This window comes from Hyla sarda, chromosome 3, assembly GCF_029499605.1.
Source record: "Hyla sarda isolate aHylSar1 chromosome 3, aHylSar1.hap1, whole genome shotgun sequence".
Taxonomy (NCBI): domain Eukaryota; kingdom Metazoa; phylum Chordata; class Amphibia; order Anura; family Hylidae; genus Hyla; species Hyla sarda.
Window position 1 is genome coordinate 311,111,664 of NC_079191.1, and position 72,089 is coordinate 311,183,752.

A 72,089-nucleotide genomic window follows, 5' to 3' on the forward strand; every position below is an offset into this window, starting at 1 on the left:
ATACCAGCACATGGTTCTTTCCCATCTTGTAAAGTAGTGACAAATGGCTTCGATATGCCATAACTTTCTTTTTTGGAAGAAATCCTGAGAACAAAGGGGCCACAGCACAGGTGCCATGAATTAAAATACAGTCTAACAAATTGAATAAAATAGGGTTTGGTTAAAACTAAATCTGGTGTTTTCTACAAAATATTATTTGCTGTAAAGTTGTTTACTTCAAATTAATAACGCTTACTAGACCTTTATTTATTTAGAATCAGATTAAGTAAATATGTGTCTTATGTATCATCACAAAATACATTATTAAATTGAAGTATGTTCTTTCTCCAGTTTAGATGGTGTTTGTTTCCTGGAAGACAAAAGGGAAATATTTAAATGAGAATCAGCATCAACATGGTGTGAGATATGACTAGATGATGTAAGTCTGGAACATCCTGTTTTTTTATTGATGTCATGAATTATAACAATAATGCAAATCATGTTTATATCTATATCATCTATATTACAGTGATTGCTCAGGTGGAAAGTTCTGTGCCGTTTTGTTATTCTGACACAGTAGGGGACATTCAAAACCCTGTATAATTTACAGTAATTTTCATACCTTTTTTTCTTTAACATTTTCATAACCCACTTGTATTGCTATGAAAATATGTGAGGTTTCAGTTTCATACATCTTTTTTCCAATTCATGCCACTTTTTTCATTTCATGATAAAATAAAAAATTTAGGTGCCAATTTAAAATCCAGAAAAATTCAAGCAGGAAAATGCAAATCCCACATAATGAAGTTGCAAGATGGTTCTAGAATCCACCAAAGAAGATTAATCTAAAACATAATCCAAATCCAAAAATGATGTGACAATGTACCTACTAATAAGAGCCAAAAAAGTAAAAAGATTTTTACACACCAAAGATTTTCACACACTAAAAAAGATATACTTAAAGAGGTATATGTGTTTTATTTGCAGTGATGTTGCGATACTTACACATACCACAATATTGCAAAATTGCTGTAACGGTTGTGCAAAACTATAGGGATTATGCAGATTTTGATCATATGCCATAAAAAAGAAAGTCAAAAACACGTGGCACTTTGCCCCGCAAAACAAAACAAGCCTCTAGTTCAAAGTAAGCCACACCAGATGGCTTCCATAGATCTAATTTTAAAATAAATAAATAGTTTCTAAATACTTGCTGTATAAAAGTATTTTGCAATGTAGAGTTTAAAATGCAATATATAACATTGTAAAAATTTAAATATATATAAAAAAAATAAAATAAAGTGTTTCATATTTTCACACCATTACAAAGGTAGTGTAAACTTCCTGTGCTGGAATTTTCATGTAAACATCAGTACAGGCCTTTGAAAAGTACATAGTATAAACTTAAAAAAAAATGTAAACTCCAGTTTAAAGTTTCACTTCAAATAGTTGGCACAAAATGTGGTAAAAAGTGCACAAAAATCACACTTAGTTTTGAATATGTCTCCCAGTATGCTTGATTAACTTGTAAACTAAAGGGGTACCCCAATGGAAAAAAATGTTTTCAAATCAACCTGTGCCAGAAAGTTTAACAGATTTGTAAATAACTTCTATTTAAAAATCTTAATCCTTTCAGTACTTATCAGCTGTTATATACTACCAGGGGCATTGCTAGGTCTCCAAAAGATCAGGGGCTAGAGCCCACAGCGCAACCCCGCCCCTAACCACACCCCAACCTCGCCCCTATCTCTACCCCAACACCGCCCCTAACTCTATCCCAACACCGTCCCTAACCACACGCCCCAAAACATACACCCCTAACCACACCCAGCCTCCTTCTTTAACCCCTACAGGACCCATGACGTAACGGTACGTCCCGACACCCTGGGTCTTAAGGACCAGGGACGTACATTTACGTCATGGGCAGATTTAGTCCCCGCCGTGCGCCGGGCGGGGATCGGAGCGGGATGCCTGCTGAAATCATTCAGCAGGCATCCCGTGCAAATGCCCAGGGGGGTCATCAGACCCCCCCATGTCAGCGATCGCGGCAAATCGCAAGTGAATTCCGGGTCATTACGGGTCTATAGTGACCCGGTGACCCGGAATGTAAGGGGGATCGCGGTTGTCTAAGACACCCGCGATCCCCCTGAAGCGATAGGAGTGAGGTGGCAGGGTTGCCACCCCTCCTATGCCTGCTATTGGTGGTCTAGATGCGACCACCAATAGCAGATCGGGGGCGGGGGGGTTTACTTTCGTTTTCCCCGTCCTGCCCTCCCACAATAGGCGGGGCAGGACGGGGGAAACGACGGGGACCGGCGCCGAAGATCCACTTACCGATCCGGGCGGGCGTCGGAGGCTGCGGGCGACGGAGATCGGCGGGCGGCGATGACGTGCGGCTGGATCCGACGGAAGCCGGTGAGTTGCCTAGCAACATCTGGAGGGTACAGTTTGAGACCATTATACAGTGGTCTCTAACTGTAGCCCTCCAGATGTTGCAAAACTACAACTCCCAGCATGCCCAGACAGCTGTTTGGGCATGCTGGAATATGTCGTTTTGCAACAGCTGGAGAGCTACAGTTTGAGACCACTATATAGTGGTCCCTAAACTGTAGCCCTCCAGATCTTGCAAAATTACAATTCCTAGCATGCTCAAACAACTGTTTGCTGTCAGGGCATGCTGGGAATTGTAGTTTTGCAACAGCTGGAGGACCACAGTTTGGAGATCACTTTGCAGTGTTCTCTAAAACTGTAGCCCTCCAGATGCAAAACTGCAAATCCCAGCATGTCCAAACAGCAATCAGCTGTCTCGGCATGCTGGGAGTTGTAGTTGCGTACCTCCAGCTATTGCATAACTACATCTCCATCGATCAGTACATGCTGGGAGTTGTAGTTTTGCAACAGCTGGAGGCACACTGGTTAGAAAATACTGAGTAAGGTAACAGAACCTAACTGAAGGTTTTCCAACCAGTGTGCCTCCAGCTGTTGCAAAAGTACAACTCCCAGCATGCACGGTCTGTCAGTACATGCTGGGAGTTGTAGTTTTGAAACAGCTGGAGGTTTGCCCCCCCCATGTGAACGTACAGGGTACATTCACACGGGCAGGCTTACAGTAAGTTTCCTGCTTCAAGTTTGGGCCGCAGCTCAAACTTCTAGCGAGAAACTCACCGTAACACGCCAGTGCGAATGTACCCTAAAAACACTACACTACAATAACACATAATAAAGGGTAAAACAATACATATACACCCCCTTACACTTTCCCCCCAATAAAAATTAAAAACGTATTGTATGGCAGTGTTTCCAAAACGGAGCCTCCAGCTGTTGCAAAACAACAACTCCCAGCATTTCCGGACAGCCACTGACTGTCCAGGCATGCTGGGAATTTAGCAACAGCTGGAGGCACCCTGTTTGGGAATCACTGGTGTACAATACCCCTATGTCCACCCCTATGCAATCCCTAATTTAGTCCTCAAATGCGCATGGCGCTCTCTCACTTCGGAGCCCTGTCGTATTTCAAGGAAACAGTTTAGGGACACATATGGGGTATCGCCGTACTCGGGAGAAATTGCACTACAAATTTTGGGGGGCTTTTTCTCCTTTTACCCCTTATGAAAAGGAAAAGTTGGGGCGACACCAGCTTGTTAGTGTAAAAAAATAAAAAAATTTACACTAGCATGCCGGTGTTGCCCTTTACTTTTTATTTTCACAAGTGTTAAAAGGAAAAAAAGACCCCCAAAATTTGTAACGCAATTTCTCCTGAGTACGGAAATACCCCATATGTGGGCGTAAAATGCTCTGCGGGCACACAACAAGGCTCAGGATTGAGAGCGCACCATGTACATTTGAGGTCTAAATTGGTGATTTGCACAGGGGTGGCTGATTTTACAGCGGTTCTGACATAAACCCCCCCCAAAAAAATACCCACATGTGACCCCATTTTGGAAACCACACCCCTCACGGAATGTAATAAGGGGTACAGTGAGCATTTACACCCCACAGGTGTCTGACAGATTTTTGGAACAGTGGTCCGTGAAAATGAAAAATTTTATTTTTCATTTGCACAGCCCACTGTTCCAAAGATCTGTCAAACGCCAGTGGGGTGTAAATACTCACTGCACCCCTTATTAAATTCTGTGAGGGGTGTAGTTTCCAAAATAGGGTCACATGTGGGGGGTTCCACTGTTCTGGCACCACGGGGGGCTTTGTAAACGCACATGGCCCCTGACTTCCATTCCAAACTATTTTTTTCTCAAAAGCTCAATGGCGCTCCTTCTCTTCTGAGCATTGTAGTGCGCCAGCAGAGCACTTGACGTCCACACATGGGGTATTTCCATACTCAGAAGAGATGGGGTTACAAATTTTGGGGGGTCTTTTCTGCTATTAACCATTGCAAAAATGTGAAATTTGGGGGGAAACACACATTTTAGTGAAATTTTTTTATTTATTTTTTACACATGCAAAAGTCGTGAAATCCCTGTGGGGTATTAAGGCTCACTTTATTCCTTGTTACATTCCTCAAGGGGTCTAGTTTCCAAAATGGTATGCCATGTGTTTTTTTTTTTTTGCTGTTCTGGCAACATAGGGGCTTCCTAAATGCGACATGCCCCCCGAGCATAATTTGCTCTCAAAAAGCCAAATATGACTCCTTCTCTTCTGAGCATTGTAGTTCACCCGTAGTGCACTTCAGGTCAACTTATGGGGTACCTCCATACTCAGAAGAGATGGGGTTACAAATTTAGGGGGGTCTTTTCTGCTATTAACCCTTGCAAAAATGTGAAATTTGGGGGGAAACACACATTTTAGTGAAAAAAAAACAATTTTTTTTTTACATGTGCAAAAGTCGTGAAACACCTGTGGGGTATTTAGGCTCACTTTATTCCTTGTTACGTTCCTCAAGGGGTCTAGTTTCCAAAATGGTATGGCATGTGTTTTTTTTTTTTGCTGTTCTGGCACCATAGGGGCTTCCTAAATGCAACATGCCCCCCAAAAACCATTTCAGAAAAACGTACACTCCAAAATCCCCTTGTCACTCCTTCCCTTCTGAGCCCTCTACTGCGCCCGCCGAACAATTTACATAGACATATGAGGTATGTGCTTACTCTAGAGAAATTGGGCTACAAATATCAGTATACATTTTCTCCTTTTACCCCTTGTAAAAATAAAAAAATTGGGTCTACAAGAACATGCGAGTGTAAAAAATGAAGATTGTGAATTTTCTCCTTCACTTTGCTGCTATTCCTGTGAAACACCTAAAGGGTTAAAACACTGACTGAATGTCATTTTGAATACTTTGGGGGGTGCAGTTTTTATAATGGGATCATTTGTGGGGTATTTCTAATATGAAGACCCTTCAAATCCACTTCAAACCTGAACTGGTCCCTGAAAAATAGTGAGTTTGAAAATTTTGTGAAAAATTGGAAAATTGCTGCTGAACTTTGAAGCCCTCTGGTGTCTTCCAAAAGTAAAAACTTGTCAATTTTATGATGCAAACATAAAGAACACATATTGTATATGTGAATCAAAAAATTTATGATTTGGAATATCCATTTTCCTTACAAGCAGAGAGCTTCAAAGTTAGAAAAATTCTAATTTTTCTAATTTTTCATCAAATTTTGGGATTTTTCACCAAGAAAGGATGCAAGTTACCATAAAATTTTACCACTATGTTAAAGTAGAATATGTCACGAAAAAACAATCTCGGAATCAGAATGATTACTAAAAGCATTCCAGAGTTATTAATGTTTAAAGTGACAGTGGTCAGATGTGCAAAAAACGCTCTGGTCCTGAGGTGTAAAATGGCCTGGTCCTTAAGGGGTTAATATTCTTCCACTACTGTACACAACACACAGCACATATGCAACAACAATTCCCCCCCCCCTCCCTGTATCACCAAGTTATCCCATATCCTGTGGATAGGGGATCATGTTAAATTTTAGGAAAACCTAAAGAGCAAAAGCAATAATGTTGTCAGTCTGTCACCTGAGTTTAGGACAACCTCCTATACTGCCAGACTGACAACAACCACCATAAGTACCACCAGCTGTTGTAAAGCTACAACTCTCATCATGTCTGGAGAGCCTTAGGCATTATGGGAGTTGTAGTTTTTTTAACAGCTGTAGAGCCACAGGTTGAAGTACAGTGTCAAATACATCGATGTGGTCTGAAATGGCAGGTGATCCTCAACCCCAAGCGCAGTTGTGCACTTACGCTGGGGTGGAGGTCCTGCATTTGTGGACCACAATTTAGGTTAACTTCTGTGGTAGATGTAAAAAATGACATAAACTAATTCTCAAAACTGATGTCAAATTGAGACATTAGCCAGTATATCTGTTAGGATTCGGCAGGCTGGATGTGGATCCTCTGTGTCAGCGAGGGATTGGCGTGGACCGTGTCGGTGGACCGGTTCTAGTTTGCTACTGGTATTCACCAGAGCCCGCCGCAAAGCGGGATGGTCTTGCTGCGGCGGTAGCAACCAGGTCGTATCCACCGGCAACGGCTCAACCTCGCTGACTGCTGAGAAGGCGTGGGACAGAAGGACTAGACAAGGTCAGACGTAGCAGAAGATCGGGGCAGGCGGCAAGGTTCGTAGTCAATGGCGATAGCAAGAGGTCAGGAACACTGGTAAGGCAAACACTATAAATGCTTTCTCTGGCACAAGGCAACAAGATCCGGCAAAGCAGTGAAGGGGAAGTGAGGTTATATGAGCATGCAGCAGGTGGAGGCTAATTAGACTGATTGGGCCAGGCACCAATCATTGGTGCACTGGCCCTTTAAATCTTAGAGAGCTGGCGCGCGCCCTAAGGAGTGTGACAGCTGGGGACCGGGACAGTTGAGTGACTTGGGATGCGATTCGCGAGTGGGCGCGTCCCGCTGTGCGAATCGCATCCCCGCCGGCAGTGTCAGTGCAGCGCTCCCGGTCAGCGGGTCTGACCGGGGCGCTGCAGAGAGAGGAATGCCGCGAGCGCTCCGGGGAGGAGCAGGGACCCGGAGCGCTCGACGTAACAGTACCCCCCCTTAGGTCTCCCCCTCTTTTTTTCCGGTTGTCGCTCCACAAGGGACGAGGACATTGGGAGTGATTGTAGAGTCTCCTTCTGGAGGCAGAGAAGTCCTGGGTATACACATCAACGGCAGGCAGTTCAGAAGGAGTGGGAATGGGGAGGGGGGCAGAGGGTGAAGCTTGGCACGGGGCAGAGTGTTACCAGGACGGGGGCTATGAGGAGGGGACACTGAGGTTTGACTGACGGGACTGGGAGCAGACGTGAGGCATTTTTTGTGGCAAGAAGCACCCCAGCTCTTGATCTCCCCGGTGGTCCAGTCAAGGGTAGGAGAGTGGCGTTGGAGCCATGGCAGACCGAGGAGGACTTCAGATGTGCAGTTGGGCAAAACAAAAAATTCTATTTTTTCGTGATGCCGTCCAATGCTCATGAGCAGGGGTTCTGATCGGTAACGCACAGTGCAGTCCAACTTTACTCCGTTGACCGAGGAAATGTAGAGCGGCTTGACAAGACGGGTCACAGGGATGTTGAACTTATTAACAAAAGAGGCCAAAATGAAATTTCCCGCAGAACCAGAGTCCAAGAAGGCCATAGCTGAGAAGGAAGAGTTGGCAGAAGGAGAAATCCGCACGGCACAGTGAGACATGGAGAAGCAGACTTCATACCAAGAGACGCCACACCCACGTGAGCTGGGTGCGTGCGTTTCCCAGACGTGGAGGACGAATAGGGCAATCCACCAAGAAATGTTCGGTACTAGCGCAGTACAGACATAAATTTTTATCTCTACGGCGAGTCCTCTCTTCATGGGTCAAGCGAGACCGATCCACTTGCATAGCCTCCTCGGCGGGAGGCACAGGGGTGGATTGCAAAGGATACTGTGAGAGAGGTGCCCAGAGATCAAGGTCTTTTTCCTGGCAGAGCTCCTGGTGTCTTTCAGAAAAACGCATGTCAATGCGGGTGGCCAAATGGATAAGTTCATGTAGGTTGGCAGGAATTTCTCGTGCGGCCAGCACATCCTTGATGTTACTGGATAGGCCTTTTTTAAAGGTCGCGCAGAGGGCCTCGTTGTTCCAAGATAATTCAGAGGCGAGGGTACGAAATTGGATGGCGTATTCTCCTACAGAAGAATTTCCCTGGACCAGGTTCAGCAAGGCAGTTTCGGCAGAAGAAGCTCGGGCTGGTTCCTCGAAGACACTACGAACCTCAGTGAAGAAGGACTGTACAGTGGCAGTGACAGGATCATTGCGGTCCCAGAGCGGTGTGGCCCATGACAGGGCCTTCCCAGACAGGAGACTAACCACGAAAGCCACCTTCGACCGTTCTGTAGGAAATTGGTCCAACAACATCTCCAAATGTAGGGAACATTGTGACAGGAAACCACGGCAAAGTCTAGAGTCCCCATCAAATTTGTCCGGCAGGGACAAGCGGAGGCCAGGAGCGGGCACTCGCTGCGGAGGAGGTGCAGGAGCTGGCGGAGGAGATGGTTGCTGCTGTAGCTGTGGAAGAAGTTGCTGTAGCATGGCGGTCAACTGCAACAGCTGCTGTCCTTGTTGGGCGAACTGTTGTCCAAGTTGCTCTATCTGTTGAGACTGCTGGGCGACCACCGTGGTAAGGTCAGCGACAACTGGCAGCGGGACCTCAGCGGGATCCATGGCCAGATCTACTGTTAGGATTCGGCAGGCTGGATGTGGATCCTCTGTGTCAGCGAGGGATTGGCGTGGACCGTGTCGGTGGACCGGTTCTAGGTTGCTACTGGTATTCACCAGAGCCCGCCGCAAAGCGGGATGGTCTTGCTGCGGCGGTAGCAACCAGGGCATATCCACCGGCAACGGCTCAACCTCGCTGACTGCTGAGAAGGCGTGGGACAGAAGGACTAGACAGAGGCAAGGTCAGATGTAGCAGAAGGTCGGGGCAGGCGGCAAGGTTCGTAGTCAATGGCGATAGCAAGAGGTCAGGAACACTGGTAAGGTAAACACTATAAACGCTTTCTCTGGCACAAGGCAACAAGATCCGGCAAAGCAGTGAAGGGGAAGTGAGGTTATATGAGCAGGGAGCAGGTGGAGGCTAATTAGACTGATTGGGCCAGGCACCAATCATTGGTGCACTGGCCCTTTAAATCTTAGAGAGCTGGCACGCGCGCGCCCTAAGGAGCGGAGCCGCGCGCGCCAGGATGTGACAGCCGGGGACCGGGACAGGTGAGTGACTTGGGATGCGATTCGCGAGCGGGCGCGTCCCGCTATGCGAATCGCATCCCCGCCGGCAGTGTCAGTGCAGCGCTCCCAGTCAGCGGGTCTGACCGGGGCGCTGCAGAGAGAGGAACGCCACGAGTGCTCCGGGGAGGAGCAGGGATCCGGAGCGCTCGGCATAACAATATCCTTATATGAAGGACACACCTGAGCCCGCACACCAACGCCAAGGTTTCTCAAGTGGTATGGGAGCTAACTTAACCTACCTGTGCAAAACCAGGAACAAAATTACAGCAGCATTAGGTCCGACTTGTAGACTGCTCCCCGGTTAACTCCAGTGTGACTAAGCACACATACAATGCGAGGGGGGAGAGACAGGCTACAAGCCCCACCCTGGTTGGCTAATATAGTGCCGGCCTCACAGGTGAAACCTTAATGCTACCCAGTATGATATAGTACAGTGAAGTACAGTGTCACCCATTAAAACTGCAGAATTTACAAGTGACTTTACAATTTACAGTAATGGGACAGTCAGGAGAATACACAATGATATGAGTGACCTGAGTGACATCTTCTCTGTGGTCTTTCCTTTTCTTCTTCATCTTGTCCAGGCACCAGGTCTTCTTCCACCTCCATCTTCTCTGCAGAGTCTGAGGCCCGCACATCATTGGTTCCTTCATTTGTTAGCAGATACTCATCCTCTGTATAAAGACAATAAGCATTATAACCCTGCCAGAAACTTTGTCGCCTGAATATAACCCTGTCAGAAATCATGCCCCCTAAATATAACCCTACCAGAAACTGTGCCCCCTACCATACACTGTACCTGTAATAATACTGCCACACAATGTTTATTCTCAGTTCAGCTGGATCCCACACTTTCACTGTCCTCCTTCACACCCCTCAGTCTCTCTCCTCCAGACTCCTCCACCCTCCTCCTTCAGACTCCTCTGTCCTTCTTCTCCAGACCCCTCAGTCTTTCTCCCAGCCACTCTGTCCTCCTCCAGGCTCCTCTGTGCTCCTCCAGACCCCTAAGTCTTGCTTTAGGCTCTTCATCCCAAACATCCCCCTACCACCACCCACCAAAAAGTCTCCCCTTTTCCTGTCACATTTCTCCTCCACCCTGTCACATTTCTCCCCCCTCCCTGCCACCCCCCCCCCCCTCTCTTTCACATTTCTCCACTTCCCTGTTACATCCCCCCCTCCCTTTCACATTACTCCCCCATCCTGTCACATCTCCCCCTCCCATTCACATTACTCCCCCTCCCTGTCACATTACTCCCCCTTCCTGTCACATTTTTTCCCCTCCCTGTCACATTACTCCCCCTTCCTGTCACATTTCTCCCTGTCACATTATCCCCCCCCCCTCCCTGTCACATTACTCCCCCCTCCATGTCACATCCCCCCCTCCCTGTCACATTTCTCCTCCCCATTCCCCATCTCCCCCCCCTCCCTGTCACATCTCTCCCATTATTGTCGTGCCAGCGCATGGGGGAAACATAAAAGGAGCTCTCGTTCTCCTCTGTGGTGTCTCAGTATCTTCTTTCTGCTCCCGACAAGTGCTGGTTTCAGGAACTTTCCTGCTTAGCCAATCACTGGCCTGACACATGACAACGCTGCGGCCACTGATTGACTGAACAGGAAAGGTCCGGAAACCAGCAAGTGTCAGGGGCAGAGAGAAAATACCGAGACCCCACAGAGGAGAACAGGAGCTGCAGTAGACCTACAAGGACCAGGGCTAGGTGAGCATAGGTTTCCCCCGCACCCCTATTATTACTTAGGACAGTGTTTCCCAACCAAGGTGCCCCCAGCATTTGCAAAGTCTTGCAACAGCTAGAGGCACCCTGGTTTGGAAACATTGATTTAGCATTTTAATTTTGGCAGCGGCTCAGGCCATGCGTGCATGATATGGTGCAGCCCTAAAACATACACACATCTTTCTATCATACATGCACACATCATATCAACATGTACGCACACCTCATACATGCACGCACACATCATTTATACATGCACACATCACTCATACATGCACGCATCACTAATACATACATACAGACATCATGGATACATGCACACCTCATACATTATGCATACATGCACACATCATGCATACATACATACATACATACATGTATGCATCACTCATTAATACATACATACATGCACCAACCTAATGTGAGGGAACTATACTGCCAACCTAATGTGGAGGGAACTATACTGCCAACCTAATGTGGGGGAACTATACTGCCAACCTAATGTGAGGAGCTATACTGCACCTAATGTGGGGGAGCTATACTGCACCTAATGTTGGGAGCTATACTGCACCTCATGTTGGGAACTATACTGCACCTAATATGGAGAACTATACTGCACCTAATGTGGGGAGCTATACTGCACCTAATGTGGGGAGCTATACTGCACCTGATGTGGGGAACTATACTGCCAACCTAATGTGGGGGAGCTATACTGCACCTAATGTGGGGAGCTATACTGCACCTAATGTGGGGAACTATACTGCACCTAATGTGGGGAAGTATATTGCACCTAATGTGGGGGGAACATTATACTGCACCTAATGTGGGGGAGCTATACTGCACCTAATGTGGGGGAACTATACTGCACCTAATGTGGGGAGCTATACTGCCAACCTAATGTGGGGGAGCTATACTGCACCTAATGTGGGGAGCTATACCACACCTAATGTGGGGAACTATACTGCACCTAACGTGGGGAGCTATACTGCACCTAATGTGGGGAGCTATACTGCACCTAATGTGGGGAACTATACTGCACCTACTGTGGGGAGCTATAATGCACCTAATGTGGGGGAACTATACTGCATCTGATTAAGGGGGACATGGGACTGATTAAGGGGGCAGGGGAATGATTAAATATAAAAAAAAAATATTTGTTACAAAGATTTTTCCCCCTCTTTGTGTATGTTTATGCGGTAATGGGGGGGGGGGGCGCCACAAGGTTAGCTCGCACAGGGCGCCTGAACACCTAAGGCCGGCCCTGCACGCATCACTCATACATACATACATACATGCATGCATCACTCAATCATACATACATACATGCATGCATCATGGATACATGCACACCCCATACATTATACATACATGCACACATCATGCATGCATACATACATACATACATACATACATGCACACACACACACACACATCATACATACATACATACACACATTATACATACATACATACATGCATGCACACCTCATACATGCATGCAGACATCAAACATATATGCATGCAAACATCTACATCACCCCGCCACCCTCGCCTACTACATCACAACACCTCCATGTCCTCATCATCCCCCGACGGCTGGCCGTGCCGGCCGTCAGTCCGCCTGCCTGGCCGACCATCAGTCCACCTGCCCGCCCGACCGTCAGTCTGCTCGCCTGTTCACTCACCATTAGGAGCCGTAGGGTCAATAGTGTGGCTCTGCGGCAAGACACTGCAGCCTGAGGTATGTCGGCCTTCTCCGCCAGTGAAGCCGACGAGCAAACGTCTGCTTCCAGCAGCATCTGGGGTGCCTGCAGGCAGCACGTAGCAACACGCCGCACCACACTGCGATATGCCACCTCCCATGAGCCACCACTGTTTTAAAGCAGTGGAGGCAAAAAATAAATAAATAAATAATAATAATAAAAAAATAGTGGCAGATCCGGGGCTATAGCCCACAAATAAAATTTTTTTGATGATGCGGTACATTTTATGGTAAAGTGAAAGATCTTACTACAAAGTACAATTGGTTGTATAAAAACAAGCCATCATATTGGTCTGTAGGTGGAAAAATAGAAAACGAAAATGAAAAATGTCCTCCGGTAGAAAATGTTTTTTTTTTTATATATATATTTTTTTATGAAGTGATGCCAGAAAGTTACGGTAAACATATTTATTTACTTCTATAAAAAAATCTTTACCCTTCCAGTACTTTTTAGCAGTTGTATGCTACAGAGGAAATTCTTTTCTTTTTGAATTTCTTTTTTGTCTTGTCCACAGTGCTGCAGACACCTCTGTCCATGTCAGGAACTGTCCAGAGTTTGCTATGGGGATTTTCTCCTGCTCTGGACAGTTCCTGATACAGGCATCAGAAGTCAGCAGAGAGCACTGTGGACATGACAAAAAGAAATTCATAAAGAAAAGAATTTCCTCTGTAGCATACAGATTTTTTAATATAAGTAATTTACAAATCTGTTTAACTTTCTGGCACCAGTTGATTTAAAAAAAATAATGTTTTTTTCCACCAGAGTACCCCTTTAACCTGTTGGGGACGAAGGGCGTATGCATACGCCCTTGCGTCCTGGTACTTAAGGATGAAGGGCGTATCCATACGCCCGTGGGAATTTCGGTCCCCGCCGCGCGCCAGGCGGGGACCGGGCCGGGGTGACTGCTGATATCTATCAGCAGGCACCCTGTGCAAATGCCCAGGGGGGGTCATTAGACCCCCCCCCCCTATGTCGGCGATCGGCGCAAATCGCAAGTGAATTCACACTTGCGATTTGCGCCGATTCCGGGTCTATGGGGACCCGGAATAGAAGGGGGATCGCGGGTGTCTAAGACACCCACGATCCCCCTAAAGCGATAGGAGTCTAGACGCGACCACCAATAGCATATCAGGGGCGGAGGGGTTTACTTTAGTTTTCCCCGTCCTGCCCTCCCACAATAGGCGGGGCAGAACGGGGAAAACAAAGAGGACCGGGCGCCTACGTCCACTTACCCCTCCGGAGGCAGTGGAGCGACGGGGATCGGCGGGCGGCGACGGAGATCTGCGGCGGCGTGCGGCAGAAGAGGACGGCTCCCGGATGCGACGGAAGCCGGTGAGTAGTTGCATAGCAACATCTAGAGGGCTACAGTCTGAGACCACTATAGTGGTCTCTAGACTGTAGCCCTCCAGATGTTGCAAAACTACAACTCCCAGCATGCCCAGACAGCTGTTTGCTGTGTGGGCATGCTGGAATTTGTAGTTTTGCAACAGCTGGAGGTCTGCAGTTTAGAGACCACTGCACAGTGATCTCTATACTGCCCTCTAGATCTTGCAAAACTACAACTCCTAGCATGCCCACACAGCTGTTTGCTGTCTGGGCATGCTGGGAGTTGTAGTTTTGCAACATCTGGAGGTCCACAGTTTGGAGATCACTGTTCAGTGGTCTCTAAATTGTAGCACTCCAGATGTTGCAAAACTACAAATTCCAGCATGCCCACACAGAAAACAGCTGTCTCGGCATGCTGGGAGTTGTAGTTGCGTACCTCTAGCTGTTTCATAACTACATCTCCCAGCATGCCCTTCTGTGATCAGTCATGCTGGGAATTGTAGTTTTGCAACAGCTGGAGGCACACTGGTTGGAAAATACTGTTAGGTAACAGAACCTAACTCAGTATTTTCCAACCAGTGTGCCTCCAGCTGTTTCAAAACTACAACTCCCAGCATGTACTGACAGACCGTGCATGCTGGGAGTTGTAGTTTTGAAACAGCTGGAGGTCCCCCCCCCCCCCCCATGAGAACGTACAGGGGACATTCACACGGGCGGGTTTACAGCAAGTTTCCTGCTTCAAGTATGAGCTGCGGCAAATTTTCGCCGCAGCTCAAACTCCTAGCGGGACCCTCACTGTAACCCGCCAGTGCGAATGTACCCTAAAAACACTACACTAACACCTAATAAAGAGTAAAACACTACATAAACACCCCCTTACACTGTCCCCCCCCCCCCCCCAATAAAAATGAAAAACGTATTGTACGGCAGTGTTTCCAAAACGGAGCCTCCAGCTGTTGCAAAACAACAACTCACAGAAGTTCCGGACAGCCACTGACTGTCCAGGCATGCTGGGAGTTTAGCAACAGCTGGAGGCACCCTGTTTGGGAATCACTGGCGTAGAATACCCCTATGTCCACCCCTATGCAATCCCTAATTTAGTCCTCAAATGCGCATGAATATCATTTTGAATACTTTGAGGGGTGCAGTTTTTATAATGGGGTCATTTATGGGGTATTTCTAACCAGAAGACCCTTCAAATCCACTTCAAACCTGAACTGGTCCCTGAAAAATTCCGATTTTGAAAATTTTGCGAAAAATTGGAAAATTGTTGCTGAACTTTGAAGCCCTCTGGTGTCTTCCAAAAGTAAAAACTCATCAATTTTATGATGCAAACATAAAGTAGACATATTGTATATGTGAATCAATATATAATTTTTTTGGAATATCCATATTCCTTATAAGTAGAGAGCTTCAAAGTTAGAAAAATGCAAAATTTTCACATTTTTCATGAAATTTTTGAATTTTTCACCAAGAAAGGATGCAAGTATCGCCGAGACTTTACCACTAACATAAAGTAGAATATGTCACGAAAAAACAATCTCGGAATCAAATTTATAAGTAAAAGCATCCCAGAGTTATTAATGCTTAAAGTGACAGTGGTCAGATTTGCAAAAAATGCTCCCGTCCTTAGGGTCATAATGGGCTCCGTCCCCAAGGGGTTAAGTAGATACCCCCAGTAAATAGGTAGGGAATCCAATGGCAGATATTAGATTATACCCCCTGGTGGCCGCTGATAGGTAGGTAGATAGTGCCGATAGATAGATAGATAGATGGATAGATAGGTGTTCAGGCATGTAGGTTGGTGTGCAGGCAGGTAGGCGTACAGGTAGGTAGACAGGTAGTGTAGGCAGGTAGGTAGGTGCATAATGCAGGTAGGTAGGTGTTCAGGCAGGTAGATAGGTAGGAGTGCAGTTCAGTAGGTAGGCAGGTGTGTGCAGGCAGGCAGATAGGAGTGCAGTGCGATAGGTAGGCTTTTCTGCTATGTGCATAGAGAGTGAAAAATGTCACCAGCTCGACCACTGCTTCTAGAGCACAGAGATGGTAGGGTAATCCTTCCATGGAAATCAGTGTGAACACTACAAAACCTATACAACATGCAGAAAAGAAGTGAATTTGACAAAAGCCAAAATCTTTGAATGGATGCAAGAAAATAAATTATAGCTAGTCGCAGAAATATGTATTTTGACATGTACTAAAAGGTTAAATAGCATCTTTGAAATAGGAATACCTCTTTACCTGAGTTGTCCATGGGGAAAAAAATTCTCAATGGCTGTTGTAGTGAAACTAATGAACTAGCCACTCCCTTGTTAGGCTGGGTCCACACTACGTTTTGTCCCATACGGGAGCGCATACGGCAGGAGGGAGCTAAAACCTCGCGCTCCCGTATGTGACCGGTATGGTTGACCACGGTTTTAGGTCCAGTTGTAAAAGCGCATACGGCGCAAAAATGAGCCGAGCGGACCGAACGTTTCACTCCGGTCGGCTCATTGAAGTGAATGACATACGGGAGCGCATACGGTCACATACGGTAGCGCGAGCTTTTAGCTCCCTCCTGCCGTATGCGCTCCCGTATGGGACAAAACGTAGTGTGGACCCAGCCTTAACTTGATTTTGTTTTCTTCTTTGTGATGTAGTGACCATCAGTGGTAGTGTTCTGCCTGAATCAATAAATGGCTCAGCTGGACTGTTCTTGCATTTTCACAATGTCACATGATCCAGGAATGAGCCAAGAGAACTGGGGACTAGGAGCTGCCATGACTGCAGCATCAGAGGAGCAGGATGGATGAGTATAGCCTATTTATTATTTTTAATACACCACCAGCCATGGAGAATTTTTTCCTCCTGGACATCCCCTTAAAGGAAATCTGTCACCAGTGTCACCTGCACTACCTGTCGGTACTGACCCTGATGACAACGGTACTTACCTTGTCCCGGCCCGTGGCGGGGATCTCCTGTAATCTTCACGGATCTTCACTCTGGGCACTGGCTTGGGGTAGGGGCAGAACTTAGTGACGTCACTGCTGCTGCTCTCTGCTGGCTCCCGGGTCCTGGGAACAGCAGCGGTTACATCATTAAGCTCCGTCCGTGCCCCAAGTCAGTGCCCGGAGTGAAGATACCGGAGAAGATTACAGGAGATACTTGCCACAGACCGGGACAAGGTGAGTACCGTTGTCATCAGTGTCACCTGCACTACCTGTCGGTACCGACAATTTAGTGCAGGTGACACTGGTGACAGATTTCCTTTAATGACTAGGCTTTATGATTCTTTTTAGCCCTCCCCACCCTAGCCATGTTGTGTACAAAGTAGTGGTACCTCAAAAACCCTAACTCTATAATCCATGGTTTCTGTATTATGTGCTAATGAAAGTCATCAAGCCCAAAAGAGCACTTTTCTTTGGGCAGCCCTGATTGACTACAGGGAATAAGTCACTTTTTCACTGGATCAAAGGTCTAGCTGCTGTGACTATGGAGGAAACAGTAGTATACTGAATTAGCGACTAGTGAAAAGAAATACAGGGCCTGCTGAAAAAAAGCATGGCTCTTATCACTGGAAATGGACAGCCTTATGTGACCACTGGCTATACTGGAAACTTCTGTCATTACTGGATATATAGGGGGAGATTTATCAAAACCTGTCCAGAGGAATAGTTGCTGAGTTGCCCATAGCAACTAATCAGATCGCTCCTTTAATTTTTCTGAGGCCTTTTCAAAAATGAAAGAATCTATTTGATTGGTTGCTGTGGGCAACTTAGCAATTTTTCCTCTGGACAGGTTTTGATAAATCTCCCCCATAGATTATAGACAGGAGGGACAATGCTGAGATAATTGTTCGGTGGTTTCCCAAGGTGAAAGCATAAGGTGCAAATTATATGCCAGGCCAGGATTGTAAATCTGGTTTCAGTGTATTTTTTGTGTTAAGAATTCAATGCTTAAAATTGAAAATATAATTTTTTTCTTTATATGAAATTATTACCAAGTCCATGGAAAAGTAGATGATTCATCACACAAATGTCCTTTATGAGAGCATATAAAAAGGTAACAACAACATGGACATACAACAACTTCTCATACAGATAGGATTTGACATGTTTCGATGCTGTAGCTCATAAATGTGATTGCAAACACTGAACAATTCTTTAGTCTATAGTAAAGTCCCAGCTGCTGTAGCATTCAGCCGTTTCATCAGGCCATTTTGAAATGGAGAGAGAGAGAGAGAGAGAGAGATGCAGAAGTGAAAATTTGTTCAGTCCTTTTTGGTTTACTGTATATATCACTACCAATGATGTCTTTCATGTCTAGTTTATTCTTTCATACACCTGAATTATTAAGTATTTTCCAATCACCGCTGCTGCGATCGGAATGGGATGCCTGCTGAAATCATTCCTGAGACCACCCCCATGTCGGCTATCTCTGCAAATCAGGGTCAACCAGTCTCGGGTGCCCCGGGAAAAAAGGGTGATTGGTGCTGTCTGAGATCACCTTTTACCAGCAGTAGTGAGGTGGCACTGGTGCCACCTCACGATCGTCCTGATTGGACTCCTGCTGGGCGGTGTCACTAATGGCAACCGCTCCACCCTTAGCAGCTGGGGCCCCAGGACCGGCGGGGTCGGTGGCGGATGGAGCTGGAGGAAGGCGGAGAGCAGCAGCAGGAGGTAAGGGCGGTGCCTCCTGCTGTTGCTTAGCTACAACTCCCAGCACGCACAGCCAAACGGTATGCTGGGAGTTGTAGTTATGCAACAGTAGGAGGCACAACACTACAACTCTCAGCATGCCCTTTGGCTGTCTGTGCATGCTGGGAGTTGCAATAGCTACTGTTGCATAACTACAACAACTCCCAGAATGCACAGACAACAAAAGGGCATGCTGGGAGTTGTAGTGGTGTGCCTCCAGCTGTTGCATAACTACAACTCCCAGCATGCCCTTCGGCAGTCAGTGCATGCTGGGAGTTGTAGTTATGCAATAGCTGGAGGCACACTGGTTAGGGAACACTGAGTTAGGTAACAGATTAACTTAGTGTTTCCGCATTAGTGTGCCTTCAGCTGTTGCATAATTACAACTCCCAGCATGCACTGACAGACAGTGCATGCTGGGAGTTGTCGTTTTGCAACAGCTGGAGGTATGTGCAATCCCCCCCTCCATGTGAATGTACAGGTAGGGATTTACAGTGAGTTTCCTGCAGCATGTTTGAGCTTCAGCAAAATTTTCGCCGCTGCTCAAACTCCCAGCGCAAATCTCGCTGTGAACCCCCACCCATGTGAATGTAGCCTAGAAACATTGCACTACGCTACACAAAACCAGGAGTAAAACACTACATATACACACACCTTTACACAGTTACACCACCTCCCCCCCCAAATAAAAATCATCTCATACTGCACTGTTTCCAATATGGAGCCTCCAGCTGTTGCAAAACAACAACTCCCAGCATTGCAGGACAGCTGGGTGTTTTGCAACAGCTGGAGGCACTCTGGGAAAAACTGCCATAGGGTATTTTTGGTTGAGGAGGCAAGCGCCATGCTTGCATCCAGTTCCACCCCTATGCAATCCCTAATTTAGGCCTCAAATGTGCATGGCGCCCTTTCTTTCTCTGGAGCCCAGTCGCATTTCAAGGCAACAGTTTAGAGCCACATTTGGGGTATTTCAGTATAAATAAATATGTTTTTTACACTAACATGCTGGTGTTGCCAAGAGGTGAAAGGACAAAAAGACCCCCAAAATTTGTAACCCAATTTCTCCTGAGTACGGAAATACCCCATATGTGAATGTAAGGTGCTCTGCAGGCACACAACAAGGATCAGGAATAAGAGCCCACCATGTACATTTGAGGCCTAAATTGGTTATTTGCACAGGGGTGGCATAAGCACAAAAAAAAAACGCCCACATGTGTCCCCATTTTGGAAACTACACCCCTCAAGGATGTAATAAGGGGTGCAGTAAGCCTTAATGCCCCCCAGGTGTTTGACGAATTTGGACGTGAACATGAAAAATTAGATTTTTTTCAGTAAACTGTTGACAGGGGTAACAGGAGAAAAAGTCCCAAAATTTGTAACCCCATTTCTTCTGAGTAAGAAAATACCCCATATGTGGATGTAAAGTGCCCTGTGGGCACACTACAATGCCCAGAAGGGAAGGAGCAAAATTTGTTTTTTGGAGAGAGAATTTGGCTGGAATTGAAGGCCATGTGCGTTTACAAACCCCCATGCTGCCAGAACAGTGGAGCACCCCACATGTGACCCCATTTTAAAAACTAAACCCCTCACGGAATGTTACAAGGGGAGTGCTGAGCATTTACACCCACAGGTGTCTGACAGATTTTTTGAACAGTGGTCCGTGGGGTGTAAATGCTCATTGCACCCCTTATAACATTCTGTGAGGGTTGTAGGTTCCGAAATCAGGTCACATGTGAGGAGTTTCCGAGGTTCTGGCACCACGGGGGGCTTTGTAAATGCACATGGCCCCCATCTTCCATTGCGACCAAATTTTCTCTCCAAAAGCCCAATGGCGCTCCTTCTCTTCTGAGCATTGTAGTTCGCCCGCAGAGCACTTTACAACCACATATGGGGGTATTTACTGTTACAGATTTTAGCCCTTGTAAAAATGAAAAATTTTAACTTATCGTCTTCCCTGTCCTCTCTCCTGCAAACTAACTTTTCATTTCATTGGTCTCCTTCCACTGTCACATATCTTGGTGTCACCCACACTCCTAGTCCTCTTCCATGTAAGCTGCTAACTTTCCTCGCCTAATTGGCGACTTGCAAACTATGATGGACCAGTGGAGGTCTCAATATATTTAGTTTTTTGGCCGTATCGCGGTGGTTAAGATGACCATCCTTCCTAAGCTGTTGTATTTTTTAGAGATGCTACCTGTTCGAGTCCCCTTATCTGTGTTGCGCTCCTTTCAATCTGCTATCTTTAACTTTATTTGGGACACTAAACGGCATCGTCGCCCAATGTCGGTGATGTTGTTGTTTTCCCGCTATGTTCGGACCTATTGTTTCCGGCGTTTGGGTCTTCTCTCCTGTTCCTCATCTCTACAGTCCTTCCTGTATAACCCTGCCTTCCCTCCTGGGATGACCTCGGCCATGGTTAGGGAATGGGGATCTCGGGGCTTATTCTGCTGGGCTGATGTGGTAGACCCCTGCACATACTCTTTTCTCCCTTTCCCTCAATTGACCTCTCTCTGTGATCTCCCCCCCTCCCAGGAAGCCCACTACGCACAGCTCAGACGATTTTTCTCCTCGGGACATGGCTCCCTGACGGTCTCCCTGCCCACAGGCTTTGAGTTGGGGTTTGGGGTCGGTCTTTCAAGCCCTCTAATTTGAAGCCCTCTAATGTCTTCATCATGCAAGTATCGCCGTCTTAAAGTAGAATATGTCACGAAAAAAAACTGTCTCGGAATCAAAGTCATAAGTAAAAGTATCCCAGAGTTATTAATGCATAAGGTAACAGAGGTCAGATTTGGTGAATATGGAATAATTGTTTGATCGCGGGGGGTCCGACCGCTGGGCGCTAATGCTGGGGCTCACACTGAGCGCTAATGCTGGGGCCCCGTTTAGGAAATCGCGGGGGTCCCAGGGGTCGGACCTGTGGATAGGGGATAAGTGTTAAAACGGCTGCAGTTGTCCTTTAAGGTCAAAATGGGCTCTGTCCCCAAGGGGTTAAAGAAACATAGTCATAATAAAGGGACAGTCAAATGTCTTGAGTCTTATCAGCAGTACCAGCTTTTGGCCTTTAGATGTCACTATTTCTAATGTTGTTTGAGGAAAGCATTGAGAATTGTACACTTTACTTCAAACACACATTTCACACTAAAAGTTCATTTCTTGTGGGTTGTGCTGTATACAAAGGAAACAGAGTGGTATATGGCTGAATTGAGCTCTGCTATAGTATCTGCCTTATATACCAATCACATTATATACCAGGATCACGTTATGATCAGTATTGCAATTTACCGGCGGAAAATCTGAAAGTCATCAACTCCTTTTTATTATTACTATTAATAATCCTAAAAGGCAATCTGTATGTTCTAGAGCAGGGGGAGCTGAGCAAACTGATCTATAGTTTGTGTGAAAAATTTCATTTATTATGTAAATCTCTGCTCTCATATGCTTTATATCAGGGGTCAAGTCCTGGGGAAAAAAAGTATGGGAACTCACCCAAGATTTCCAATCAAGGGAACGGTGTTCCTGTTGTGAAGAAAGTGCAGGAACTCAGTTCACACACGTTCCTGCAGGACTAGAGCCCTGCTTTATATGCACACTTATTCACAGATAATTGTCAATCACTAAGTCGGACCGCCCTTTTGACTACTTATCCCAGAATAAACAGAGATTTACATGAATAAACGATAAGTTATCTTGGAACTTTTCTCACAAAACTACGTATCAATCTGCTCAGCTTCTACAGTACTACCCTATAAAATGTTGCCTGCAGAAACTGCATTTTCAACATGATAGGTGCCCTTTAGCCCTTAGAGGATATGCAACGTAACTGTGTGTCACAAGCCCGCTAAGGGACTTTGAAGCGAGCTCAGGAGCTGAGCTCACTTCAAAGCAGATGAAAAATGACTGCTATCAAGTTAAAGAGATTTGTAATTTACTTCTATTTCAAAATCTTAATCCTTCCAGTACTGATCAGCTGCTGTATACTACAGAGGAAGTTAGTTTATTTTTAATTGTCTTTTCTGACTGATCACAGTGCTCTCTGCTGACACCTCATCCATTTCAGGAACTGTCCAGAGCAGGATAGGTTTGCTATGGGGATTTGCTCTTGCTCTGGACAGTTTCTGACATGGACAGAGGTGTCAGCAGAGAGCACTGTGGTCAGACAGAAAAGAAATTCAAAAAGAAAATAACTTCCTGATAAGTACAGGAAGGATTAAGATTTTTAAATAAAATTAATTTACAAATCTGTTTAACTTTCTGGCACCAGTTGATTTAAAAAAAAAAATGTTTTCCACCAGAGTACCCCTTTAACCCTATGGACGTTGCTAACAACTTTGATTGCAGCATCTAAAGGGCTAATGCTAGACATCGGCCGGATCGCTGTTGTCTGGCATTAGCTGTGAGCCTTGGCTACTCCTGCTAATTCAGTTGCAGATTAGCTCAGTGGGCTGATTGGGACCACCATGGCAAAATCCCGGGGTTCTGATCAGCTGAGATGAAGGACGGAGTGTCCCTATCGGCCTCCACGCCATCTGATCGGAGATTGTAGTGCGGGTGACACTGATGACAATGGTACTTGCCATTCCCTGATACGTCCCTCAGTTTTGGTGTTATTCCTGGTTTTCTCAATATCTTAAGGAGGTATATTGGTGGACTTGAGGACTTGGGAACCTGTGCTTAGCCTCTTATGCTGCAGAATGGAGCTCTTCTCAACATAAGGCCTCTCGCAAGCAGAGAGATTTCCCTGGCCGACTGCACATGTGAAGAAGAAGGATGAAGCTGAAGAGTGGAGCTCAATTTAGCAGCATAGGAGGCTCAGCACAGGGGAGGAAGGGATTCTTATGAAAATTCAAACCGGATGACACTGTGATTACCTTCGGAGGAGTTTATTTTTATTTTTATGAGAGTCAGCTATACAGTGTCTGTAAAAAGAAAACAGGGTCTGATTCATGTCTAATATTTACCATTATTGTGCCATTAAATAGATTGTACACCTTAATGGTCTATTCACATGTACAGTATGCATGAAGGGGTGTGTTGACCCCCCGCTCCATGCAGGAGGAGAGCCAGAGCGCCATGCAGGAGATTGCAGAGGTTGCAACGGTAACACGTAGTACATCAGTTGCGAGTTTCCCACAGCTTAAATTCCGCTTGCGGATTTTCCACTGCAGAACTTCCACTTGTGAGATTCTGCAACGGAAAATCTGCAAGCAGAATTTCAGCAGCAGGAAACCCCCTGCGAATGCACTACACATGACCCTACTCTTCAGTGTCTTAACATGTACAGTATCCTACGGATATTTGATGTGCATAATTTGAAGCTGCAGATTTCAATGTAAACTAAATGACTGACCATAGCATAAAATCTCCAGCTGCAAACCTGCAGCATCAGATATGTATAGGATACTGTACTTGTGAATGCACCTTTAGCTGGAATCTTTGGGAATTGCAGATACTACATGTACGTTTATCATTACATTTCACTAGAATTTTTTTTTACAAGAAATGCGCATTGCATATTACCTCCTAAACTGTTAAATGTGTTAAATAATGAATCAGAGAGAAATTGAATTAATATCTGGGAGCTTGTCAAAAGGGATTAGTTTAAATCGATATGTACCTGCTTTAGTATTTCTCAATCTTATTGCAGTTTGCACAGCACAAATGTCCCCTTTATAGACGCAGCAGGAGCATCTTCTGAAAATAAATGCCAGGGAAGGGTCAAATTGCTCCAGCCAGTCAGAAGAGGAGTTAGTGCTTATGGGAGGTGAGATTGAAAAGAATAATTTGCTTTTCCTGGCACATGCGTGGGCACTGCACTCCACACTGTGTTCTGACTCACAATCTCCATTTTATTCCTCTGACACTTTACTGTATAATCATTTACTTGTAAATGACTAGTTTGAAAATATCCTCCATCCTAATATGGCTGTGTGACGAATTAGACTTTTATCTCAAGCTGTTATTTATATTTTATTTTGTACTCTTCTGATAAATGTAGTGAATATCTCTTAGCTTTAAAAAATAATAATAATAATAATAAACATTTTTGGCCTGTTCCAGCATTTAATCAGTTATGAAGGGTGGCGATGTTAAGCTGCACATTAAAGGGCCTGATTTTAATCTTGTAATCTATATGGAAACCATTGATGTTTGGGAATAGGGGAACATTCAGGAAACCATTTACCGTATATACTCGAGTATAAGCTGACCCAAATATAAGCCGAGGCCCCTAATTTCACCCCAAAAACCTGGGAAAAACTTATTGACTCAAGTATAAACCTAGGGTGAGAAATACATCAATGTTATCACCCCCCCCCCCTCCCCCGGTCATCATCCCCCCCTATCATTGTCCAGACCCCCCCCCCCTCTTCCCCCACCATCATTACAAACCCCCCTCTCGGCGGCAGTTGTAGCTTTCTAGGTCCTTTCCTGTTGCCTAGCAGCCATCCATCTTCGCCCATCTATGCTGAAGGGACCGTCCGCATATTGGTGGGGAGGGTGAGCTGGTCCGAGCCGTCCATCTTTACCAGAAAAAATGCAACTGCCAAAAGCAAGCATACTCACCTGCCCTGATCTGCCATGCCCCTAGTCCCTACTGCTCTCTCCTGCTTCCTCTGATGTGTAATTTCTGCAGGAGATGCCTGTTCAGCCAATCACTACGATAACCCAAACCCTGAAAACCACACAATATATTGTCCAACTCTAAGAAATTTTACAGTAAGCACTAGGCATTCCAGTAGGTAGCTTACTCCAGGTATCTACAAACTTAGGTTTGAGCATCAGACAGCCAGACTAGAAGTAGACGCTTAACTAAACAAGCCAAATATGAGACAATGTAGCAACTACATTCACTGGATTCAGTTATATAACCTTCTCAGCTTACAGCCAGAGCCGGCGTTAAGGGGGGGCAAACCGGGGAATTGCCTAGGGCCTCCATCACCCAGGGGGCCCCCTGCAGGCGGCTACAGTGTTTTGCACCTCCGGGAATGTGTGAAGTGAGCCTCGCTGCTGCTTAAAGGCTCTCAGCAGAGGCCTTCCATGTAGTGCTGGCAGAGGCTGGGCTCCTTTAACACCCCCCCCTCACCTGCTCCTCCTGCTGCTGGTAGATCGCAAGTGTATGGCCTGTCTGCCGATGCATGAGGGAGCCTGTAGGATCCAGGAAGCACTGAACCCGCCATCAAAACCTAGATTCTGGAGTATTCTCTGACCCAGCAGGCTCTCACTAAAAGTAAGTATATTTAGATCTAGTGCAGGGTTTCCCAACCAGTGTGACTCCAGCTGTTGCTTAACTACCACTCCCAGCATGCCCAGACAGCCAGAGGCTGTCCGGGCATGCTGGGAGTAGTAGTTTTGCAACATCTGGAGGCTCCCTGGTAGGGAAACACTGATCTATAGTGTGTGAACATGTGTAACTATCCTTAAATGCATTTATAGTGTGTGTGTGTGTGTAGAGCACGAATATATACAGTATATGTGTGTATATATATATATATGTATGTATATATATATATATATATATATATATATATAAAGTGTGTGTGTAGAGCATGAATATATGCGTGTGTGTGTGTGTGTGTATATATATATATATATATATATATATATATATATATATATATATATATATAAAATGTGTTACATAGTTAGTATGGTTGAAAAAAGACATATGTCCATCAAGTTCAACCAGGGAATTGAAGGGTAGGGGTGTGGCGCAATATTGGGGAAGGGATGGGACTTTAGATTTCTTCATAAGCATTAATGTTATTTTGTTCGAGGAATGTATCTAATCCTGTTTTAAAGCTATTCATTTTTCCTGCTGTGACCAGTTCCTGAGGTAGACTGTTCCATAAGTTCACAGTTCTCATGGTAAAGAAGGCGTGTCGCCCCTTGAGACTAAACTTTTTCTTCTCCAGACGGAGGGAGTGCCCCCTTGTCCTTTGGGGGGGTTTAACCTGGAACAGTTTTTCTCCATATTTTTTGTATGGGCCATTAATATACTTTATCATATCCCCCCTTAAACATCTCTTCTCAAGACTAAACAATTGTAACTCCTTTAATCGCTCCTCATAGCTAAGATGTTCCATGCCCCATATTAGTTTAGTTGCGTGTCTCTGCACCCTTTCCAGCTCCACAGTGTCCCTTTTATGGACTGGACTGGTGCCCAAAACTGAACAGCATATTCCAGGTGAGGCCGTACCAATGCTTTATAAAGTGGGAGTATTATGTCCCTGTCCCTTGAGTCCATGCCTCTTTTTATACATGACAATATCCTGCCAGCTTTGGAAACAGCAGCCTGACATTGCATGCTATTCTGTAGTCTGTGATTTACAAGTACACCCAGATCCTTCTCTACCAGTGACTCTGCCAGTTTAATCCCCCCTAAGACATATGACGCATGCATGTTATTAGTACCCAGATGCATAACTTTACATTTATCCACATTGAACCTCATTTGCCAAGTGGATGCCCAGACACTTAGTCTATCCAAGTCATCTTGTAACCTATACACCTCCTCTATAGACTGTACCGTGCTACAAAGCTTGGTGCCATCTGCAAAGATAGAAACAGAGCTGTTAATACCATCCTCTATATCATTGATAAATAAATTAAACAACAGCGGGCCCAGTACTGAACCTTGGGGTACACCACTAATAACCGGGGACCAATCAGAGTACGAATCATTGACCACCACTCTCTGGGTACGATCCATGAGCCAGTGTTCAATCCAGTTACAAACTAAAGTTTCCAAACCCAAAGACCTTAACTTACCTGTCAGACGTCTATGAGGGACAGTATCAAACGCTTTAGCAAAATCCAGAAACACTATATCCACAGCCATTCCTCTGTCAAGGCTTCTACTCACCTCTTCATAAAAGCAAATTAGATTGGTTTGACAACTTCTATCCTTAGTAAACCCATGCTGGCTATCACTTATAATACAATTATCCCCTATGTATTCCTGAATGTAATCCCTTATAAGTCCTTCAAACAATTTACCCACAATGCACGTTAGACTTACCGGTCTATAATTGCCTGGCGAAGACCTAGAGCCCTTTTTGTGTGTATATATAATGTGTGTGTGTGTATATATATGTATGTGTGTGTATATATATATATATATATATATGTGTGTATATATATATATATATATATATATGTGTGTGTGTATATATAATGTGTGTGTGTATGTATATATATATATGTGTGTGTATATATATATATATATATGTGTGTGTATATATATAATGTGTGTGTATATATACCGTATTTATCGGCGTATAACACACACTTTTTAGGCAACATTTTTTAGCCTAAAGTCTATGTGCGTGTTATACGCCGATACACCCCCAGGAAAGGCAGGGGGAGAGAGGCCGTCGCTGCCCGCTTCTCTCCCCCTGCCTTTCCTGGGGTCTAGAGCCCTGCTGCCGGCCCTTCTCTCCTCCTGCCTTTCCTGGGGGTGTATCGGGGTATACACGTGCACACACGCACCCTCATTTTACCATGGATATTTGGGTAAAAAACTTTTTTTACCCAAATATCCTTGGTAAAATGGGGGTGCGTGTTATAGGCCGGTGCATGGTATACCCCGATAAATACGGTATATATATATATATGTGTGTATATGTGTGTGTGTGTGTACAGCATGAATATATATGTGTGTGTATGTATATATAAATATGAGTGTGTATATATATATATATATATAATGTGTGTGTGTAGAGCATGAATATATATGCGTGTGTGTATATATAATGTGTGTGTACAGCATGAATATATATGTGTGTGTGTGTATATATATATATATATATATGTGTGTGTGTGTATATATATATATATTTATATATATAAAATGTGTGTGTACAGCATGAATATATATATGTGTGTGTGTGTGTATATATATATATATATATATATATGTGTGTGTGTGTATATATAATGTGTGTGTGTATGTATGTATATATATATAATGTGTGTGTACAGCATGAATATATATGTGTGTGTATGTGTATATATATATATAATGTGTGTGTGTACAGCATGTGTGTTTCATATTCAGTCACGGTATGGCAGTATTGTTCTGTTCTAGTATGGCGGTAATGTTCTGTTCTGGTATGGTGTTGTTATTCAGTCACAGTATGGTGGTATTGTTCTGTTCTGCTTTGGTGTTGTTATTTAGTCACGGTATGGTGGTATTGTTCTGTTCTGCTTTGGTGTTGTTATTTAGTCACGATATGGTGGTATTGTTCTGTTCTGCTTTGGCGTTATTTAGTCACGGTATGGTGGTGTTGTTCTTTTCTGGTATGGCGTTGTTATTCAGTCACGGTATATCGGTATTGTTCTGTTCTGGTAAAGCTATGGCTTTGCAGGGATCAGCATAGGAGATCAGTGTGTGCAGTGCAAACCTACATAAGTAGGGTATCATTTTAACCATATGGACCTACAGAATAAAGAGAAGGTGTAATTTTGACCAAAAAATGCACTGCGTAGAAACGGAAGCCCCCAAAAGTTACAAAATTAAATTTTTTCTTCAATTTTGTCGCACAATGATTTTTTTTTCCGTTTCGCCGTGGATTTTTGGGTAAAATGACTAATGTCACTGCAAAGTAGAATTGGTGTCGCAAAAAATAAGCCATCATATGGATTTTTAGGTGCAAAATGGAAAGCGTTATGATTTTTAGAAGGTGATGAGGAAAAAATGAAAATGGAAAAACGCTGAGTCCTTAAGGGGTTAAGCTTCTTCGAAAGCATGATGAGATTGATATGATCAATAACACTCTCTAATGATAATACGGGGATCTTCCAACTAGCTGCTATGTGGATCCTAGCCGCCAAAAGGATAAACTGAGCTAATCGGAATAGTCTAGTGGGCATTCTAGATGGTTGTTTGCTAAGGAGACAAGAGGTAGGCAGTAGAGGACTCAAGGACTTCCCCTAATAGAGAAATAATTTAAGACCAGAACGTCTGGGCCACTGCACACGTCTACCATGTGTGATACATGGAACCAAGTGAGGTACAACCCCTAAAACATATCAGGGAGGAAGATGTAAAAATAGCGTTCAGTCGGGTCGGGACATAATAGGCCCTATGTAAAATCTTCAGTGAGGTCTCCGTAAGGGAAACCTGCCAACTTCCCCTACTGAAAGTTTTGCAACAAGTCTGCCAAGCCGGAAGGGGCAGGGTAGTATGGAAGTCAGCCTCCTATTTAAGCATGAAGGGTCGTTTAGTGTCTGCAGGGGGGGTAGTTGATAGCACTATAGATTATGGAGAGGAGCCCCTTCTGAAAAGGGGAATAGAGCATTAAGCATTCAAACCTAGAGAGAGAAATATCATCATGGGAGGGAGAAAGAGAATGAAGAAAGGAAAAGACTTGGTGGGCTCGGAAGAGTTCTGAATCGGGAGGTTGGTAGCGGTCCTTGAGGGCCTCCAGAGTCAGAAGTCGGTTACGGGCTTGAAAGTTATATAGAATAGTCAAAGATTGGGCAGACCACCAAGAGAAAGCAGAAAGATGGAGACCAGGAGAGAAAAAAGGATTGCCGAGAATCGGCATAAGAGGGGAAGGGCATGATTGTAGTTGAAGAGAAAGTGAGAACAATGTAAGGAATGCAGAAGAGGGGACGTAGCGAGAAACCGGAGAAGTAGACCACATAAGGGAAGAAAAAGAATAAGGGGAGAGCAGGGAAGATTCTAGGGAGACCCATAAAGGCTCCGACCCAGGGGTGAAGAACCAGGCGAATTGACTTAGCCTAGAAGCATAATAGTATTTTAAGAAATTGTGGACAGACAAACCTCCTAAACATTTATGGTAGTGCATAACAGAACAAGTAATACGAGGCGTTTTATAACGATAGATAAAACATAGGACGTCCGACTGTAGAGCCTTGAGATCAGGAACCGGGACCGGCAGGGTGAGAAACATGTAGAGCAAGCAGGGTAGGACCACCATCTTAATCGTATGCACCCTGCCGATCCAGGACAAATATGGCAGATCCCAAGAGCGGAGATCCACTCTAATGGACTGAGAGAAGGGTAGTTAGGGAAGAAATGTTAGGGGTGAGTGAGATGCCAAGATACGAAAGCTTAGAGGTAGGATCAGGGAAGTTAAAGTTAAGTCAGATCGGTTTTGAGTAGAAGAAGAAACGCCGGAAAAGAGAGATTTGATTTAGAGAGATTAACTTGCAAGCCAGAGAAGGTAGCCAGAGAAACAAACTCGCTTACCATACAGAGTACCCAATAGAATAATGTAACGGCCCTCAGTATCAGTATATGTATGGTGTATATCAACAGGAAAATTATTATGAAAACAAATAAATACACCCCAGGATTTAGACGTAAAAGATCGCATGTGTACCCTAGATTAGTGCAGGTGAAGGAATTTAGGACTAGAAGAGGGAGTTAAATGAGATTCCTGGACACATATTACATCATGGCGGGGTTTTACAGTCACAAAACTTATCACAAAACGCCTTCCTTCTCTTGGAAGGGGAATTGAACCCCCTAACATTATGGGACAATAGCTTACACATAAATACTGCCACTAGTCATTCTATAAGAAGTACCATCTATCTCCATTTCAATATAACATATAAACAGAAGCCCACAAAAACAAACATAGCCTACAAAACAAACAAAAGGTACACAGGGAAGCCAGATCACATATTATCGTGAACTGGCATACTTCCAACCTCATCGAGAGGAGTGAGGGCACAACAGTCCAGCCGCACTCAGCTTTGACCAAGCGAGGTGGGTCGTGTATGGGATGCAGTCCAGGAGAGGAAATGCAAAATCAGGGGTCCTTGGGGGGTCCCAATTGTCGCTGCAATCTGTGTTGTGGTGAGGGGACACGAGACCAGGTGCAGGTTTGGTGAGGGGCCCTTGGAGGCAGCACTGCTGGAGGTGGCGCAGATGAAGCAGACCAGGCTATGTTCTCCTTCGTGAGCGCTTCCTGAGCCTTGGTAAGAGATTTCACTTGGTATGTGCGTCCATTAACCTGATAGATCAGGCAAAATTTATATCTAATATTTTCTCGAACCAGTGCCAGAGTGAAAGGGCAAAAGTTACGCCGTCTCTCAAGGGTGGAAGGAGAGGTCGGAGTAGAGGTGAACCACAACACGAATGCCCGGCAGGGCAGGCAGGTTGCGAGCAGCAAACAGGAGAGGGTCCCTCACCTCGGGGTAATGCAGCTTGAGTATCACGTCCCTCGGTATGTCCGGGGATCGGGGTTTCGCCAAGGCCCGGGGGATGCGGTCCATGCGGAGCAGCTCCAGTTCATACTGTGGCAGGAGAGCCTGGAACATGGCATCAACAGCAGCTTTCAGGTTAGTCTCACCCTCAGGCCCCGGATGCGAATATTTGCTCAACGGGAGCGATTCTCCAAATTTTCAAGTTTGAACTCCATAGCTTCCAACTTGGCGGCATGAACATCTACATCTTCCAGTCAGTCTCAGCTGCATCAGCCAAGTCATCTAACTTGTTCTCGTTATCGGAGACCCGTTGTCCCAAATCGTTCAGCTGGGTGGTGAAGTCAGTAACTGCCTTCTGTAGCTCATCGTGGAACAATTGTTTAATATTTTGGAACATAGTAGCTGGGGACATATGAGCCAGGCCCTCGCCGTCTTCTTCATCAGACGCCATGCCTGAGCGATGAGGCCGCCGCCATATTGGGCCTCGGGGTGGCTCCAAAAAAGTCCAGAATAGACTGAGATAAACTCTGAGAAAGACACTTATTCCTCTTCCTGGCGCATCGGGACTTATCTAGGTATTGATAGGGTAAGACCCACAGCAAAGGAGCCTGTAAGGCGCTGAAGGAAGCTAGTTGAAGCAAGACTGACGCAAAGCTCACATCACCAGCGTCCTGCCTCGTGAGCCACACGCATGCCCCCATGGGTATCATTTTAATGATATTGACCTACAGAATAAAGATTACATGTCCCATTTTATGGTAAAGTGCACTGCATAAGAAATGAAACCCCCCAAAAGTTGCAAAGTACAATTGATTGCGCAAAAAACAAGCCCCCATATGGCTCCGTGGATGGAAAAATTAAAGAACTACGTCTTTTAACAGGTGAGGAGGAAAAAACAAAAAGGCAAATTGGTTGTAAAAGGCCAAAGCCTGCTGTTAAGGGGTTAAAGAAGCACTCCGGGTTTCTTTTTTTGCCTATATTATGCAAACTCACCATTACTCGTACACCATTTGTTTTATTTCAGCACAACTGCACCTATGTATCTTATTACTTGGCCACATGATCACTAGTTTGGCCCGCAGAAAATTACATAGGTTAATGTGTCAGTAAGTCCTGGGTCATCTGGCTTCTTGTAAAGTACAGGATGACATCATCACCTACCAGATGAATCCTGCAAGCTCCCAGAAAAATGGGGATATTTTACTGTAATTGTGCATGTAGCATGTAATTTTTGTTTTGGAAAATTGCAGCAAAAACTGCCAAAATGCTGTAAAATTTATAAAAGAAATGCAGTAAAATTTAAGATTTTCCTAGTTAACGACGGAAAATATGGATTTTATAAAGACAGGAGGCGAGTATCAAATGCATTATCCTTCTTTATTCAGCCCAATAGCAGAAAGAAATGCAATGAAATGTAATAACCAAGAAAAAAGAGAGGGGAGTGTTGGTCACCTAGTAACCATCTACGCCCCCTCCACATTCCGACCAATCCTCTTCCATCTAAGTCCATATTAACCAAGTCCAGCTCCACCTCCTCCTCTTTCTTTATGCAGACAGTCCACCGCAACCGATACGGCAGACCAGGAGAAAGGCGTAACGAGTAGAACAGGAACACGAATCCCACGGCGGATCCAATCTTCATCGAACTGTAGAACTCAACTTTGTCTGGTAAGAACTGAAAAACGATCCATCCACAGACCTCCAACAAAGAGGTCCGAAACCCGGAGGAACAGAAAATTCATCCAACGATACTCACTCGGATGTAATATTCAATACCCTGGAAAAGAGAAAAACACCATGATAGGGATGGGAATAGGGAGGGTTGATACTCGCCTCCTGTCTTTATAAAATCCATATTTTCCGTCGTTAACTAGGAAAATCTTAAATTTTATGGCAGACAGGAGGCTCGTATCAAATGCATGTTCAAAGTATCTAACAACAATATCACACAAGAAATATTATAACACTGACATAGAAACATGAGTCTCGGGTCGAAAATAAAACGTACGAAACGTATTTTCCGAAGACCAGTCTGCTGCTTTCATAACGTCAGACAGAGAGACTCCCGCCTGAGCCACCTTGGTAGCCATGGCTCCTCTAGAGGAATGCGCTTTAAAAATGGAGACATCAACCCCGGCAAGGATCATTGTCAGACGGATCCATCGGGATAATGTTGGGGAAGACACCGGACGATGCGGAGTACAGAAAGATATGAGAAGTTGGGAAACAGAATCTGAACGCAAGTGAGTTGTCCGAAGCTCATAAGTCTTAAGACACCTAACTACACACAACTTAGGATGTTCCGTAAAACTCGGATAGAACACCGTTCTTAAATCGGTCTTCGTCCGGCGAGCAATGGAGAAGAGCACACCCCCGGGTGTAAACTGTCTCCTCGATACCTCCAATGCCCGAACATCCGACACACGTTTGATGGATATCAAACACAACAACATGGTCAGTTTGAATGATAAAAACTTGAGAGATAAATCTTCATTATCCTCCCAAGAAGAAAACAACCGAAAAATCAGGGATACGTCCCAGGTAGAATGATACCTAGGAGCAGGGGGACGTTGAAATCGAATGCCGCGCAAAAGACGACACACCAACGGGTGTTTACCCAAAGGTGCACCGTCTACATGAGCGTGATGAGCAGAAATTGCGGATCTATACACATTAATAGTCCGATATGCCTTACCAGTGTCAAAAGCCTCAGATAAAAAATTTAAGACTCCGGACACAGGGGCATGAATGGGATCCATCTGTTGTTGTGAGCACCAATGAACCCATAATCCCCAGGCAGATCGGTAAGCCGATCTGGTACCTGGAGCCCACGCATCTCGCATGAGGTCCCTAGCTGATCGTGAAATGCCGATACCAAGGTCCGGGATCCCGAGATCGACCATACCACTAACCGCAATTGACCGGACAACACTAACGGATGCGCGTCCCCCATGGGGTCCAGCAGCAGAGACTGAAACAGGGGACAAATTCGTGGATAATCTATGGTCATCCCCAGAATCTGGGGAAACCAAGACTGGGTCGGCCACCAAGGAGTGAGCAGCACCAGAGTGGCTGCCTGAGACTCCGTCTGCCATAACACTCTGGGAATCATGGCAAAAGGGGGAAACGCGTACAACGTCCCCGAGGGCCACATTTGCAGAAACGCATCCGTGGCCAGAGCCTCCGGATCCGGTTTCCAGCTGAAGAACCGTGGCAACCGTCGATTCAGTCTGGACGCAAACAGGTCTAGGTCCAAAGGACCCCATAGTTCCCAAATTGATTGGAAAACCGACGGATGTAAGGTCCAGTCGCTGCTGTCCGTCAGATACCTCGAGTTCCAATCCGCCACGGAGTTGGAGACTCCCGGAAGATATTCCGCCAAAAGGAGAATGTCCCTCTGGAGACAGAATTGCCAAAAATCTTTCGCAATGTCCGCCAATATCTTGGATCTCGTACCCCCAAAGCGGTTGATGTACCGCACGGCCGAAATGTTGTCCATGCGAAGCAGGATACAACAATTTGACCTGTGGAATGCGAAACTTTTGACTGCAAAATAGCCCGCCAGAAGTTCCAAGCAGTTGATATGCAGTAGGGATTCCTCCGGGGACCACTTGCCGCCCGTGGAGGACGAGCCGCAACGGGCTCCCCATCCGCTCAGACTGGCATCTGACTCCACAATCAAATCCGGTTTGGAGGTGAATATCATCCTGCCGTTCCAATCCTGGACGTGGCGGAGCCACCAGTACAGGTCGGCGCGGGCCTCCTGAGACAGAGGAACTCTGTCCGCATAAGAAAGACCCTCCGCCAGTTTCTCGGTTTTCAGGCGTTGTAATGCCCTGTAATGGAGAGGGGCCGGAAGAATGGCCTGAACGGAGGCCGACAAAAGACCCACGATGCGGGCTACCGCCCGCAGTGAAACCAAGTCTCTCCTGAGCAGGGACCTTATTTCTTTGCGAAGCAGTGCAAGCTTCTTGTCCGGAAGACTCAAAATGGCCATGGGGGTGTTCACCATGAAGCCTAGAAACTCCACGTCTTGAGTGGGAACGAACACAGACTTTTTGTGATTGATTAAGAAACCCAAATCCGTGAGAAGGGAACAAGTCCAATCCACGTGTAGTGACACCTGTTGAGGGGATTGAGCCATAATCAATATATCGTCGAGATATATGATAAGTCTCACCCCTCGACTCCTGAGAAGCGCCATAACCGGTCTCAGGAGTTTGGTGAAACACCACGGGGCGGATGAGAGGCCGAACGGAAGACAGGTGAATTCCCACTTCCCGTCGTCCCAGAGGAATTGGAGATACTGCTGGGAAGAAGGGTGAATTGGTACCGTGAGGTACGCGTCTTTCAAATCGATCTTTGCCAGCCAATCGTTTGGAAGAAGAGAGTCTCTGAGCAGATGTATGCCCTCCATCTTGAAGTGGCGATACGACACATACTCGTTTAGATCCCTCAGATTTATGACGGGCCTGTGGCCTCCGTCTTTCTTCTTCACCAAGAAGAGATTGCTGAGGAAGCCCGGTTTGTCCATAGACACCCGGACAATGGCCTTTTTGTCTAGCAAGTCCGTGACCTCTTGGTTTATCAGAGTCCTGTCTGCCTCTGAGAAGCAAAGATTCGTCGGCCACCTTGATTGGACCGGTTCTGACATGAAATCTATCATGTAACCCGATACCACTTGCAGCACCCAAGGGTCTGTAGAAATCATGGACCAGTGGTGGAAAAAATATCGTAGTCTGCCCCCCACTGGGGCCGAACAAACACTCTGTACAGTCCAACCCACCTGTGGTCCTGCCTCTGGAGAAACCTCTGGAAGTACCACGTGCCCTCCAGGGCCTTCCTCGGGTTGGGTAAAAGGGGTTGGTTGGCACGGGTGCAGGGGCCGCCTGAGGTTGAGGTCTGTCCTGCACATACTGGACGGTGGGTCTAGCATAGGGTCGAAAATAAGCACCTCTGCCGGAAGGTCGACCCTTGCCCCTTCCGGCTTTGCCGAAAACCTTAGCGGATTTTTTCAACGAGGATTGCGCCTTATCTAGGCTGGAGAACAATCCTACGAATTTATTGATGTTTTTGATCAGAGAGTCTCCAAACAGGAGGCCCTCAGCAGATGGGCCCGGCTCTTCGGTAGCTAAATGTGTCAGCTGCGGGTCCAGCCTCATCAGTATCGAGCGACGCCGCTCAGCGGACATCGCTGAGTTCGCATTGCCCAACAGACACGTGGCCCTCAAGGCCCAGTTCCTGAGGACACCCGCGTCCACCAAGCCGCCTGTTGCCACCGCATGCTCAGCCATGTTGAGAATTTTGGTAAGCGGTCCCAGGATGTCCAACAATTTGTCCTGTACGGACATGAAGGATCTGTCCAGACCCTTCTTCGGGTTTTTACCAGATTTTAGCAAGTATTTAATAAGAATCGGGTCCAGTTCAGGAGTAGCCGCGACCTTGTTGGCCACTGAAGGACGCGGACATTCCGATCGCAACTTGCTGCGGTTACTGCGATCTAAAGGTTTCCGCAGCCACGCCTCCACATATTTAGCCACCTGCGGCAGCGGGGACCATTCCCCAGACCTGGGATGTTTAATGTCGTCCGGGTCAAAAAATGGTACCCCCAGGGAGTCCAATATGGCGTGTGGATTGCCCGTAGCAGTAGCAGACCCGGTGGGGTCGCACTCCTCCATATCACCTACCTCCTCTTCATCGCCTTCGATAGAAGAGGGTAAAGACACCTCATAATCTGCCTCAGACTCCGCCTCCGATTCTTCAATGAATGAATCGGGTTTTGACCGCTTAGCAGAGCGTGTCGCCCGTACATCATAGTCTTCCTCCCGGGTGGAGGGTCTTAAACCCGATTTCGGGTTGGCGCCCGAATGAGAAGGGCCGCCTGAAATATTTTGTCCATCTCCCACCGTCAGCAATGGTGTGGGAGAGGTCATGGCGTCCGAGCAGTGGTGGCGTTTCCTCTCAGACTTACCGGACTTCTGAGGTTCAGAAGCCGGATTAGGTACGGTCGCCGCGGACGGCGGACCTGCAGAAACCACTGCAATGTCATTGCGGGATTGAGATACCGCCAATGAGATGGATTTGGAAATGTTGTCATTCATGACCGCCATGGCGGACGTGAGAGCGGATGCAATTGAATTGTTCACTAGCTGGTGAATTTCAGCAGCGGACATAGTGTCAGTATGAACAGTATGAGCAGGAATGGGGCCATCCCCCAGGGTCATATCCAATTTATTATCCATCATGGAGCACAATAGTGATCAGGTCTGTAAAGAGAAAAAAGGTGGGGTAGGCCACAGTAAGTACTTGTATAAGGCAAGGTATATATGTATATAGTATAATTGTATGTATTGGAAGGAAGAAACAGGCGCAGTCCGCTCCGTAACCTGAGGGTTACTGATACAGCTGTCACAGACAGCTGTACGTCAGCAACACGGCAGGATCGCGGCACTGTCAGCGCATCTATCAGAGCGCTTCCAGTAGCCGTAGTATGCCACGGAGCCCTGCGCGACTCCCGGCCGTACCCAGTGTTCTAACACACTGTGGGAGGCCGAGCCGCGTCTTCTCGCGAGACCCTGCGTGCTCACGTGACGCGCTGACGTAGCGTGTACGAGAAGCGCGCAGGGAGCGAGATGAGAGGGCGGAGACGAAGAGAGGAGAAGAAAGCCGACGTCACCGCAATGGCGACGGCCCGAAAACAACAGGTAATGGGTGCGAATAGCGAAGGAAAGGCACGGAACACCGGCAGGGGCCGGAAAGGGGACAAAACATGAGAAAACAGTGTATGAACGCCAGGGAGGGCGGATACGTCTAGAGATAAAGTACAAGGAAAAAAAAACCATAAAAATAGGGGAAAAAAGATGTAGAAAAGGCCCGGTGTATGAAGTATCTACACCGGGTTAAATAGCACAAAAGAGAAAATCATATGATAGAACATAAAACGTTGAGATCTGGATTAAATACTTATCTGATGTTAACACTGCTATTGAGCAGAAAGAAAGAGGAGGAGGTGGAGCTGGACTTGGTTAATATGGACTTAGATGGAAGAGGATTGGTCGGAATGTGGAGGGGGCGTAGATGGTTACTAGGTGACCAACACTCCCCTCTCTTTTTTCTTGGTTATTACATTTCATTGCATTTCTTTCTGCTATTGGGCTGAATAAAGAAGGATAATGCATTTGATACGAGCCTCCTGTCTGCCATAAAATTTTACTTGTTAATATAGGCTAAAAAAAAAATGTAATCTTCATAATACACCTCAATTGTGATTATAGGACAAATCATTTTGCCTCATGGTAAAATACACATTAAATAAGAACATGCATCAAAATTGACCTCAATCCACCTATGAATCTAATGAGTTCACCTGGGAGAACTCCAGCTTTAGCAATCTAATAAATGGCCAGGTGCAGTGATTAAATGCCACACGCAACAAAGAATAATTTCAGTGTGAAATTGCAAACCAGCTTAGATCCAAACTCCTGGCTGCAACATCAGCTAAAACAAGCATGACATACACAGGAACCTCTAAAATTTTCTATGAACCAGGACCCCCCTTGATGTGGAAAACCTCTTCAAAAAAGTTAATACCTAATTGTGTTTTATCCCCAAGGACAGTAGGTCTATGACCAGGGAGATTACTCACAATAGGGGAGATTTATCAAAACCTGTGGAGAGGCAAAGTTGCCCAGAGCAGCCAATCATATTGCATTACATGAAAATGAAAGAAGTGAGCTGATTGGTTGCTATGGGCAACTTTGCCTCTACACAGGTCTTGGTAAATCTCCGCTAATGCCCAGATTTATCAGACTGTGTGAGAGAAGTGGAGTGATTTTCCCATAGCAACCAATCACCGCTCAGCTTTCACTTTACCAGAGCTTGTCAGCTGAGCTGTGATTGGTTGTTGTGGGAAAATCTCTTCCACTTTTTCTCTCACACAGTCCAGGTTGTTGTCTGTTACCCAAGAAAGCATGTTGGGCATAGTAGAATGATAAAAGTTCAAAAATATTTTCATTGATGATAATATGAAGATTAATATGCAACAATAAGACTATTGGGTGTGTGTTTTTATTTTTACCAGGTGACAAAAGGATAGAAACTGCTCTAGAAGCCATGCCTGATGTAATGCTTTTATCCAGGAAATCGTGATGCATACATCCATGGACTGAAAAGGTATTTCCATTTTTTCAAAAGAAAGTAATTGTCAGATAAATACAGCATTGACACATAGATTTTAAGGTGTTAAACGGTTGAATGACACCACAAATTACACAGTTTTTGGCACATATTTGCACATTCTCCTAGAAAGTGCAAAAAACACTTGTAAAACACAAAAATGGCAAGAAACACTCCTATAAAGTAAAAGCATGCTTAACCCCTTAAAGGGGAAACGGTGAAAACCTTTTTTTCTTTTAAATCAACTGGTGGCAGAAAGTTAAACATATTTGTAAATTACTTCTATTAAAAATCTTAATCCTTCCAGTACTTATTAGCTGCTGAATGCTACAGAGGAAATTCCTTTCTTTATGGAACACTGATGACATCACGAGCACAGTGCTCTCTGCTGACATCTCTGTCCATTTTAGCAACCCTGCATAGCAGATGCATAGCAGATGTATGCTAAGGGCAGCATGGTGGCTCAGTGGTTAGCAATGTTGCTTTGCAGTGCTGGGGACTTGGGTTCAAATCCCACTAAGGACAACAATAAATAAAGCGTTATTATTATTATAATAACGTCAGCAGAGAGAACTGTGCTCGTGATGTCATCAGAGAGCATTCCAAAAAGAAAAGAATTTCCTCTGTAGTATTCAGCAGCTAATATGTACAGGAAGGATTAAGATTTTTTTAATGGAAGTAATTTACAAATATGTTTAACTTTCTGCCACCAGTTGATTTAAAAGAAAAAAGGTTTTCACCGGAGTACCCCTTTAAGGACCATGGGTTTTTCCACTTTAGTTTTTTCCTCATCATCTTCTTATAATCATAACGCTTTGAATTTTGCACCTATCAATTGTACTTTGTTTGCGCCACCAATTGTACTTTGTAATGACATCAATCATTTCACCACAAAATTTACAGCAAACCCAGAAAAGAAATATTTTTGCGGCAAAATTGGAAACAAATGCCATTTTGTAACTTATGGGAGCTTCAGATTCCACGCAGTGCACTTTTCAGTAAAAATGACACCATATATTTATTTTGTAGGTCCATATGATTAAAATGATAGGTTTGATTTTAAGGCAAGACAAAACGCTCCTATTATGCTTATATGACTTCTTTACTGACACAGCAGCAACCATATATTATATATAATAAAAGAAAAAACGTTTTACATATGTAATGCATATAACCATGAAATCAGTCCACAGCCCAGGTAATAAAGGTAATCCACACACAGGTATCTTCCTCTTCTTTGCTGCTCAGCAGTTCAGATAAGTACTCTCTGTTATTTAAAAAATATTTTGTGCCTCACTTTTTCAAATTTGCTCTAATATTTCATTATTAAAAAATTATTATTTTTCATTACTTCTTAATTTAATTTATTTTATTATTTAATTATTATTTAATTTAATTAATTTATTTCATTCATTTTATTTTGCTATAATCTTCTTTCAGTTCATACATATAATTGTCTTTTTCAAGACAATTTTTTCATATACTGTAATTCCGCCATTTTCTTCCTTGCTTTCATATTATATACTCAACAGTATAATGTTTCAGCATTAGCCTTCTTCTAAATTGATACATATACTTACCGCTGGGGGTTTTTCCTCTAACCCCCGTTCTCTACATCTGGTCACCTTCATCCCGGCTTTGTCCCCTGTTAGTTCCCTCGGCTTGCGCCTTTCCTATTCTTCGCATAGCCGCCGCCATCTTAGGTGCCGCTCGAGCGCGTCTCTCGCGAAATCTCGCGATACCCGGCAGTGAGGTGATCTCCTGTCAGGGTGAACGAGATTTCCGTCATTCTCCTCAGAGCGACGGAGCGAGTAGCAGCGCACAGTGACTTAGCGTTACATTGTTACCTCACAACTGTTCGCCATTATACTTTGTATCCTTTTCACTTTCCATTTTAAAAAAAAATTTCTTTCTAGTTTCTCACCTACTGTGTTAGACTGCCATCTAGTGGCTGTAATATATATTACAAGCTGGGGGAAAAAACTTTTTCCTCAGCGTATTACCCCTCCATAACCAATTGACTTTGCCATAAATACAAGTGTATATATGTATGTATGTGTGTAGGTTTGTATATAGGTATATATACATATGGGCATACGTATATATTAGTTAATAAATTTTTTCTCAATTTACAACTGCTTGATAATTATTTATTTAATTAATTAATATACTGGTGGATATTATTCAACATTATTGTTTTTTCCTTCACCCTTTCTCACAGTATATTTCTCTCATTGTATACCTACATTCTCTTTATTCTCAACATGTCTGAGGAAAATAAAACTGTATCTGATCCTTCACAGGATCGTATTCAAGCAATGGTGGACGCATCTGTGTCCAAATCGGTTCAAGCAGCGATTGTCACCTTACAAGACACAATCACAAAATCCATGAACCTGGTTTTGGCACGTGCCACCCTTCAAAACCCCTCAGATTTACCACCCCGAACTCCATCTGACCAATACTGGTCGCCCAAAGAATCAGTCTCTGAACTGGCTAAGGGCTTTAAAGGACCTGGAAAGTCCAAATCAAAGAGACGACATTTGTCTGTTGATCCTTATTCCAAACCTACTAGATACACTTTAGAATCTCATGCCCCCTCCAAATCACAGGCAAATGACTCCGTCCCTATAAGGGGAATTAACCAGTCAGATAATACTTCTTCCACCCTAGAAGAGGCTCACTCCTCTAAAGGGAAAAAAGTGGACTTTAGATCCAAACCAGACTCCTTTAGAGAGTCCTCATCTGAAGATTCTGATCACTCAGACATTGAGGATGTGGACGATATTTTATATATCTCTGAGGAAGGTGGCTCAGACCATGACGACCCTGCTCTGCAGGACGACACCAAAACAGGTGATTCTAATGACCCCTTTTTCGATCCCTCATTGATTTATCACCCTCGGTCAGGGGAATGGTTACTTGAACCTAAGGTAGCTGAATATCTGGCTATGTGGGTATTTAAATCTCTGGACAAGGCTTCTAGGAGCAAATTAAAGTCAGAGTGCCCCCGCCCATCTCTCCCGCATAATTCTTCGGCCACCCCTGAGTTGGACCCTTTACTCAATAAATTTTTATTTAAGACGGGAAAGAATCCAAAGAAAGGGATCGACCGTAGCTTCAAGGCTTGCCAGGACAAACTTATGGACCTGCTAGGTCCATTAACCAAAATTCTCAATTTGGCAGAACTGGCTTCTAACTCAAATACTTCGGTGGATACCGAAACTCTGAAGGGATGGGCTCAAAGAGCCATATGCTTATTCGGCAATGCCAATGCCGCTCTCTCTACAGAGAGAAAGAGGTCTATTCTAATGAAAATAGACCCGCAGTTGACCAATTTGGCCTCTACGGAGCCACCTAATCCTACTAAAGGATTACTCTTTGGAGACGAGTTCATAAAAGAAATGAACAAATACGTGGGCCTGTTTTCGTCTTTAAGTAAGGCACAGGTCTCTATGAAGAAGGTCTTCTCTCAGAAGATTTTTGGAAAGGCTGGAAGAGGCAGGGGCCGCTCTTCCAGCCGCTCAACTCAGTATAGACCCCAATATAGAACCACATATAACCCACCACAACCCTCCTTCACTACACCCACCCCGACACCATTCTTCCCATACAGGGGCAGACCTTGGCGCGCACGAGGACAACGGGGTTACCCACGATCCAGACCATCTTCAGGTAAGACATGTCCAGTGTTCTTCCCTTCATATCCCATTAGGAGGGAGACTCCTACATTTTTTAACAAATTGGAGTATGATTACATCAGACTCCTGGATTCTAAACACAGTCAGGGGTTATCAAATAGAATTTGTTTCGCCCCCAATTCAAATGTCTCTCCCTCACCCGATCCAATTCTCCATGACAGACAAAGAACTCATAGATCTAGAAATCAAAGATCTCCTCTCAAAAAGCGCAATCACTCCAATCCCCTATCATTCTACAGGTTATCTCAGCAATCTCTTTTTAGTCAAAAAGAAAGATGGCGGTCACAGACCGGTCATCAATCTGAAATCCCTCAACAACCTGGTTGTATATCGTCATTTCAAGATGGAGGGAATTCACCTCCTAAGAGATATTTTAATGAAAGACGATTGGCTCACCAAAATAGATCTGAAGGACGCTTACCTTACGGTTCCAATCCATCCTTCATCCCAAATTTTCCTTCAGTTCCTATGGAACAACCAAAGGTGGCAGTTCACTTGCCTCCCATTCGGCCTATCATCAGCACCTTGGTGCTTCACAAAACTTCTCAAACCGGTGATTGCATTACTCAGAGGTCGCGGGGTTCGCCTTATAATATACCTCGACGACATTCTTCTTATGGCTCAATCCAAGGAACTTCTATCTCTTCACACGGATTGGACTATGTCTCTCTTAACCCATTTGGGTTTCCTCATAAACTTTGAAAAATCAGTTCTTATCCCATCACAAGAAATCGAATTTCTGGGTTTTCTGATCAACACCCAATCAACTACCTTAAGTCTTCCATCCAGGAAATTAAAGACTATCAGGAAGGAGATTCGTCAAGTTCTTCGCAAGGACTTGATCTCCCTGAGAACGATAGCCCGCATAGTGGGTCTTCTGGCTGCTTCCATTCAAGCTATATTTCCAGCCCCCCTCCACTACAGAGCACTTCAACGGTTGAAAATTCACCATCTAAGAGAGGGGCTGGGTTATTCAGACGACATCCGTCTATCTTCCGAAGCCAGAGAGGAACTTCTCTGGTGGCTCGTCCACATAGAATCCTGGAACGGAAAAGCGATCTTCCATCCAAATCCGGATTTAATCATAGAATCCGATGCGAGTCTTTCTGGATGGGGCGCTCATTGTGGACCTCTTTCGACCGGAGGGAAATGGTCTCCCTCGGAATCTACTCTACACATAAATTGCCTGGAACTCCTGGCAGGTTTCTTTGCTTTAAAGAGCTTTGCAAAGAATTCCTCAAATTGTTGCATCCTCCTTCGGATGGACAACATATCTGCTGTCCAATACATCAATCATCTGGGAGGCACGAATTCCAAAATGCTTGCAGATTTTGTCAAAGATTTTTGGCATTTCTGCTTGGACAAAAATATTGTCCTGAAGGCAGAATATATACCAGGGATTTCCAATTCCATAGCAGACTGGTATTCTCGTTATCTTACAGACAACAGCGACTGGAGACTTCATCCCCCAGTCTTTCAGAGGATCAGTTCTTTATGGTGTCCTTTACATCTGGATCTCTTTGCATCACGACTCAACACCCAACTTCCTCAATTTTTCAGTTGGCGTCCGGACCCAGAAGCGCTGGGAGTGGACGCTTTCCTTCAATCTTGGCCGAGGAAGATCCTCTACGCCTTTCCACCTTTCAACCTTATCCCTCGGGTTCTATTTCAAGTTTTGATTCAGAAAATCACCCTGGTGTTAGTTACACCTCTATGGCCAACTCAATCCTGGTATCCTCAAATTTTAAGTCTCCTCATCGACTTTCCTCGTCTTCTACCAGCTTTCCCTCATCTTCTCCTAGACCCTCAAGGGAACTTTCATCCTTTGATCTTATCCAACCAACTACCTCTGGTTGCCTGGTTGATATCAGGCCAAACAGACCTGACTTCCAATTTTCTCAATCAACTAGAGACATATTATCAGATGCCTGGGCCCCGGGTACCAGAAAGGCTTACAGATCAGCCTGGGGATTATGGATTCGTTGGTGCAATCAACGGGATGTGGATCCCTTACATGCATCTATTCCCAATATCTTGAATTTTCTTTCTTTTTCATTTGATGAGGGTAAAGCTTACAGAACGATAAATCTCTACCGTTCTGCTATCTCATCAAATCACCCGCCTATTGACTCCATCCCTATTGGCAAACATCCTTTAGTATGCCAATTACTTAAGGGTATTCGATTCAGACGTCCACCTTTACCCAAATATTCAACAACTTGGGATGTCAATCTTATCCTACAAATGTTCACCACCTGGGAGGATAATGATTCTCTTTCTCTTAAACTCCTATCTTTCAAATAAACAGTTCTCCTTTGCCTTATCTCAATCAAACGCATTTCCGACGTTCGTGCTTTAGACATAACACGTAGACAATTTACTCCTCAAGGGGTTCTTTTCTCTATTTTTCGTCGTACAAAAAACAACCTTCAATCTGTGTTCTACCCCTCTTTTCCATATCAAGATAAACTATGCGTTGTCCGTTGTCTGCACTCTTACGAATCTAAAACGGAATCTCTTAGACTTTCTTCTTCATCTCAATTACTTATCTCTTTTTGTAAACCCCACGCTCCAGTTACCTCAACCACACTTGCTAGATGGGTTAGACAGACCATGCAAATGGCGGGTATTGACATCACCAAATTTGGTGCTCATTCTACTAGGGGAGCAGTATCTACAAAAATTTTTCAATCAGGAGCATCCCTTTCAGATTTACTAAAAGCTGCCAATTGGTCCTCCGAGTCTACTTTTAAAACTTTTTATTTCAGACCCGAATCTCATGTTTCTATGGTATTATTATAATGTTATTATCATGCATATTTTATATGTTTTTAGACACATGATTGTATTTTATATCTAGCTTTAAACTAGCATAATAGGAGCGTTTTGTCTTGCCTTAAAATTGGGAATTTTCCTATCCATTGTGACGGAAAATTTGGATTTTAATAAAGACAAAACGCGAGTATTATCCCTCCCTTTTTGTAATACACCCATCCCTATAACTATTTTGTTCTTTATTTCCGATAGTGCAACAATAACCCATCAGTATTCTTCATCTGCAACCTCTTCGTATGGTGGATTTGATGAGACTACGTCTTCAACGCCTCCGAACTTCGTTCCCTCGTTGTTTTCAGAAGTTTTCATGTTCATCGTCTTCAGTTCTATCTTTCGTGTCTAAGTTAGTTCTTCTACAGATTATCCAGTTCACAGCAAAGAAGAGGAAGATACCTGTGTGTGGATTACCTTTATTACCTGGGCTGTGGGCTGTGGACTGATTGGATGATCCATATAGCATACTAGGTTACGTCCTAGGTTTCATGGTTATATGCATTACATATGTAAAACGTTTTTTCTTTTATTATATACAATATATGGTTGCTGCTGTGTCAGTAAAGAAGTCATATAAGCATAATACTCGCGTTTTGTCTTTATTAAAATCCAAATTTTCCGTCACAATGGATAGGAAAATTCCCAATTTTCTCTTACTTCTGGAAAAAATCATAACTGCAAGCACAAAAATTTATGCATTTAAAATTGTCATTTTCTGACCACTATAACTTTTTTTTTTTTTTTACCACGTGCGGGGCAATATGAGGAGTCATTTTTTGCCCCGTGATCTGAAGTTTTTACCGGTACCATTTTTGTTTTGATCGGACTTTTTGATTGCCTTTTTATTCATTTTTTTATGGTATAAAAAGTGACCAAAAATACGCTATTTTGGACTTTGGATTTTTTTTGCGCGTACGCCATTGACCGTGCGGTTTAATTAACTATATATTTTTATAGTTCAGACATTTACGCATGCGGTGATACCACATATGTTTTTGTTTTTATTTTGTTTATTTAAACTTTTATTAGGGGAGGAGATAAATCATATTTATTAACTTTGTTTTAACTTTTTCTTTGCAATGTTATAGCCCCCATAACATGCAATACACTGATCTGTTACACTGATCAATGCTATGCCATAGCATAGCATTGATCAGTGTTACCACCGCTTGACTACTCCTGCCTTGATCTCAGGCTCGGAGCAGTCATTCAGTGATCGGACGTTGAGGAGGCAGGTAAGTGACCCTCCTTGTGCGTCCTAGCTGATCGGGACACGGCGCTGGTCCCGATCTGCCCAACTGAGCTGTCAGGAGTGCACCTTTGTAACTTTAGACGCGGCGACCGACTTTGATCACCGCATCTAAAGGGTTAATAGCACGTGTCACCCGATTGGTGACGCCTGCTAATAGCCACAGGTCGGACGGGCCCGACCCGCTATGACGCATTATAGAAAGGGACTGGGCGCAGGGCGTACAGGTATGCCCTGTGTCCTTAAAGGAAAACTGTCACATGTTCTGTCCCGCACTATCCACACGTACCTGTGGATAGTGCGGGAGACGCTGAACAATTTGAGTCCTACCTTGCCCGGATCCGCTGCACCGTTTGCCCGTTACAGGTCTTTTTCTGTGTATTAAAATTAGCACTTAACTGGCAAAGGTGGGGTTACTGCCTTCAACTGCCACTGTGTTGTAACCGCTGCCCTGCCCGCAGCACCGCCCGGCTAATGAATATTCATATATTGCCTTACTATATTGTCTCATATCGGCCGAGTCTCAAACTGCCTACACCCTTACTTCAGCGCTGCTCCAGACGAATGAAGCAGCGCTGAAGACCGCTTCCGGGTGTAGTGAGAAATCCCGCACATGCGCAGTAGTGTCCGGGACTCGGCCGATATGAGACAACATAGTAAGGCAATATATGAATATTCATTAGCCGGGCGGTGCTGCGGGCAGGGCGGCGGTTACAACACAGTGGCAGTTGAAGGCAGTAACCCCGCCTTTGCCAGTTAAGTGCTAATTTTAATACACAGAAAAAGACCTGTAACGGGCAAACGGGGCAGCGGATCCGGGCAAGGTAGGACTCAAATTGTTCAGCGTCTCCCGCACTATCCACAGGTAAATGTGGATAGTGCGGGACAAAACATGTGACAGTTTTCCTTTAAAAACACTCCACTTTATACTAAATACAAGTATATTTATGAGCCTGAAAATATGCTGTGTGAGCATAGCCTAATCCTACCTTAACCATTTTCCAACCCATGACATGCATGTACATAATGGGTCTGGTGAGGGGAATATGGCGCAGGCATGTTATAATCGACAGATGCCCACTGCTATCAGCAGCTGACATCAACTGGTAATGACATACATTGTAGATCGCTCCAAATTTCCATCATTCAAATGGTTAAATGCTGTTATCAATAGCGATCACAGCATTTAAACATTAAATTCTGGTAGTCCCTCGTGTCTAGGGGACCCATCGTCATCTCCGCAATGTAATCGTGGGCTGCCAATGGGTTCCTGTGGAATTACAAGGACTTACCCTTCCTTCCTGGTGCTTAGTGGATTGGCAATTGCTTAGCCCCTTCCCGACCCATGACATACCTGTACGTCATGGGTCAGGTAACCAGACATGAGGCAAGCCTGTAGGTCAGGTCCTCATTATAACCGGCAGATTCTCGCTGCTACCATAAAATGAAATGAAAACTATCCAAGTTTGGTATCATTGGAATCTTACTGACCCATACAATAAAGTTTAGAGTTAGAATTGGAAGAAAACATAAGCCAAAAAAATTGCTGGGTCATGAAGGGGTTAATAAAAATGGATGAGACTGCATCCACACACAAAAAAAAGCTACTACTAGTTTGACATTTGACAGGGTACAGTATAGTGAGAATATATTGCCACCTAAGGTCTCATGGATATTGTTTAAACTGTACAGTACAAAGGTATACATAAGGCTTGGTTTCCACTGCAGTTTTTGAGCCAAAGCCAGAAGTAGATTCAAAAGGAATGGAATATATAAAGGAAATACTTATACACTGCTCAAAAAAATTAAGGGAACACTAAGATAACACATCCTAGATCTGAATGAATTAATTAATTGTATGAAATACTTTCGTCTTTACATAGCTGAATGTGCTGACAACAAAATCACACAAAATTATCAATGGAAATCAAATTTATCAACCCATGGAGGTCTGGATATGGAGTCACACTCCGAATCAAAGTGGAAAACCACACTACAGGCTGATCCAACTTTGATGTAATGTCCTTAAAACAAGTCAAAATGAGGCTCAGTAGTGTGTGTGGCCTCCACGTGCTGTATGATCTCCCTACAACGCCTGGGGATGCTCCTGAGGGATGTCCTCCCAGACCTGGACTAAAACTTCCGCCAACTCCTGGACACTCCATGTTGCAATGTGGCGTTGGTGGATTGAGCAAGACATGATGTCCCAGATGTGCTCAATCGGATTCAGGTCTGGGGAACGGTCGGTCCAGTCCATAGAATCAATGTCTTCCTCTTGCAGGAACTGCTGATAAACTCCAGCCACATGAGGTCTAGCATTGTCTTGCATTAGGAGGAACCCAGGGCCAACCGCACCAGCGTATGGTCTCACAAGGGGTCTAAGGATCTAATCTTGGTTCCTAATGGCAGACAGCACATCGAGGGCTGTGCGGCCCCCAAAGAAATGCCACCCCACACCATTACTGACCCACCGCCAAACCATCCATGCTGGAGGATGTTGCAGGCAGCAGAATGTTCTCCACAGCATCTCCAGACTCTGTCACATGTGCTCAGTGTGAACCTGCTTTCATCTGTGAAGAGCACAGGGCACCAGTGGAGAGTTTGACAATCTTGATGTTCTCTGGCAAATGCCAAACGTCCTGCATGGTGTTGGGCTGTAAGCACAACTGCCACCTGTGGACGTCGGGCCCTCATACCACCCTTATGGAGTCTGTTTCTGACCGTTTGAGTAGACACATGCACAATTGTGGCCTGCTGGAGGTCATTTTGCAGGGCTCTGGCAGTGCTCCTCCTGCTCCTCCTTGCACAAAGGCAGAGGTAACGGTCCTGCTACTGGGTTGTTGCCCTCCTACGGCCTCCTCCACATCTCCTGATGTACTGGTCTATCTCCTGGTAGCGTCCCCATGCTCTGGACACTATGCTGACAGACACAGCAAACCTTCTTGCCACAGCTCGCATTGATGTGCCATCCTGGATGAGCTGCACTACCTGAGCCACTTGTGTGGGTTGTAGACTCCGTCTCATGCTACCACTAGAGTGAAAGCACCGCCAGCATTCAAAAGTGACCAAAACATCAGCCAGGAAACATAGGAACTGAGAAGTGGTCTGTGTTCACCACCTGCAGAACCACTCCTTTATTGGGGGTGTCTTGCTAATTGCATATAATGTCCACCTGTTGTCTATTCCATTTGCACAACAGCACATGAAATTGATTGTCAATCAGTGTTGCTTCCTGAGTGGACAGTGTGATTTCACCGAAATGTGATTGACTTGAGTTCCATTGTGTTGTTTAACCTCTTAAGGACACAGCCCTTTTTCAACTTAAAGGGGTATTCCAGGCCAAAACTTTTTTTTATATATCAACTGGCTCCGGAAAGTTAAACAGATTTGTAAATTACTTCTATTAAATAATCTTAATCCTTCCAATAGTTATTAGCTTCTGAAGTTGAGTTGTTGTTTTCTGTCTAACTGCTCAATGATGATGTCACGTCCCGGGAGCTGTGCAGTTCCTATGGGGATATTCTCCCATCATGCAGAGCTCCGGGGACGTGACATCATCATTGAGCAGTTAGACAGAAAACTTCAGAAGCTAATAACTATTGGAAGGATTAAGATTTTTTAATAGAAGTAATTTACAAATCTGTTTAACTTTCCGGAGCCAGTTGATATATAAAAAAAAGTTTTTGCCTGGAATACCCCTTTAAGGACTGAGCCCTTTTTCGCAATTCTGACCACCATCGCTTTATGAATTAATAACGTGAAAATGCTTTTACCGAATATTCTGATTCTCAGATAGTTTTTTTGTGACATATTCTACTTTATTTTGGTTGTAAATTTTCAGCGTTACTTGCATACTTTTTTGGTGAAAAATCCCAAAATTTCATGAAAATTTTGAAAATTTAGCATTTTTCTAACTTTGAAGCTCTCTCTCTCTACTTGTAAGGAAAATGGATATTCACAATACATTTTATTTTTATTCACAAATACAATATGTCCACTTTATGTTGGCATCATAAAATGGACATATTTTTGCTTTTTGAAAAAATAGAGGGCTTCAAAGTAGAGCAGCAATTTTCAAAAAATTCATGAAAATTTCTAAATCTGAAGGGACAGATGTTACAGAACTACAACTCCCAGCATGCCTGGGCAGTCCAGGCATGCTGAGAATTGTATTTTGGCAACATCTGGAGGGCTACCGTTTGGGCACCACTGTAACAGTGGTCTCCAAACTGTGACCCTCCAGATGTTGCAAAACTACAACTCCCAGCATGCCCAGACAGCCTTTGGCTGTCTGGGCATGCTGGGAGTTGCAGTTTGGCCTTCCTAGTGGTTGCCACAGTAAAGATCACTTTACTTTCACTTTCAATCCCCCCCCCCCCCCTCTCTGTAGTTTCCCTACCTGACCCAGGATCCAGCAGTCTCCAGCGACGATCGGGATCTCCAGGCATCTTCTCCTGCAGGTACCGGCCTCCATCTTTTTCCCACGATTCCCTCGACATCCAGGGGAGGGCAGAATGGGCGATTGCCATGGCAACCCACTGTCCTGCTCTGCCATTGGTCAGAATCAGTTCTGACCAATGGCAGGGGATAGGAGGAAATCGCAGCTCTGCAACCTCACTCCTAGCCCTCAAGATGATCGAGGCTGTCCCTGACAGCTCCGATCATCGCTTTTTTCCGGGTCACCAGAGACCCGATCAGCCCGGAATAGCAGAAAATCGCATGTCTGAATTGACATGCGATTTTCTGCGATCGCCGACATGGGGGGGTCTCAGGACCCCCCTGGGCGATGTGCCGGGGTGCCTGCTGAATGATTTCAGAAGGCATCCTGATCCGGTCCCCAACCGGCTAGCGGCGGGGACCAGAATTCCCACGGGCGTATGCATACGCCCCACGTCCTTAAGGACTCGGGATGCAGGGCGTATGCATACGCCCGGCGTCCTGAACAGGTTGTGTTCCCTTTATTTTTAATTTTTTTGAGCAGTGTACTTCTACTTTCCGCCTGATACATTTCTAACTTTTTCTCAAAAACTGCAGTGGCAGTTTTCCAAAATACATTACACATCAGAATATCAGCACGGAAAATCTCTGTGCGGACATTTTGAAGACGGCAGGTGCCGGCATAACATGCTGGCGCTAAAACTGCACAGGAATGTGCTGTCTCATAGACGGCTTTGCATTCCATGTGGACTCCACAGGAAGAATGGACAGGTTAATTTTTCTGTGGAGACGGAAATCGGAATTGAAATTCTGCCACATGCACAGCTCAACAGAATCAATGAGACTCTGCTGCGGCGGAATGTCCATGCAGAATTCCACTGCGGGATTCCACACAGAAATTCAGAGGTGTGAACGTAGCCAAAAACTGCCCAAATGGTAAAACAATTCAGCCCCTATCACAACTTGAGAACCTCTAAAGCCCTTCTAAATGTGCCTTCGCCAACACAATACCAACAATTCCCTCAGAATGAGAAATAGCTGACAATCAGTTTTTCCATATATGCACAGACTTCGTGCAGTTCTTCTTGTTGTATTCTTGTGTACTGCAGGGATTACCTAAAGTGTGGCTTTATAAATAAAATAAAATAAATCATCTGTATATATCTTTTTTATTAATTTAAATAGAGAAAAAAATATATATTTTATGTTATGCGCAAGTAAGTGATCTGTTTTTCCACTGTTGATAATTTCGCTTTATTTTTGTGTCTGCTTTTAAAGTTTCCATTAGTGCTTTCTCCACGTGAAATGCAGACTGCCAGAAGAAGATATAAGCCACCTGTAAGTCCATTTTGTAAAACATTTGTGATGCCAAAGCCCTTGATCGCTGATTTTATAGTATTCATCTTTTGTTCATTATGATAGGTTTACACACATTTACAGTGCATTCAGAATGTTTTAGACCCTTTCACTTCTTTCACATTATGTTAACTCGTGGCTTTGTGCTATAATAAAAAAAATCTATTTATTCCTCATCATTCTGCATTCAATACCCCATAAAAAGAATTTAAAAGCAGAATTTTAGAAATGTTTATTTATTAAAACTGAAAAACGAAACAATCACATGGACAAATATTAAAGGAGTAGTGCTGCAAAAAATAACTTATCCCCTATCCAAAGGATAGGGGATAAGTTATAGATTGCGGGGGGGGGGGGGGGGGGGTCGAGTGCTGGGACCCCCCGCAATCTCCTGAATGGGGCCAGTCTGCCGGAAGCGTCCGCTCCGATCCCTGCAGGAAGCGGCGGCAGACCCCCCCCCCCCCATGTATCTCTATGGGATACATGGAGGGGGCATGTCGGCCGGCGCTCCGTGCGGGGGTCAGCATGCCCCTTTCCAGCACACTGCTGGCGCCCCGTTCAGGAGATTGGGGGGGGGGGGGTCCCAGCTCTCGAACCCCCCGCGATCTATAACTTATGTCCTATCCTTTGGATAGGGGATACGTCATTTTTCACTACAGTACGCCTTTAATACCCTTTGCTATGACACATTTGAAGTTTTTGCTTTTAGGGCCTCCAATTTCTCTTGATTAAGATGTTTCTGCACTTTGATTGGAGTCACCTGTGGCAAATTCAATTGCTTGGACATGATTTGGAAAGACACACCCCTATCTATATAAGGTCTAACAGATGACAATGCATGTCAAAGAAAACAAACAAACCCTGAGGTGGAAAGAACTGCTTGTAGAGCTCAGAGACAGGATTGTGTGGAGGCACAAATATAGAGAAGGGTACAAAAAAAAATTCTGCTTCACTTAAAGTTCCCAAGAACACAGTGGCTTCCATAATTGATGAAGTTTTGAACAACCATTACTCTTCCTAGAGCTGGCTGCCCCATCACGTTTAGTAAGCAGGGGAGAAGGGCCTTGGTAATAGAGGTGATCAAGTACTCAGTTTTCACTCTGGCTGACCTCTAATTATCCTCTATGCAGATAGTAGAAACTTCCAGAAAGTTGGCCATCATTGCAGCACAACCTGAGCTTCAAGGCAGAGTGGCCAAAAAGAATTGTCTCCTCAGTGACCCCATAAAGCACACCTGGAGAGTTCATAAAGCACCTTAAAGGGGTACTACACACCCCAGCGTTCAGAACATTTAGTTCATGTAGCCCCCATAGACTTGCATTGAGGGGGCGGGGTGTAACGTCATGAGGGGCGTGGTGTGATATCATGAGGGGTGTGGCGACCCCCGAAGCCCGACCCAGCATTCCGAACTAAATGTTCAGAATGCTGGGGAGTGGCGTACCCCTTTAAGGACTCTCAGACTGTGAGAAACAAGATTCTATAGTCTGATAAAACTAAGATTGAAGTTTTAAGCCTTAATTTTAAGCGTCTAGTCTGGAAAAAAACTGTTATTGCTCATCATCTGCCCAATACCATCCCTACAGTGAAGCATCTAAAAAAAAAAACACAATAAAAGCGCTCTCTTGTGTGAATCATTCCTAACAGATAGAACGCAAGGAGAAAGTCAAAGACCGACTCACCTGCGCATGTTGTGCAAAATCCAGCACAACTTGTAACAAAGCTTTAAGGAAAGCCAGACTGCTGCTCCTTCATCATACGCTCCTAGGCGTCAGACTATGGCAAACACTCCTACTTCTCCTTGAGGATCCCAAGGTGCTGCCAGTAAAAACGGTCAACTCGACCAGTGCATTAAAACTTTTAATCATATAAAAACGTACAACATGCTTTACAGCCGGTCCGGTTTTGTCCTCAGGTGCCAGAGGAAAAAGCCATACCAGCTTTGAAACGCGTTGTACGTTTTTATTCCATTAAAAATGTTTCAATGCACTGATCGAGCTGACAGTTTTTACTGGCAGTGCCCCTGGATCCTCAAGGAGGAGTATTGGCTAGAGTGAAGCATGGCAATATCATGCTGTGGGTATGGTTTTCAGGTGCTGGAACAAGGATATTGGTCAAGGTTGACGGAAAGCTGAAAGGAGTAAAGTACAGAAACATTTTCAAAGAAAACCTGTTCCACAATGCTCTGGACCTCAGACTAGGCTGAAGGTTCACCTTCCAACACGACATTGGGAGAAAATGTATCATTGTGTGTGTGATGTACATGCTTTTTTTTTACCCTGTTTTCCTTGTGGTGTGTTTGAAATCACTGGGACAAATTAATCAAAAAGTCACACAGCTTTTCATGAATTGTATACAGAAGCAACAGTGATAATAATGACTGGAAATATTCTGTGGTATAGACATTTTTTACTGTGTGGTTATACTTCGTCTGACCAGACTTGGTGCATAAATGTAGTACATTGCACATAAATTAGTGACTTTACAAAAATTGCAATGATATATTGATGTCTGCTGCAAAAAACTTCTATTGTACACATAAATGCTGCAGTATGTAAAAATGTTTCTATGTGAAAAGTCGCAAAAGTCTTGCTGTAACTTTGTTAGGGACTAATTTGAAGGATCTTCAGGGAAGAGGACTAATAATTCCCAAATCCAGTTGTTGCAACCTTGTGGCATCATACCCAAAAAGACTGGAAGCTGTAATCACTACCTAAGGTGATTCAACTAAGTACCGAATAAAGGGAATACTTATGTCTTTGTATTTTAGTTTTTTCCTTTTTAATAAATTAGCAAAGAATTCTAAAAAAAATTTAACTTTGTCATCATGAAGTATTGAGCGCAGAACGATGGGAGAAAAGTAGATTTAAAAAAAAATTTACCAAAAAAAGTGAAAGGGTCTGAAAACTTTCAGAATGCACTGTATATCCAAATTTAAGGGGATTTTTCTTGCTGTAGCTCAGTCAACCTTTCCTATCTCCCACTGACCTAAATGAAAAAAGAATGACTTAAAGTACATGGTAATTTTTCTGCAGAGATCAGGGATCATTTTTGTTGGACTTCATCAATATTATTTTAATGCTGTCTAAGAGGCTGTTCACATCATGTTTATGGCCTCTGTTTGGCACATGCATTGTGACATATATGTTTAAGAGGGGCAATAACCTATAGGGTCTGATTGAAAAGACTGTACCTTTAATATAGATATGTTTTTAGGAAAATGTAGTGCTATAGTGTACGCTATTTTATCCCTTTTTAATGAGGTATACTGTGGTAAACTTGGGCAGTGGCACAAAAATATACCGGATCTATGCTTTAAAGATTACATTAATCGATGTTATACTTGCAGAAATATGTCCCTTTATTCTGCTATTCCTATTACGCTGCTGTGCGCAATGGAGGCGGGGAGCCAGCTTGCCGAGCTCCCCTGCCTCCTCAATATTCACTGGCCGGCCTGCTCCCATAAAGAATATGCAAATGTCTGCACTTCCCCATCACTAGGTCATGAGAGCCTGCTGGTGGGGGTTTGCTCTTTGAGCAGAGCACACGCGCCTTTGCCTTGCTATACCCATAAGGCAGCAGTACCTGCATTCTGCTCACAGAGCATAGGACTCACCCCCGCCAGTAGGGTAGTAAATTGATTTGCATATTCATTACAGGGCAGGCTGGGCATGTAATATAGAGAAGGCAGGGGAGCTTGGCTTGCCTACATTGAGCACAGCAGCGCAATAGGAATAGAAGAATAAAGGGACATAACTCTGTAAGCACTATACCTATTACACCTGTTTAGTGCAGGTTAACAGCCTGTCAGTTTCTCTTCAAATACTACCTTGGACATATTTACAGCTTGTTTTTAATACATGTATCGCTGTATAAGCTGCTGGGGGAAAAAATGTAAAATTCTTTAAGAACTGATAATTCTGAAGAAACATTTTTCTCACTAAACAAAACCTTGAATGCTGATCCGGGAGTGTGAAACAAGTTATATGCTTAGGAGCACTGCTGGCAGCTCCCCTGGGAATGTGGATCGTGAGTGTGGAAGTACTAGCTTTTTACGCAATGTAATGAAACCAAGAAATTTAACACTGTAATCTGATAAGACCAATCACTTTTAGCCCCAGACAATCTTTAGCATTGATATAAAGACACCAAATAATGCATCTATGTATTGTGCACTTGAATCTAATTATTATGTTTTTTAATAAAGTGCAGTATGAATGAATGAATAAATAAATAATTTAAAAAAATGCTTTTTCTCTTGCATAAATATTATGCTTTTTTGTAATACAGTCAATAAATGAATGAGGCAACATGCAAAACACTACACAAGGCCCAGTTCACACTGAGGCTGTAACTAGACTATACAAAATCATTTGCTCTGATTTACTAAGAGTGTTGGGTTTTTATTAAGTGTAGAATGTTGTTTCAGACTTGCATGATTCCACACTATTTACTGTTGTGAAAGTTCTGACCAGCTTTTTCTTGATGGGAACTTCCAGCCATTTATTCACAATGAATAGGTAAATAGGTTGGGTTGGGTCGGGTTGTAAGAGCACACCTCTTTTCCCAACAGGTCGCACCCCTTTTCTAGCTGGACATGCCCCTTTTCAGGTTTGTAGATTTATTTTGTCACATTCACCACAAACTATGCAGACAGAATTTGTGGGAGCAATGCGCCATGTTGTGGCAAACAGCGCCACATTTTGGCATACAACCTGACAAAAGCAGTTCGGATTTACAATAGTAAATCAAGGCCATTATCTTAAAAGATGGGCAATTCCTAAATACACTCTAACCAATAAGCAAACGCAGGATTACACCGGATTTATCAGGAGCAGCCTCATAAATCTACACCAACTCTAAGCTTTGAGTAAATTTGGCACGTGGGTACGATGCAGTTACTTCTGCCTCAAGCCTCGTCCCTTCCTGCGCTAAAGTGCAGTGGCGTAAAAACCCATAATATACATAGTCGTCACAGACCAGAACAGAAAAAGAAAACTACTAGACAATCAGATATACCAGACAGAATACAAATACTAACAGGGCAGAATATAAACTCACAAACAGCAGAATATAGTGAATTAACAAACAGTTCATAAATCGGATATCAGATAAACGGCAGACATGATAAAATGAACAAGAATAGGCCTGATATGAGTATATAGCAGAATCCAGGAGATGAAGGGGATAAACAGAAGAACTGAGAGCCAAAACACTAAACTGAACAGGTAACATAGAACACTGTTCCCAAACAGGTACAAAGGACAAAGATCAGATCAACTAAACAGTATATACCGTATTTATCGGCATATAACACGCACCCCCATTTTAACAGGGAAATTTAAGTTAAAAAAATTAAATGTAAAATAAATTACTTGGACTAAATGCCACATCATCCCCCCAACTTTGTTTTCTGCTGCACCTCAGTTTGGTCCCGTCCCCTCCAGTGCCACATCATTCCTTCCCTTTTATCAGTCTCTGTGCCACATTTACCCCTCTCATCGCCACCCCCCCATGTCTCATCATCTCCCCATGTCTCATTCCCCCCTCATCATCCCCCCACCCTGTCTCATCATGTCCCCCATCATTCCCCCTCATCATCCCCCCACCCTGTCTCATCATGTCCCCCATCATTCCCCCTCATCATCCCCCCACCCTGTCTCATGTCCCCCATCATCCCCCCACCCTGTCTCATCATGTCCCCCATCATTCCCCCTCATCATCCCTCCACCCTGTCTCATCATGTCCCCCATCATTCCCCCTCATCATCCCCCACCCTGTCTCATCATGTCCCCCATCATTCCCCCTCATCAGCCCCCCACCCTGTCTCATGTCCCCCATCATCCCCCCACCCTGTCTCAAAATGTCCCCCATCATTCCCCCTCATCATCCCCCCACCCTGTCTCTTCATGTCCCCCATCATTCCCCCTCATCATCCCCCACCCTGTCTCATGTCCCCCATCATCCTCCCACCCTGTCTCATGTCCCCCATCATCCCCCCACCCTGTCTCATCATGTCCCCCATCATTCCCCTTCATCATCCCCCCACTCTGTCTCATCATGTCCTCCATCATTCCCCCTCATCATCCCCCCACCCTGTCTCATCATGTCCCCCATCATCCCCCCACCCTGTCTCATCATGTCCCCCATCATTCCCCCTCATCATCCCCCCACCCTGTCTCATCATGTCCCTCATCATCATCCCCCCCACCCTGTCTCATCATCCCCCCTCATCCCTCCCTCATCATTTCCCCATCATTTCCCCCATCATCCCCCCTCATCATTTCCCCGTCTCATCCCCCCCCTCATAATTTCCCCCCATCATCCCCCCTCTCATCATTTCCCCCTGTCTCATCCCCCCATCACCCCTCCTCATCATTTCCCCCTGTCTCATCCCCCCATCATCATTTCCCCCTGTCTCATCCCCCCATCATTCCCCCCCTCATCATTTCCCCGTCTCATCATCCCCCCATCATTCCCCCCCCCCTCATCATTTCCCCATCTCATCATCCCCCCATCATGTTCCTCCTATGGCATCCAGTGATCTTCAACCTGCGGACCTCCAGCCAACTGCTGTCCGGGCATGCTGGGAGTTGTAGTTTTGCAACATCTGGAGGTCCGCAGGTTGAAGACCACTCTTCCCCTTTCCTTACTTGTCTGCGCTTCGGCTGTCTTGCGGGGTCAGTGAACCAGATGAGTTACATCCTCTCCCGGCTCCTCTGCACGGCATCACGGATGTCACTTTTCGGAGGCGACTACAGGAAATGAAGTGATGCCGCACAGAGAACCCGGCAGAGGATGTAACTCATCTGCTTCACTGACCCCGCAAGACCCTCCGCCTGACCTGCCGAAGCGCAGACAGGTAAGGAAAATAAACAAAACTATAAAAAGCAGGGAAAGGGGGAATGATGAGGGAGGGGGAGGTAGGGAAAAGTGAAACTCACTTGTTTTCTCCTGCACTATCCACAGGAACTGGTGGATAGTGCGGGAGACTCTTCTTAAAAGGTAGCGCAGATCTGGACAAGGTAGGGCTGATTTTAATCAGCGTCTCCCGCACTATCCACCACACCAGTACCTGTGGATAGTGCGGGAGAAAACAAGTGACGGGGAGGAGACGCCGCTGGTCACTGAATTAAAGTGGCCACGGCCGTGCTGTCAATACTTAACAAGCAGACACTGCTGCGGCCGCTTTAAATCAGTGACCAGAAGACTTATCGGCGTATAACACGCAAGCAGACTTTTTGCCTTAAATGTAAGTTTTAAAAGTGCGTTTTATACGCCGATAAATATGGTAAATATAGGAAACTGTTCACACTGGGACACAGAACATACAAACTGGACTCCCCACTCCACCAAAAGGAGTAGCCAAATATAATAAAGCCAAATAGGCTACTGGCTAGCGGACACACTCCACCATGTGAACAAAATGCTGACCCAGTAGGAAACAAATATAATACATGAAACACTAGACAAGAACCGGATACCGAACAAGAATATAACTGTCACGATGCCGGCTGGCAGGTAGTGGATCCTCTGTGCCAGAGAGGGATTGGCGTGGACCGTGCTAGTGGACCGGTTCTAAGCCACTACTGGTTTTCACCAGAGCCCGCCGCAAAGCGGGATGGTCTTGCTGCGGCGGTAGTGACCAGGTCGTATCCACTAGCAACGGCTCACCTCTCTGGCTGCTGAAGATAGGCGCGGTACAAGGGAGTAGGCAAAAGCAAGGTCGGACGTAGCAGAAGGTCGGGGCAGGCAGCAAGGATCGTAGTCAGGGGCAACGGCAGAAGGTCTGGAAACACAGGCAAGAAACACACAAGGAACGCTTTCACTGGCACTAAGGCAACAAGATCCGGCGAGGGAGTGAAGGGGAAGTGAGGTGATATAGGGAAGTGCACAGGTGAAAACACTAATTGGAACCACTGCGCCAATCAGCGGCGCAGTGGCCCTTTAAATCGCAGAGACCCGGCGCGCGCGCGCCCTAGGGAGCGGGGCCGCGCGCGCCGGGACAGAACAGACGGAGAGCGAGTCAGGTAGGGGAGCCGGGGTGCGCATCGCGAGCGGGCGCTACCCGCATCGCGAATCGCATCCCGGCTGGCAGCGGAATCGCAGCGCCCCGGGTCAGAGGACGTGACCGGAGCGCTGCCGCGGGGAGAGTGAAGCGAGCGCTCCGGGGAGGAGCGGGGACCCGGAGCGCTCGGCGTAACAGTACCCCCCCCCTTGGGTCTCCCCCTCTTCTTAGAGCCTGAGAACCTGAGGAGCAGACTTTTGTCTAGGATGTTGTCCTCAGGTTCCCAGGATCTCTCTTCAGGACCACAACCCTCCCAGTCCACTAAAAAAAATTTTTTCCCTCTGACCTTTTTGGCAGCTAAAATTTCTTTGACCGAGAAGATGTCCGAGGAGCCGGAAACAGGAGTGGGAGGAACAGATTTGGGAGAAAAACGGTTGAGGATGAGTGGTTTGAGAAGAGAGACGTGAAAGGCATTAGGGATACGAAGAGAGGGAGGAAGAAGAAGTTTATAAGAGACAGGATTAATTTGACACAAAATTTTGAAAGGACCAAGATAGCGTGGTCCCAACTTGTAGCTAGGGACACGGAAGCGGACATATTTAGCGGAGAGCCATACCTTGTCTCCAGGGGAAAAAACGGGGGGGGGCTCTTCTTTTCTTATCCGCGAACTTCTTCATGCGTGATGAAGCCTGTAAGAGAGATTTTTGGGTCTCTCTCCATATGATGGAAAGGTCACGAGAAATTTCATCCACAGCGGGCAGACCAGAGGGCAAGGGAGTAGGGAGGGGGGGAAGAGGGTGACGGCCGTACACCACGAAAAATGGGGATTTGGAGGAAGACTCAGAGACCCTGAAGTTATACGAGAATTCGGCCCATGGGAGGAGATCTGCCCAGTCATCCTGGCGGGAGGAAACAAAATGTCGCAAATAATCACCCAAGATCTGGTTAATCCTTTCTACTTGTCCATTGGACTGGGGATGATATGCAGAAGAAAAATTTAATTTAATCTTGAGTTGTTTACAGAGAGCCCTCCAGAATTTAGACACGAATTGGACGCCTCTATCCGAGACAATCTGCGTAGGCAACCCGTGAAGACGAAAAATGTGTACAAAAAATTGTTTAGCCAACTGAGGCGCAGAAGGAAGACCAGGAAGAGGGATGAAATGTGCCATTTTGGAGAATCGATCAACGACCACCCAAATAACAGTGTTGCCACGGGAAGGGGGTAAATCAGTAATAAAATCCATACCAATCAGAGACCAAGGCTGTTCGGGGACAGGCAGAGGATGAAGAAAACCAGCGGGCTTCTGGCGAGGAGTCTTATCCCGGGCACAGATAGTGCAGGCTCGCACAAAGTCCACAACATCCGTCTCCAGAGTCGGCCACCAATAGAAGCGGGAGATGAGTTGCACAGATTTCTTGATACCCGCATGACCTGCGAGGTGGGAGGAGTGACCCCATTTGAGGATTCCGAGGCGTTGGCGAGGAGAAACAAAGGTCTTTCCTGGAGGAGTCTGCCTGATGGAGGCAGGAGAAGTGGAGATCAGGCAGTCAGGTGGAATGATGTGTTGCGGAGAGAGTTCAACTTCAGAGGCATCCGAGGAACGAGAGAGAGCATCGGCCCTAATGTTCTTATCGGCAGGACGAAAGTGAATCTCAAAATTAAATCGGGCAAAGAACAGAGACCACCGGGCCTGGCGAGGATTCAGCCGTTGGGCAGACTGGAGGTAGGAGAGGTTCTTGTGGTCGGTGTAGATAATAACAGGAGAACTTGATCCCTCCAGCAGATGCCTCCATTCCTCAAGTGCTAATTTAATGGCTAGAAGCTCTCGATCCCCGATGGAGTAGTTCCTCTCCGCTGGAGAGAAGGTCCTAGAGAAAAAACCACAAGTGACAGCATGCCCGGAAGAATTTTTTTGTAGAAGAACAGCTCCAGCTCCCACTGAGGAGGCATCAACCTCCAATAGGAAGGGTTTGGAAGGGTCAGGTCTGGAGAGGACGGGAGCCGAAGAAAAGGCAGACTTGAGTCGTTTAAAGGCGTCTTCTGCTTGAGGAGGCCAGGACTTGGGATCAGCATTTTTTTTGGTTAAAGCCACGATAGGAGCCACAATGGTAGAAAAATGTGGAATAAATTGCCTGTAATAATTGGCGAACCCCAAAAAGCGTTGGATAGCACGGAGTCCGGAGGGGCGTGGCCAATCTAAGACGGCAGAGAGTTTGTCTGGATCCATCTGTAGTCCCTGGCCAGAGACCAAATATCCTAGAAAAGGAAGAGATTGGCATTCAAACAGACATTTCTCAATTTTGGCATAGAGTTGGTTGTCATGAAGTCTCTGAAGAACCATACGGACATGCTGGCGGTGTTCTTCTAGATTGGCAGAAAAAATTAGGATATCGTCCAGATATACAACAACACAGGAGTATAACAGATCACGAAAAATTTCATTGACAAAGTCTTGGAAGACGGCAGGGGCGTTGCACAGTCCAAAGGGCATGACCAGATACTCAAAGTGTCCATCTCTGGTGTTAAATGCCGTTTTCCACTCGTCCCCCTCTCTGATGCGGATGAGGTTATAGGCGCCTCTTAAGTCCAATTTAGTGAAGATGTGGGCACCTTGGAGGCGATCAAAGAGTTCAGAGATGAGGGGTAAGGGGTAGCGGTTCTTAACCGTGATTTTATTAAGACCGCGGTAGTCAATGCAAGGACGTAGGGAGCCATCTTTTTTGGACACAAAGAAAAATCCGGCTCCGGCAGGAGAGGAGGATTTACGGATAAAGCCCTTTTTTAGATTCTCCTGGACGTATTCGGACATGGCAAGAGTCTCTGGGGCAGAGAGAGGATAAATTCTGCCCCGGGGTGGAGTAGTGCCCGGGAGGAGGTCGATAGGGCAATCATAAGGCCTGTGAGGAGGTAGAGTCTCAGCTTGTTTTTTGCAGAAAACATCCGCGAAGTCCATATAGGCCTTAGGGAGACCGGTTACTGGAGGAACCACAGAGTTACGGCAAGGGTTACTGGGAACCGGTTTTAGACAGTTCTTGGAACAAGAGGACCCCCAACTCTTGATCTCCCCAGTGGACCAATCCAGGGTAGGGGAATGAAGTTGAAGCCAGGGAAGTCCAAGGAGAATTTCCGAGGTGCAATTGGGGAGGACCAAAAGTTCAATCCTCTCATGATGAGATCCGATGCTCATAAGAAGGGGCTCCGTGCGGAAACGTATGGTACAGTCCAATCTTTCATTATTTACACAATTGATGTAGAGGGGTCTGGCGAGACTGGTCACCGGGATGTTGAACCTGTTGACGAGAGAGGCCAAAATAAAATTTCCTGCAGATCCAGAGTCCAAGAAGGCCACTGTAGAGAAGGAGAAGGCAGAGGCAGACATCCGCACAGGCACAGTAAGACGTGGAGAAGCAGAGTAGACATCAAGGACTGTCTCACCTTTGTGCGGAGTCAGCGTACGTCTTTCCAGGCGGGGAGGACGGATAGGACAATCTCTCAGGAAGTGTTCGGTACTAGCACAGTACAGGCAGAGGTTCTCCATACGGCGTCGTGTCCTCTCTTGAGGTGTCAGGCGAGACCGGTCGACCTGCATAGCCTCCACGGCGGGAGGCACAGGAACAGATTGCAGGGGACCAGAGGAGAGAGGAGCCGAGGAGAAGAAACGCCTCGTGCGAACAGAGTCCATATCTTGGCGGAGTTCCTGACGCCTTTCGGAAAAACGCATGTCAATGCGAGTGGCTAGGTGAATAAGTTCATGTAGATTAGCAGGAATTTCTCGTGCGGCCAGAACATCTTTAATGTTGCTGGATAGGCCTTTTTTGAAGGTCGCGCAGAGGGCCTCATTATTCCAGGACAATTCAGAAGCAAGAGTACGGAATTGTACGGCATACTCGCCAACGGAAGAATTACCCTGGACCAGGTTCAACAGGGCAGTCTCAGCAGAAGAGGCTCGGGCAGGTTCCTCAAAGACACTTCGGATTTCCGAGAAGAAGGAGTGTACAGAGGCAGTGACGGGGTCATTGCGGTCCCAGAGCGGTGTGGCCCATGACAGGGCTTTTCCGGACAGAAGGCTGACTACGAAAGCCACCTTAGACCTTTCAGTGGGAAACAGGTCCGACATCATCTCCAGATGCAGGGAACATTGGGAAAGAAAGCCACGGCAAAACTTAGAGTCCCCATCAAATTTATCCGGCAAGGATAAGCGTATCCCAGGAGCGGCCACTCGCTGCGGAGGAGGTGCAGGAGCTGGCGGAGGAGATGACTGCTGAAGCTGTGGTAGTAACTGTTGTAGCATAATGGTCAGTTGAGACAGCTGTTGGCCTTGTTGCGCTATCTGTTGTGACTGCTGGGCGACCACCGTGGTGAGGTCAGCGACAACTGGCAGAGGAACTTCAGCGGGATCCATGGCCGGATCTACTGTCACGATGCCGGCTGGCAGGTAGTGGATCCTCTGTGCCAGAGAGGGATTGGCGTGGACCGTGCTAGTGGACCGGTTCTAAGCCACTACTGGTTTTCACCAGAGCCCGCCGCAAAGCGGGATGGTCTTGCTGCGGCGGTAGTGACCAGGTCGTATCCACTAGCAACGGCTCACCTCTCTGGCTGCTGAAGATAGGCGCGGTACAAGGGAGTAGGCAAAAGCAAGGTCGGACGTAGCAGAAGGTCGGGGCAGGCAGCAAGGATCGTAGTCAGGGGCAACGGCAGAAGGTCTGGAAACACAGGCAAGAAACACACAAGGAACGCTTTCACTGGCACTAAGGCAACAAGATCCGGCGAGGGAGTGAAGGGGAAGTGAGGTGATATAGGGAAGTGCACAGGTGAAAACACTAATTGGAACCACTGCGCCAATCAGCGGCGCAGTGGCCCTTTAAATCGCAGAGACCCGGCGCGCGCGCGCCCTAGGGAGCGGGGCCGCGCGCGCCGGGACAGAACAGACGGAGAGCGAGTCAGGTAGGGGAGCCGGGGTGCGCATCGCGAGCGGGCGCTACCCGCATCGCGAATCGCATCCCGGCTGGCAGCGGAATCGCAGCGCCCCGGGTCAGAGGACGTGACCGGAGCGCTGCCGCGGGGAGAGTGAAGCGAGCGCTCCGGGGAGGAGCGGGGACCCGGAGCGCTCGGCGTAACAATAACATACAGAGCACAGGGTACAAGCTAGACTCAGACACAGTGTGAACACGGAGCATGTACAAGGAGCATGCTATATAACCATTGCTAAAAACCCAGATAAAATGACAAGATAAATGCAAGGTAAATGCTCAAGCAGACATAGTCAGAATATAGCACAAACAGACATAGTGTAATGTCCGTTTATTTGTTTTTTTCTGTTTAGGTGTGTATTCACACAGTAGTTTGTTCAGAGCAGTTTGCTATTCCACCTGGATAGGGAATAGTTAATGCTGTGAGCGAATGAGAACTCGGGTGGAGTTATTTAGGCAGAGTTCTCCTGCATTCTGGTACTGGTTATTTAGTGAAATACTACTATGTCTGTTTGTGCTATATTCTGACTATCTCTGCTTCAGCATTTACCTTGTATTTATCTTGTCATTTTATCTGGGTTTTTAGCCATGGTTATATAGCATGCGCCTTGTATTTTAGTCTGTGTTACATTAGTCGGTTTTAGTATGTTACCTGATCTCAAGAAAAACCAGTGTTATATTAGTTGCTATGATACTTAATCGCTAGATGACTACTTTTTAACAGAGTTCTCTGACTTCAGGTAATGTGATAATAATAGGTCAGCCGCACTACAACATGCAACTGTTGTATTCAGTTGTTCATCACTGTCAATGTTGGCCCTGGAATTAATAAAATGTGTCCTTTAGTAACTAGTAATTACACAAAAGAATGTTCACGTCATCAACTCTTATATGTAAGCCATCTACTATTGTTGTGGCTGAGCAATACAATAGGTAAGTATAGGTGGATGGTGCACTACAAAACAAGTCATAGTTTTTTCAATAAGATCTGTGTGTTACCTCCAGCAATTTCCATGATCCAAAGATATAGACTTTTTTGGGGTCTACTTGACCATCAAATATTTTCACTCTTACTTCTCTGCATCATCATTAGCAGATCGTGGGTCATGTGATGTGACAGGGCAGATACCAATAGTGATATGATTGTAAAGGTCTTTTGTTTGTAACTAATCATTATATGATAGATATGGTTCCAGGACTAAAAATATGGAGCCAAGATGACTCACCAATAATGAAAAAAAGGAATTCTACATGTAAAAGCTAAGCCACAAAATAAAAAAAAAACACAAACATTTAAGTACATATGCCATACACTCCAAATATAAAGAAATCAGTCTACACTGCAGATAAGTCAGGTGCACGTGGACAGGTAGATATAGTAATAGAAAGAAAATCCTGGCACTCGTTGTTTTCAATGAAGATGCTTTTTACTTCTTAAAATTGCACATACAGCATATAAAGGATGCAGCATGCGTTCTGGCTTTGTAGTGATTCAAGTAACTTGTATCCATGCTTTATTATTTATCTACTCTGCTAGTTTGGTTGTTATGTTGCCAGGGCAATCAATGACCTCACAATTGTGAGCCTCTGATGCCTTTAAATTGTATCACTAATTAGACCAGCACTTGCAGTTGAGAAAGGCTACAGAGCCGGAACGCGTGCTGCGTCCTTTATATGCTGTATATGCAATTTTGAGAAGTAAAAAGCATCATTGAAAACAACGAGTGTCGGGATTTTCTTTCTATTACCATATGCCATACACAACCTTCTGAAAATGAGAAAACAACTGAATTTAGATTCAACATTTCTGGAAGCGATATACATTGTATTAGTTTTTTTCCCATAAATAGCCCAGAAAAAAGAAAATAAATAACACATTCGGTTTGTTTTCACAGATGGTTTTAAGCTTCTATTGTTATTAAACATTTTTTTACTTGCAATTGTATTGTACAGATGGAGTAACAGTTTGTAAAAGGTAGGATGCTAATACATTGTAAAAAGCATTCCGTTCTGCTGTCAGTAAATCTGAATAATTTGAAGTCTGTATATTTCTGCATGTATTACTTCATTGGAAGTCAATATTATGTTATAGTTTAACTATAAGGATTGTCCAGTTTAGATTGAGGCGTTACCTCATGGGTTATTTAGCTTCATGATAAATTCATGAAAAATTGCAAACAATGCTGTTGCCTTGACTCAAAGATAAATGTCCTTGCAAGTTCCTGCATCAAGGTGGCAGGCTGTCAGTATTTAATACTTGGCACTATTTGAGAGCAGACATCATGGAGAAACAGAAAAGGCATACAAAGTGCCATACTATGCTTAGAAAGCACAATTTTGTTCCTTATGCCTCACTATTATATAGTATTTAAATCACAAATAGTGCATACCTTAATCATGCCCCAAAAATGTATACAGACCCTCTGAACCAATACAGACCAGACCTACTGAACATATACAGACTCCCCCAAGTAAATATAGACAGATTAGACCACTGAAAAACATAACCCAGATCAGACTTTCATAATCAGAAATTAACACTTTTATACAGATCTCACAATAAATAGACTAGATTGTCTCCATAAACACCTTGGACCTTTATAGTATAAACCCCCTCTTATACTTATCACCTTTATCCAGACCCCATAACTCTCACGTAAACAGGCTCCAGACATCTTCTCCCTTTATACAGACTCAAGCCCAGCTCATATTACATACCCTAGGGCAAACTATCCCTTTCTTTAAAATCAAATGTCAAGGACCAACCAGGGAGACAGGAAGAGTGAGCCCTAAACTGACCCTAAAATATCTCTCCCTGCCTACTTGCCCATCCACCCTAAATGGTGGATCGACAACTGGGCGCCAGTCCCTCCCTGAGCTAAAGTGCAGGGGCCTAATAAAACAAAAACTAATAAATAGTCGGTCACAAACCAGAAACGTAACAGGAACATAGAACTCTATAACAGATTAAGTTCAGAGGTCACAGATCAGTGAGCAGCACAGGGGACACTCAGGATCAGTGGTCATGAACAGAGGACACTATAGATCAGCGGACATGAACAGAGGACTCAGTGGTCATGAACAGAGGACACTATAGATCCATGGTCGTGAACAGAACTCCAGAGATCTGAATAAAGAACTAATAAACATATAGAGTGCAAAACACTAGACAGGAAAACGAATAAGTCAACAGACTTAAGGAACAGACAGGAATATAGCATAATCCCCCAGAACATCCAGTAGACACAAAGTCCCCAGATACAGGGATCTATAGCTAATCATTTGCATTCCCTATGCAAACCTCCAGTAGACACGAAGTCCCCCTGGAATGGTAACAGGGATGTAAGCATAGGACACTGTTCACACTGGACACACGAACTGGACACTGCACTCCTCTATAGGAGTAGCCATTAATAATAAATCCAAACAGACTACTGGCCAGTGGCACACTCCACCATGTGGTCAGGATGCTGGCCCAGTTGGAAAACAAAAATATAAAAACACAGAGCTTCATATAAACGGATACAAGAGAAAACACAGTGTGAACAGACACATAGCAGAAAGGATATACAAATCCTAAAACCGACTAAACAAACACAGCTTAAAATCCACTAAGAGCATGCCACTTAACATGGCTAAAACAAGAAAATACAAAGTGCATGCTAAGACAGAGATAGATTAAAAGCTCAAACAAAGAGTGTTTCACCAAGCCTCCATTAGCAGAGTAGCCAGCATGTTAGCAGCTAGACATCAGGAAGTCCATCAGTAATTGAAGTCAATCACCAGCACTGAAGCTAGTCAGTGCTGAACTTAAATAGACACACCCTAAAGGCAACAGGACAACAGAGGCTGAGGCTGAAAAAGCCAGAGACATTAACCCCTTAACGACCACAGACGAAAATGTACGTCCTGGTTTGGCGCTACTTCGCGTACCAGGACGTACATTTACGTCCTGTCTATGACCGCTAGCAGAAGGTCACCGATAATACTTATCAGTGCTATGCTCTATGCATAGCACTGAACAGTATTAGCAATCAATTGATTGCTATAGATAGTCCCCTATGGGTAAATAAAAAGTAAAAAAAAAGGGAAAAATCCCCTCCCCAACAAAAATTAAAATTGTCAGTTTTTCTTATTTTACCCCCTCCCCCCCAAATTTTTTTAATAAACATATTTGGTATCGCCGCATGCATAAATGTCTGAACTATCAAAATAGAATGTTAATGATCCCGAACGGTGAACGGCGTAAACGTAAAAAATTCTAAAAATGCTGCTTTTTTGTTACATTTTATTCCCCCAAAAATGTATAAAAAATTATCTAAAAGTTTTATATATGCAAATGTCATATCTATAAAAAAGTACAGATGATGGCACAAAAAATTTGCCCTCATACCGCCCTAAATACAGAAAAATGAAAAAGTTATAGGTGGTCAAAATAGGGCAATTTTAGATTACTGATTTTGTACAAAAAATTTTTTTTTGTTTTTTTTAAGCGGTACAAAAATATAAAAGTATCTAGCCATGGGTATCATTTTAATCGTGATTCGAAATATGATACAGACCTCAAGATATATATATATGTATATATATATATATATATATATATATATATATACACACACAATATATGTGACAGACTAGTTCTATAATCAATTAGATATTATTTATAAAAAAAAAGAGAAATTGGTATAAATAGTTCAAGCAGGACCCTTGCTGTGGACTAATATATTAATCATATCCAATACAAAATAAATTAAATAAAGAGTATGGTAAAATTAATTAAAATTGTCCGTACTTCTTATTTTATTTTAATGAATTTTACCGTATTCTTTTTTTAATTTAATTTACCATATTTATCGGGGTATACCACGCACCGGCCTATAACACGCACCCTCATTTTACCAAGGATATTTGGGTAAAAAAAGTTTTTTACCCAAATATCCTTGGTAAAATGAGGGTGCGTGTGTGTGCATGTGCATACCCCGATACACCCCCAGGAAAAGCAGGGGGAGAGAGGCCGTCGCTGCCCGCTTCTCTCCCCCTGCCTTTCCCGGGGTCTAGAGCCCTGCTGCCGCCGTTTCTCTCCCGCTGGCTATCGGTGCCGCTGCCCGTTCTCTCCCCCTGACTATCGGTGCCGGCGCCCCATTGCCGGCGCCGATAGCCAGGGGGAGAGAAGCTGCGCCGGCAATGGGGCAGCGGCGCCGATAGCCAGGGGGAGAGAAGGGGCAGCTGCACCCATTGCTGGTGCCGCTGCCCCATTGCCCCCCCAATCCCCGGTTGTATAATTACCTGTTGCCGGGGTCGGGTCCGCACTGCTTCAGGCCTCCGGTGTGCGTCCCCTGCGTCGTTGCTATGCACTGCACGGCGCGGCGCACTAACGTCATGCGCCGTGCAGTGCATAGCAACGACGCAGGGGACGCACACCGGAGGCCTGAAGCAGCGTGGACCCGACCCCGGCAACAGGTAGTTATACTACCGGGGATGGGGGAGGCAGCGGGGCAGCGG

The 72,089-nt window shown here is 45.0% G+C and overlaps 1 protein-coding gene across 2 annotated transcripts; it reads left to right on the plus strand.

Moving 5' to 3' along the window:
- The first annotated feature begins 328 nt into the window (after positions 1 to 328).
- LOC130362487 (uncharacterized) lies at positions 329 to 46,985 on the plus strand. Of its 2 annotated transcripts, XM_056567045.1 has the most exons (4): positions 329 to 418; positions 39,939 to 40,030; positions 42,255 to 43,708; positions 46,762 to 46,985. In XM_056567045.1, exons 3-4 carry the CDS (start codon positions 42,298 to 42,300, stop codon positions 46,770 to 46,772), a joined length of 1,422 nt encoding a protein of 473 aa, XP_056423020.1. In that variant the 5' UTR covers positions 329 to 418; positions 39,939 to 40,030; positions 42,255 to 42,297; the 3' UTR covers positions 46,773 to 46,985. The 2 variants fall into 2 exon arrangements, 1 of the variants encoding a protein (XP_056423020.1); XR_008891443.1 differs by lacking the exons at positions 329 to 418; positions 42,255 to 43,708 and having other exon boundaries at positions 39,815 to 40,030.
- Positions 46,986 to 72,089: the final 25,104 nt, after the last annotated feature.

What these genes read in the sequence shown, in the direction of transcription:
- LOC130362487 (XM_056567045.1), top strand. Translation starts at nt 42,298, where the DNA reads ATGTCTGAGGAAAATAAAACTGTATCTGATCCTTCACAGGATCGTATT.